This window comes from Bos indicus x Bos taurus, chromosome 14, assembly GCF_003369695.1.
Source record: "Bos indicus x Bos taurus breed Angus x Brahman F1 hybrid chromosome 14, Bos_hybrid_MaternalHap_v2.0, whole genome shotgun sequence".
Taxonomy (NCBI): Eukaryota; Metazoa; Chordata; class Mammalia; order Artiodactyla; family Bovidae; genus Bos; species Bos indicus x Bos taurus.
Genome location: NC_040089.1, coordinates 69,327,085 through 69,399,173, shown reverse-complemented (window position 1 = coordinate 69,399,173; position 72,089 = coordinate 69,327,085). Strand labels below are relative to the sequence as shown.

General features: G+C 41.9%; 1 protein-coding gene and 1 non-coding gene across 2 annotated transcripts; both read right to left on the bottom strand.

Moving 5' to 3' along the window:
- Positions 1-21,556: 21,556 nt before the first annotated feature.
- Positions 21,557-47,461, bottom strand: C14H8orf37 (chromosome 14 C8orf37 homolog). Its single transcript, XM_027561500.1, has 6 exons — positions 47,185-47,461; positions 41,567-41,654; positions 39,332-39,396; positions 38,740-38,805; positions 30,703-30,798; positions 21,557-24,799 (listed from the first exon to the last, which is right to left on the bottom strand). The coding sequence occupies exons 1-6, from the start codon at positions 47,337-47,339 to the stop codon at positions 24,646-24,648; spliced, it is 624 nt and encodes a 207-aa protein (XP_027417301.1). The 5' UTR covers positions 47,340-47,461; the 3' UTR covers positions 21,557-24,645.
- A 359-nt stretch (positions 47,462-47,820) lies between these two features.
- Positions 47,821-47,902, bottom strand: TRNAS-AGA. Its single transcript has one exon. It is a non-coding gene; the product is annotated as a tRNA-Ser (tRNA).
- Positions 47,903-72,089: the final 24,187 nt, after the last annotated feature.

Here is a 72,089-nt window from a genome sequence, read left to right as displayed (position 1 = left end):
GCCTGGGAAGCGTGCCTTCTAGTCAGCTGACTCCTGTGTCTCCCCAGGCCAGCCTGCTCTCCGGTGCCCACAGCTCTGGGCACCCTGGCTTCTGGCATCCGAGCTCTCAGACCCGGCGTGTCCTCTCTTGCTGCCCTGTCTCCCTCCCACTCTCAGTCTCTGGGGCGATGACCCCCTACCCCCCAGCCAGCCGCCCTGCCAGAGCCTGCAGGGCAGCCCAGTTCCCGCCACACCCAATTAATCATCGACTCCAAGTGTCACCTCCTAAACACCACTCAACCCCTGTGCCTTTCTTTCCGCCCTCGCAGCAGTCCTGGCCACAGTTCTGGGGGGGCCCTGACAGGTCACTCTCCGGGTCATGTCCTCCTCACCCCAGGGTCCCCAGAGGGCCTCTGGAGTCGGGTCTCTGTCCTGCTCTCCCTGGGTCTGTGGCTGCCCCTCACCCTGGGGACTGCAGGGCACACAAGGCCTGGCCACCTGTCCAGCCTCTCTGAGCACTGCGGGGGTGGGGAGGGTGGAGTCTGTGCCCAGCATCGTCTTCTCTTTGGGCTATGCCCAGCGTAGGAGGAATTTCTGCCTCCCTATAACCTTGTAGCTCAATAGGTGAAGAACCCACCTGCAGTGCAGGACACCCGGGTTCGATTCCTGGGTTGAGAAGATCCCGAGGAGGGCATGGCGACCCACTCCAGTACTCTTGCCTGAAGAATCCCATGGACAGAGGAGCCTGGTGGCTACAGTCCATGGGGTTGCAAAGAGTTGGACACGACTGAGCGACTACACTTTCACTTTTAAGGGAACTGTAAGGAAAGAAGAAGCAGCCCTCATCCCTCCCACCGCCACCCTGCCGACCCTGTTCTCCTGGGGCTGGAAGGGGCTCTTTGTGACCCAGGAGGAAGAATCTGGCACCCTCAGCTGGGTGTCTCCCTGTATGTCCTGCAGAAACATGCATTCAGTGCGTTTGCCAGTGTTTATTGACTAGGTTCAGAGAAGGTAATGGCACCCCACTCCAGTACTCTTGCCTGGAAAATCCCAGGGACGGGGGAGCCTGGTGGGCTTCTGTCTATGGGGTCGCACAGAGACGGACATGACTGAAGCGACTTAGCAGCAGCAGCAAGAAGAGTTTAGGGTGGAGATTAGGAATGAGACGCTCTCTGCTTTGGGAAATACTGGCAGAGCAGGTTTTCAGGTAGATATTTTCAGAAGGTTGTATGAACCCTAAAACTTGCATCTTCTCATAGCTAGAGAAGCACTAAAATCATTCTTAGAGACATCTGCTCCTCGTGACAGCAAGCTTCTGCCAAAATGAGTGCTTGATCGAATGTATAGTCCTTTCACCAAAATCGCATCTATACTGACCCACCACTGCCTCTTTGGAGCAGTTCCTCTGCATATCTGAGATGCCATCTCTCAGGCTGTAGTCCTCATTTTGCCCCGAATAAAATTTAACTCACAAATCTCACACGGTGCATAATTTTTTCAGTCAACAAATTCTAGCCCCATAATCCACTAGCCTCTGTTTTCATAGTTGTAAAATGGGAATAATAGTACCTGTCTCCATAGGTGAAGGATAAAATGAGATGATACAAGTCAAAACATCCTGCATAGTTCTGAGTTTCCCCAGGTGGCTCAGAATCTGCCTGCTAATGTAGGAGACACAGGAGATGCAGGTTTGACCCCTGGGTTGGGAAGATCCCCCCGGTGTAGGAAATGGCAAACCACTCCCGTATTCTAGCCTGGAAATTTCTATGGGCAGAGGAACCTGATGGGCTGCAGTCCATGGGGTTGCAGAGAGTCATACGCAACTGAACATGTGTGCACACACAGAGTTACTGGGCACATGATACACATCCAGTCAACATTTGTAGAATTGTCCCTGCTTCTAGAAGCTTTAATTTTGTCTGGGGCTGTTGTGCAGACTTTGCAGAGGGGTGACACTGGGACTAGATTCAGAGAAGTGAAGAGTGAAAGTCGCTCAGTTGCATCTGACTCTTTGTGACCCCATGGACTTTACAGTCCGTGGAATTCTCCAGGCCAGAATACTGGAGTGGGTAGCCGTTCCCTTCTCCAGGGGATCTTCCCAACCCAGGGATCGAACCCAGGTCTCCTGCATTGCAGGTGGATTCTTTACCAGCTGAGCTATCAAGAGGGAGGCTGTAAAATGCATTTCTGGACAGAGGTCTTGGAGCTTGGGGTTGTGACCTGGGGTTGCCATGGCAAGGCAGCTTCTTGAGGAGCTGGAGGAACCAGGAGATCTGTGGGCATGTGTCCCCTGCCCGCCCCAGAGCTGCTAAGCTGGGCCCAGGCCCAAAGGGCTCTGTTTTGTCCTAGGCAGTGGGAGCTTGCTGCAGAAGGACAGGCCCAGACAGGCCCTGGGTGCTGGGGCTTGCACCCTGCTGTTTCCTGGGAGCAGCTCACAGCCCTGCCAGCCCCTCCTCGTCCTCCTCTCTGCAGCGAGGCCTAGGGACTCTCAGCCCAGGTTTCTAGAGTGACTGTCAGCTGGGAGTCAAGATGCTTCTTTCTTGGGGCTTTGGTTTAAGTGCAGCCCCTGAAGCAGAGAATTCCTGCTTCAAGTGGCAGATCTAGAGGTCGAGCAGCCTCCAGAAAAATCCTAGTCCTTGGAGTCCATCCTAAAAGAAATCAGTCCTGAATATTCATTGGAAGGACTGATGCTGAAGCTGAAACTCCAATACTTTGGCCACCTGATGCGAAGAACTGACTCACTGGAAAATACCCTGGTGCTGGGAAAGATTGAGGGCAGGAGAAGGGGGCGACAGAAGATGAGATGTTTGGATGGCACCACTGACTCGATGGACATGACTTTGAATGAACTCCGGGAGTTGGTGATGGACAGGGAGGCCTGGCGTGCTGCAGTCCATGGGGTTGCAAAGAGTCGGACATGACTGAGCAAGTGAACTGAACTGAACTGAGTTTATAATCTTGGGCCTGTGGTCTGACATCTTTAAGCCTAGCTCCTTCCTCCTTGAAATGAGGATAACAATTCCAAGCCCCAGGGCTGCCATCAGGATTGAGTAAGGGAAGTTGTGCTTTCTTATTTTGTGCGTTGAAGACTTTTGTGCTTGGCATTAATTATGCCAGATGCTGTGGGGAAGGTTACAGAAAGGACCTGGAGACTCACTCGGATCCAATCAATCACAGGGTCCTAGAGAATCCACTGCTTCTCAAACTTTCCTGTTCGAGTCACCCAGGGATCTATAAAAGGCAGATTTTGATCCAGTGGGCCTGGGGTGGCAGCTGCGAACCTGCCTTTCTAACAAGCTCTTGGGTGATCCCACACCATCCTCCAGGGCCAGGACAAGGCACATACCTTCCCCTCCGCAGGGCCCTGGCCGCTCTCCTGATGTTCCTGGCACCTCCAGCCTTTACCAGCTCCTTGCAGTCTGCTCACTCTGGTCGGATGAATCTTCCTGAAATAGAAGAGAAAATTTCTGATGTACAGCCAAGAACCATCCCAGGAGCTGCTGCTTTCGTGGGAGAGGGGAGGGAGGGCATAGTCGGCTCAAGAAAGGATGGCTTTTAAGTCAGCAAAATGTCCTAGAGGCTGCTTGGCATGTGGGTGGTAAGTCACCCAGGGCTTATTTCAAAGAGGACTGTGAGGGGGATGAGGCTTGGCAAGAAAGGAGGCTGCTCCAGAACACCACCTCCCTTGGGTGGGGGATGCTTGCTGTCAGGCTCCTCCCTGGACTCAGTTTCTCTGTTGCAAAGTGGTAGGTGCCTGGAAGCCCTGGCTGATGGCAGTGAGAAGCGCCTGCTTGGAAAGGAGACCAGATGAGGGGCCCAGAGCCATTGCCTCTGCACCATCTCTGTGCAGCTCCAGTGTGTGGGGAGGAGGAGGAGGAGGGCAAAGCCGTGGCTACACAGACATACAGATAGATCAAGTCCTGCTTCGAAGAGCTGGCAGCTGTCTCCACAGTGTGCCTGGGAGATGCTCTAGAGGAAAAGGGAAAATGGGCAGAATCACTGAGGCCTGGTGAGGGGCCCCTGGCATTGAGGGGGGCGGATGCCAGTGGGTCCTCTGAAGAGCCAAAACGGACTCCGAGTTAGATCTGTTTTTTTTTTTCCCCTTACTTTAAGGTTTGCTTTTCCCTGCCCTTGTTGTTATAATCGTGCGTAATGGCCTGCCTCAGGGAACCCTGCCCCCTAAAGAGCCTTTCTTTGTTCAGCTCTCAGGGAGACAATTTGAGCCTGCCCACCTGGGAATGGTTGCTGAAAAGAAGAAATTAATATTAATACGACCCCTCCCTGATGCTGGCCAAGCCACCTGATGCTGGCCAAGCCAGGCAAAATTAATGGTCTTTTTTTTTTTTTTTTTTTTTTAACTTTACTTTACTTCCTTACCTCCTCCCTCTCTCTGTTCTGGCATCCAGACCCCAAAAGATGGTTTGTTTTGGGGATACTAATCTGCCATCTTCTCAGTCTTCTGTCTTTCCAAATAAAGTCACTATTCCCTGCCTCAGGCCTTGTCCCCCCTGGCTTGTCGTGTGGCAAGCAGAGCCATCTTGGGCTCAGTAACAACTCAGGTGGGAGGACTTCCTGGGTTTTCTGATAGTCATAGCATCAGCCAACAAGTAGCTCTGCGCTGGTTTCACATGGTTCTAATGTCAAGAAAAATAAAGTTGAGATTACTAAATTGTGCTAAACTGGAGAAATGGTGCGCTGGCAGGATGTGGAGCTATGGGGTTTTGGCCACCAGGGGTTGCGTTAGGGGAGCCCTAAAGTCAGATACTAAGAGCAGATGGGGAGGAGTGTCATTTTCAAGTTGATGAATGAGAAAATGCAAACAGTAATTTCTGCACATAAACCACCTTCAAGAAGACATTGGGCCCCCTGTGAGCTTTATCCACATTTGCATAAAGTATTGCATAAAAGAGATGATTGATGTGAGCCTTGCTGGTCTGTTAGCTAAACACAGATGTGTGTTTGCAGCTGTGGTTACCCTTGTTGGACTGTCAGGAGGAAACTGTATATTGTGCATTAACAAGCAACTGATTAAATAGAGGAAGCTGGCTGTCCGTTCGTGGTGGCTCTGATTCCACTTTGAGAGCATAGACCTGAGAGAAGGAAATGTTTTAAAACTTGAGAGGGCCCGAAATTTAAAAAAACAAAAACAAAAAACAACTCTCATAATATTCTTCTTTCATTTGTTTATTAATCTACTTTCAGAAAGTGAGGCAACTTATAATTAAAAACACCTATGTAAACTGGGCAGCTTTAAATATGTCAGAAACAGCAGCAACTAGAGAGGAAGTAGAGAGAAAGTTCTGCCCAGAACCTAAGGCAAATAGCATTAGGCACTAAATGTAGATCTGATGCTCTCTTGTCTTGCTTTCTTCACTTTCCTATATAAGAGACTCTGAAGAAGTTGCATTTCCCATGACTCTCATCAAATGAGTTATGAAACTGTTACAGTGAAGAGCCGATGTTGACTCCATGTTGGACCTGTTTATTTGACTTTAAATTTTACTTTTCATTGCTTTTGTTGTTATAATCATACATAGTGGCCTGTCTCAGAGAACCCTGCCTCTCTGCCTGACTGTTAAACTAATGTGCTTTTGTTCAGCTCACAGGGAGATAATCTGACCCTGCCCACCCGTGAATGGTGACAAGAAAGAAGAAACTAACACATCCCTCCCTGGAGGCTGGTCATTCCAGGAGATGTTTTGCAAGACTGATTGCCCTTTTTACTTTACTTCATCACCATCTCTCCCTCTCTATTCTGCCTTTTTTACTTAACTTCCTCATCATTTCTCTTTCTGGTTCTATAAAAGAACCTGGCATCCAGACCCGAAGAAGATGGTTATTTTGAGACATTAGTCTGCCATCTTCTCGGTCAGCTGGCTTTCTGAATAAAGTCATATTCCTTGCCTCAGCACATTGTCTCCTATTTTACTGGCCTGTTGTGCAGCGAGAAGAGCAAGCTTGGACTTGTTAACAAAATATTTCCCCAGGAACTCAAAGCTGAAGCCTGGGTCAGCTTTCAGCAGCTTTCAGAGCCCAGAGAACACTCAGGATCATGTTTTTGGCCCTATGGCCCCTGCTCTGCTGCCCTCTGCTCACTTTGGAAGGTTACTGCTCACTCCCCATGTTTGTCCTGGACCCCGGGCCTTGACATAGTGTATGTCTGGGCCTCAGTTCACAGGGTTGGTGTCCAGTGGAGAGGCAGCCTTGCTAAGTATGGTGAGGCTAGGTCCTGAGGACTGGCTCTTAGCTTGTATGCCCACCTGGCCAGATTTCCCTCTAAACACCCTTCTGAATTGGGGGTGTGGGACCAGCAGGGTCAGGAGAAGTCAAGAGTGGGAGAAACAGGAGGTGGAGAGAAGACAGGGCCAGGAAGTGACCTGGTGAGAGTTGATCCTCACACTCATGCAGCACTGGGTCTCCAATTACTCCAAGTAGCTGGTTCACAGGACTGAACACAAGGAATAAATCACGAGTGGGGCTTGGCATGGGGTCACGGCTTGGGTTAAAGGGGCAGGTCCACCCTATTGGCTCCTTTGCCATCTGGTCTTGGTCTCTCCCCACTCCTGCTTTCTGAGCTCCGGTTATATGGTAGATCTTTCAGTTCTGGGAAAGGGCTTCATGCGTTCCCATATCTGGGCTTTCCCAAGACAAGTCTTCCCTCCCATGAATATAAACCCACAACCCTCACTGGGTTGCTGCCCACTTCTTCTGCAGGGGCAGACTCTCCATGGCACCCTGCAGTTCCCCTTTGCACTATTCACTGCACTTGTAATTGCATGGATGGAGTGGACACTTCCTATATTTGTGCCCCAGCAGTCTATTCGTGTGTATGGCTACAGTACCCTTGTTTAATTTGGGGAGTACCACCTCTCCTTCACTCTGGACCTATGTGTTCTGGGAAAAATTGACCCTGGGCACCGAGAGTGGAACATGTGACCTAGACTAGACCAATCGGTATAGTCCATCCCTGTGGGCTTCAGTGATTGGTTTAGAAATGGGTAAGGACACTCAACTTCTGGATATTTGGATTTGCAGGAAGCACTGATTCACTTCCACTAACCTGAATCAATGATGAAATGAACCTGAGTGTTCCTGGACAACATGAGTGAGAACTGAACCGAGAGGGAAAAGAGCCAAGAGATATCTCCTAGTGACACTGCTGAAGCTCTGAATTGAGCTGTATCTAAAGTCAACTCTATGTTTTCGTATTTCAGTTGTTCAGTTGCTAAGTCATGTCCGACTCTCTGCGACCCCATGTCCTCCACTATCTCCCTGAGTTTTCTCAAACTCATGTCCATTGAGTCAGTGATGCCATCCAACCTTCTCATCCTCTGTTACCCCCTTCTTTCCTGCCCTCAACCTTCCCCAGCATCAGGGTCTTTTCCAATGAGTTGGCTCTTCACATCAGGTGACCAAAATATTGGAGCTTCAGCTTCAGCATCAGTCCTTCCAATGAATATTCAGGACTGATCTCCTTTAGGATGGACTGGTTGGATCTCCTTGCAGTCCAAGGGACTCTCAAGAGTCTTCTCCAGCACCATAGTTTGAAAGTGTTAATTCTTTGGCTCTCAGCCTTCTTTATGGTTCAACTCTCACATCCATACATGACTACTGGAAAAACCATAACTTTGACTACACAGATCTTTTAAAACAGAGACTCTTTGTGTTGGATATTCTGTCAGTTGCAATTGACACCATCTAAATAACAGCCTTGGTCTAAGCTGTCTTCCTTTTGCAGTGAGCACAGGTATTATATCTGTGTCCTGGGGCCTGGCTTAGTGCCTGGTGCATAGGAATGGTCAACAAATGAATCAACCAGTGAAGAGATGGGTCTCAAGAGCTCCCCTAATCTCACTCTTTCTTCCTTTCAGACCTAGAAATGAGGCAACAGTTGTAGTTCTTTCTGGGTGATGAACTTGTTACAGAGTCCCACAGGAACCAATTTTCTTTAGAGCTGAGAACTTCAACTACAAGAAAGTAGCCACAAGTCCTGACTAAAGGGTTGTTGGGAAAGACCTGCTGCTCAGATTTTCAGAGTGTCTACAGTTTTACTATTAGCAGGATTTCTTTGGCTTACAGTTCTGAGACCTCTTAGGAGTTCTTTGTAAATATATATCTATATCTGCTTATATGAGTATAAAGTATCTGAAAAGATACACAAGAAGCTAAAAAAAAAAAGTTACCTGCAGAGAGTTGAGATGAGAATTGGCACAATGGAAGGCAGGTGGGTCTAGGAATGGTAATTTTTATATTGTTTTAATTTGGGGCCATTTGAATGTGTTACCTTTAAAAAAATTAAGTTAGAGAATATCCACTTGAGTGCAGAACCACTAGAAGCCATTGTCAGCACTTAACAGCTGGGGAGGGGGGCATTTATTTATCAGCTCCTTTTGCAACTGGGGGAGCTGGTTTCCCTGGGGGAGTCGCTGATAGATTAGGCAGGAGTGGTTTGCCCTGGTTGAGGAAGGGGAGATAGAGGGACAAAGCATTCAGGGGACCCTGTGGTTGTGTCACACATCTGACAAGGTGAGGGGGAGGAGAATTAGGCAGGTCAAGGGAGGGGTAAGACATTAAAGACCCTCTTTCCCAGGGGCCCACCTGTCCCTGGATGGACTTGATGGTTTCCAAGACTCCTCTTGGTGGCTCAGATGGTAAAGAATCCGCCTGCACTGCGGGAGACCTGGGTTTGATCCCCGGGTTGGGAAGATCCCCTGGAGAAGGGCATGGCAACCCACTCCAGTATTCTTGCATGGAGAATCCCCATGGACAGAGGAGCCTGGCGGGCTACAGTCCATAGTGTCGCAAAAGAGTCAGACACGACTGAGCAATTAAGCCCAGAGCACACAAGACTCCTCTTATTTAAAAAAAGTTCCTGACACCCCTCATCTGTGTATACGCAGGCACAACCCTTCAACTTTCCAAGCCTGTTTGACTCATCTATAAAACAAAAGGAAGACAGGTGGCCCAGTGGGAATGTTCACAAGGGCTCAGCTTTAGATTTTGATACTACAGCAAATGAGACAGTCAATTCAGGGACCGAGTTAGAGTGACAGAACCGAAAGCTGCCTGTCACATCACATAAAACGGGCAGCTCCTGGCATCCAGCCCTTATGGTAAGAACAGCAGCAGCTGCTCACGGAGGGGCGAAGAGAGTGGAGTAACGATGGGGAGTATCGATGCTACTCAAGCCCTATAAACCCTACTGCCTATAATGAACTGTAAAAGAAAATAATACAGATATACAGTTTATATACTACCTATACATCATTTTTCTTTAATTTTTATTGGAGCATAGTTTATACTCCAATAAACTATAACACCTGTCTTCCTGCCCTTCAGCAGAGCCTGTTCCTGAGGGACACCCCTCCTCCAGCCCCACAGACCAGCCTGGGTGCTCCACCATCACCCTATACCAGGTCAGAGTTCTTCCAGTCATCACCAAATGCTGCCCATCGCCCACCCCCCTCCCCAACTTGCTGCCCCCTGACCACTGATGACCACAGCCACTGCTACCACTGTGCTCCATATATAGTTATATATATATATATAACTAAACTAATTGGGAGTTTACAATGTTATGTTAATTTTAACTGTACAGCAAAATGAACCAGCCATACATATACATGTGTCCCCTCCCTTTTGGATCTCCTTCCCCTTCGGGAGTTCCCTGTGCTACACAGTCTGTTCTCATTAGTTGCCTATTTCCTACATAGCATCAGTGCTGTATATGTGTCAATCCCAGTCTCCCAATTCCTCCCATCCGCTCCCTTCCTCCTTGGTATCTATATATTTGTTCTCTACGTCTGTGTCTTTTTCTGCTTTGCAAATATATGTCATTAAGTTCTGTGATGATTACATGGCTTGGGCTTTTGTGATCAGTAATTTGTTCTATGTAATAATTAAAACAATATCAGTATTTCTGTGGCTTTCCTTTGAGGCTTCATTTTCTCCCTGGGAGTCACAGTGTATGGAGGGGGACCACGCTCATCCTCCTGGAGGCCCCCTGGGTGATGGGCTCATGGTTGCCCAGGCAGCCAACAGGGAACTGGAACAGCAGCTGAAGGGCTGACTCAGCTGTCTTCTGGCATCCTGAGCACAGGGCTCTGCCCTCCGTCTCTGCTCCAGGCCTAAATGAGTATAGGCTTTGAAGTTAACCAAATTTGGGTCGAAATCTCAATTTAACATTCAGCTGAAGTGGGTAATTTTCTGGAGAAAAATAATTATTAAATTTAATGCAAAAAGTAATAAAAATGTGTATTAACCACTATTTTAGCCTATTCTGTATACTTTCCTGTATATTTGAAATATTTCATCATTAAATATATTTTAAAATGCTAATAATGATAAACAAATACACAGTCTTCATCGCATTCCTTTAGGGAAGATACTAGTCACTCTCATCCATAGTTCACACCACTACATAAATTGATGCAATCTTGTGAAAGGGTAATTTGAGAGTATCATCAAAATTTAAAATGTGCTAATTTGATCAAGCAATCGTTGTTTTTTTTTTTTTTCTTAAAGCCACCACCATTTAATCTCACAATTTTATGGACCATGAATTCAGACAGGGCTTGCCTAGGCAAATTATTTGTTCCACATCAACTGTGGTCATTAGCTAGTATTTAGATGGCAGAGGGGCTTATTAGGATGGTTTAAGATAACTTTCAGAGAAGGCAATGGCCCCCCACTCTGGTACTCTTGCCTGGAAAATCCATGGACGGAGGAGCCTGGTAGGCTGCAGTCCATGGGGTTGCTAAGAGTTGAACACGACTGAGCGACTTCACTTTCACTTTTCAGTTTCATGCACTGGAGAAGGAAATGGCAACCCACTCCAGTGTTCTTGCCTGGAGAATCCCAGGGATGGGGGAGCCTGTTGGGCTGCCGACTGAAGTGACTTAGCAGCAGCAGCAGCATCAGCAAGATAACTTTACGGAGTAGGAAAGGCTTGGCTCCACCGGCGTCATCAACCAGAAGGTCTATACAGGGTCTCTTCGGCATATGGATAGATCTTAGATTAGCTGGACTTTTATTTGATGGACTGTTTTCATGACCTGGCTGCTCAAACTACAGTCCATAGACCAGCACTACAGGTATCACCCGAAAGCTCCTTAGAGATGCAGAATCTGACTAGAATTTCCATTTTTAATAATCTGTAGGAAATATTACATACTAATAAGTGTACAGATATCTCTACAAAGGTATTGCCTGAAGCACTGTCTTTAACAGAAAAATTATGAAACAGAAATCTCCATAAACAGAAAAATAGTTAAATCTTAGAACATCCATAACCATGGAATATCACAGAGCCATTATAAAGGAGATAAATCTATGCATACTGGTCTGGAAAGATATCTATGATATACTCTTTGGTTAAGCTCCCTCCTCTCAAAGACTCAAACAAATAGCAGGGTAATTATTACATCTATGTATCAGTACTCCATTTTTGTTAAGAAAAAAAGTCAGGAAATATCTCTAGCATCCATCCATCCAAAAGTTCAGAAGGATGGACATCAAATGAACAATATTTACCTTTGGGGGTAGTGGAGAGATTTTTGCGTTTTTATATGTTGTATGTTGATGCACAAAAAAAGTGAGTGTATAAAATAATTGTTTATTTTGTTTTGCTTTCTGTATATTTAAATGAAAAAAAAAAAAAAACCTTAAAATAAAACTAAATCACTGTATTCTGGGAACATCTGTGCTGAACAATCAGGCTTAAAGGTCATGAAGATAAGGTTTCCTGGTCTCAGAAGTCCCGTCAGCACAAACTGGCTCACCCTTGCAATTTCCTCCATCGCCTCTGCCAAGTCCGTCACCTTGCTTTCCCATCTTTTGTTGTGAGGAGTCACTTCATTGCTCCTCTTTAACTTTAGGTCCAATTATATTCCTTGAAGTGCTCAAGGAGTTGAATTTTGAAGTGAATCAGTTAAAGTGTTCCACTTTCCAGGTGGGTTCACAAGCTCAGATGACAAGTGCTTCCGGGTATGAAGGGCTGTGAAACTTCCTGGGTGAGACTGCTCTGCTGCTTGGTGCCTGGCCTTTTCTCCTAAGAACAAGGCAGGTGGTTTAGACTAGGGAGGGTTTCTATTCTCAGCCAGAGAAAAAACATTTAGCTCCACCACTACAAGGTATCTTTAAACACAGAAGGCGGATTTTGATCAAAAACTGAAATGCCTGATATTTAGGAATGTTCTTCTGGGTGCTTTTCCAGAGACCAAAGTCCAAGAAAAAAAATGAGATCCAGTCCTCAGTGCAGGTCTGCCCCCTATGGGCTAGATTCTCAATTTATTAGGGTCACTAAGTCAGCCTTAAGAATTTGCCACAGCTTGTTGTGATCCACACAGTCAAAGGCTTTAGTCAATGAAGCAGATGCTTGTCTGGAATTCTCTTGCTTTTTCTATGATCCAACCGATGTTGGCAATTTGATCTCCAGTTCCTCTGCCTTTTCTAAATTCAGCTTGTACTGGTTCAATTTTTGGTTTCTCAAAATTGGGAAAGGAGTTCGTCAAGGTTGTATATTGTCTCCCTGTTTATTTAACTAATATACAGAGTACATCATATGAAATGTCGGGCTGGAATCAAAATTTACAAGAGAAATATCAATAACCTCAGACCTGCAGATGATACCACAGTAATGGCAGAAAGTGAAGAGGAACTAAAGAGATTCTTGATGAAAGTGAAAGAGGAGAGTGAAAAGCTGGCTTAAAACTCAACATTCAAAAAACAAATATCATGACACCCGGTCCTATCACTTCATGGCAAATAGATGGGGAAACAATGGGAATAGTGACAGACTTTATCTTCTCTCCAAAATCACTGTGGATGGTGACTGCAGCCATGAAATTAAGATGCTTGTTCTTTGGCAGAAAAACTATGACAAACCTAGACAGCATATTAAAAAGCAGAGACATCACTTTGCAGGCAAAGGTGTATATAGTTAAAGTTATGGTTTTTCCAGTAGTCATGTACAGATGTGAGAGTTGGATCATAAAGAAGGCGGAATGCTAAAGAATTGACACTTTCAAACTATGGTGCTGGAGAAGACTCTTGAGAGTCCCTTGGACAGCAAGGATATCAAACCAGTCAATCCTAAAGGAAGTCAATCCTGAATATTCACTGGAAGGACTGATGCTAAAGCTGAAGGTGCAATACTTTGGCCACCTGATGCAAAGAGCTGACTCACTGTAAGAGACCCTGATGCTGGGAAAGATTGAGGGCAGGAGGAGAAGGGGACGACAGAGGATGAGATGCCTGGATGGCATTACTGACTCAATGTACATGAATTTGAGCAAACTCAAGAGATGGTGATGAACAGGGAAGCCTGGCGTGCTGCAGTCCACAGGGTCACAAAGAGTTGGACACAACTGAGTGACTGAACAACAAAGTGATGTTTAGTTTCTAAGTCGTGTCTGACTCCTTTGAGACCCCATGGACTGTAGCCCACCAGGTTCCTCTGTCCATGTGATTTCACAGGCAAGAATACTGGAGTGGGTTGCTATTTACTTTTCCAGGGGACCTTCCCCACCCAGGGATGGAACCTGTGTCCCTAGAATTGGCAGGTGGATTCTTTACTATCGAGCCACTGGGGAATCCCTACTCAGAAGATGGGTCTTTTAAAATCCCCCAAGTTCCTGGAATAAAAATTGCCCCTTTCTTGTCCACTGTAATGAGCTGTAGCCATGTGAAGGTTTCTTTAGGACTTCCTTCCTTTGCTGGTCCAGGTCTTGGGGATGGCTGGTGCTGGGCTCAGATTGTGGGTTGATGACTGGACAGCTGACCCGAAGTTGCAGCAGGAATTTTAGACTATGAAAGGGGAAGTTTAACCGAGTGTTTTCCTTTCTCCCTCCTGGGGAGCAGGGCGTGTTTCTAGCACAAGTACCAACACATGGGTTAGCAGTTTCCATTTTCATCACGTTAGAATCAATGAGGAGCAAACGGGGGGATGTCCAGCGGTGGGGAAATTTCACGCGGTGGGGAAATCATCGCCTTGCACCACCTCTGCCTGTAGATGTCCACACTTGGATGTCTGGTATTGGCCAGAAGGCAATGGCACCCCATGCCGGTACTCTTGCCTGGAAAATCCCATGGACGGAAGAGCCTGGTGGGCTGCAGTCCATGGGGTTGCTAAGAGTCAGACACGACTAAGCGACTTCACTTTCACTTTTCAGTTTCATGCATTGGAGAAGGAAATGGCAACCCACTCCAGTGTTCTTGCCTGGAGAATCCCAGGGTCGGTGGAGCCTGGTGGGCTGCCGTCTATGGGGTCGCACAGAGTTGGACACGACTGAAGCGACTTAGCAGCAGTAGCAGCAGAGTCCAAGACACATAACGTAAAAGACCCATTATCACGATTCCTTAGGAAGTGACCCATGTGCTACCAACTCGACTCCTGACTGAAAACTGGCACCTCTCTTACCACAAAACTGGCATGGTGCAGGAGGGCACTTTAGGTGAAAAGCGCCTGTGCTTTGATGCTCCCTTTACATGGGTTGCTTCGGGTCTCCTGCTATAAGGCAAGCTTGCGGGTACTAAGACATGTTTAAGGCAAAATGGAGAATGCTGGAGGGGGAGTTATCTTTAAGGTATGCATTCACATTTACTAAGCACTTACTAAGTGCCAGGCACCACATTAAATGTTTTACGTGGATCATCTTATTCACCTCCTCCCAGCAATTCTGCGATGTCAGCATTCGTATCATCCTGCACAAGCTGGGGAGAAGGGACTCGGGGTGGATAAGTGACCTGCAGATGACCACATTCCCTGTGAGCTCAGAGCCAGGATTCCAAGCCAGGCCGTCTGCCTCCAGGTCTGCGCTCCTCACCTCACCCACTCCAGCCACTCGTTTATGGCACTAAAGGCTGATGAACAGGGCCAAGGCAAGGAGGGGCACGGAGCCCCTTCGCTGAGGACACGGTGCTGAGCCACAGGCACACCTGCATCATCTACGCCTTTACAGGTGGGCCATACACATTTTTCCCGTCTCATTTCTTGGGTTTATTATTGCACCGTGGATCTTTCAGAATAAAAGTGCTGGCGATTAAATGTGTAAATGTCTGCCATAGAAGCTGAGTGGAAAGAAGCCCAAGTGGTCTTCAGGGCGTAGCCCGCTGTGGGATGAAACCAAGAGAAGGGACTGGGAAGGTTCCAGATGCTGAGGCTGAAGACACTTATAAGAGGATATGCCTCCATCCGCTGGGAAAAGTCTTGTTCAAACCTCTACCCCTTAGAAAAATGTAAAAATAACACACGGTATTCTTTGAGAGCAAATCTTTCATAAATTCCCCTACACATGTCAATTTAAAAATAAAAATCTTGAATGTGTATATGAATCTTTTAAAGAAAATTTGTAACGTATATTTAAAAAAATTATTTTAATTGGACATAATTACTTTACAATATTGTGATGGTTCTTGCCATACATCGACACGAACTGACCACAGGTATACATGTGCTTCCCCCTCCCACCTTCCCTCCCACCCCATCCCTCTGGGTTGTCCCGGAGCACTGGCTTTGGGTGCCCTGCTTCATGCGTAGAACTTGCCCTGGTCATCTATATTACATCGGTAATGAATATGTTTCAATGCTATTCTCTCAAATCATCCCACCCTCGCCTTCTCCCACTGAGTCCAAAAGTCTGGTTTTTTTTTGCTGCCCTGCATGTAGGATCATCAGTACTGTCTTTCTAGACTCCATAATATGTGTTAATATACAGTATTTGTCTTTCTCTTTCTGACTTTCTTCACTCCGTATAATAGGCTCCAGGTTCATCCACCTCATTAGAACTGACTCAAATGTGTTCCTTTTTAGAGCTGAGTAATATTTCATTGTGTGTATGTACATCAACTTCCTTTTCCATTCATCTGCCAATGGACATGTCGGTTGTGTCCATGTCCTAGCTATTGTAAACAGTGCTGAGATGAACACTGGGGTGCATGTGTCTCCTTCAATTCTGGTTTCCTCAGGGTGTATGCCCAGCAGTGGGATTGCTGGATTGTATGGCAGTTCTATTTATTCCCAGTTTTTTAAGAATCTCCACACTGTTCTCCATAGTGGCTGTTGTATGTATGAATCCTGAAAGTATATCAAGTTTCTCTATTGACTTAAAATTGTCTTTCATGCATATTCTAGAGTCCTATTTTCTGCCTAATATTATTAGTGAGGGCTGCTGTTCGCAAAGGAAGATGGTGCCAGTGACTCACTTTCTGGGGGGCTACATCTCTGAGATGCTTCTTCTAGTGGCGAAGGATGTGCACGGTCCAAATTTGGAGGTTGCTGTTCTTTTGTGTATTAAGGCGAATGAGTTGTTATCAGTCTCAAGCCTCAGACTCAGCACTGACCCCACGCTGTTTCTAGTGCTAATGGAAACACTGATGACAGTACACTCTGAACCCTAAATGAAATAAGTACTGTAAAATGCTCACATCATCAAGAGATTCATGAAGATTTAATCCTGGGACATTAAAAATCACTTAGTATAGCCTCATATAAAAATACTGGCAGTGAGAGCTTTTAGCAAATAATTTTTTTTTAAACAGGTGATGATACTAAAGACCAGAGAGGAATGTGATGTGCTGAAGGTCATTATCACTGCTAGTAGATTATCAACTCAGGCCTCACACTGAAATAACTGGGAGTTTTTTGTTTTAAATACTGATGCTTGGGCCTTAACTTCAAGACAAATTAATCAGTTTCTGGGCCTAGGGCCAGGCCCTGACACTTTTTAAAGCTCACCAGGCAACTCAACTGAAGCCAAAGTTGAGAACCACTGCACCAGATAAGAATCTGGGCCCTAATATTCCAGGGTTATCAAATTCAGGGCAGGCTCTCCTTCCTCACCCCCGAGCCCTTGGAAGACTTGACTAATAGAATCTGGAGCTCTTTCTCACTGCATCTAACCTGGCCTCCTCCTCATCAGAGTCTACCACCTGTCCTTCAGCACTGGGAGACAACCTGAAGCCTAGTGCACCTGGGCACTGTATCTTGCTTCCTCTAAACAAAGTCATGGAAATGTTGTCAAGTATTATTTTGGTAAAGCCGGGACTGTATATTTTTACAGTCCAGCGTATTTATCAGTTAGTCTACCAGGGCTCTGCTGGGGAATACCAGGGTGAAAGCCCTGGGTTACACAACTGAGGTTGCAGCTCATCTTGCAGAAAGCAACTTCTCCCTTCCCTTACACACAGATGCAGAGTCGAGTGGACCAAAGTTTGGATCCTACTCTGCTATTTACAACCTAAGTGATTTGGGGCCAGTTCTTTGTGCCTCAGTTTCCTCATCTGTAAATAAGAATAATGATAAAACTATCTCTTAGAGTTCAGCCTTCTTGCCTCTCCTCTCGTATTGATCTCTAGCAAAACTGAAGCCTAGGCCAGCAGTCTTTTTCAGTCTTCTTTATCTGTTCAAATCTCAATCCTCTCAGGTCCCTAAAAACAACATGTTTGGATGAACAAATCCTTGAGAAGAAAGGCCTCGCTCACTAATATTCAGAGTTCCTCTAAACGGTCTTCTGAAGACAATGACTACATTACAAAACCTCTTTTCATGGGTACTTTGTATTCTTCTAGCCAGACATGACTCTTGCCTGGAAAATCCCATGGATAGAGGAGCCTGGTAGGCTGTAGTCCATGGGGTCGCAAAGAGTCGGATACGACTGAGTGACTTCACTTTCACTTTTCATTTTCATGCCCTGGAGAAGGAAATGGCAACCCACTCCAGAGTTCTTGCCTGGAGAATCCCAGGGAGCGGGGGAGCCTGGTGAGCTGCTGTCTATGGGGTCCCACAGAGTCGGACACAACTGAAGTGACTTAGCAGCAGCAGCAGCAGCAGCAGCAGCAGCAGCAGCCAGAAGACATGAACTCTGTAGTCTCCTAACAGTTTGGACTTTATCAGAATCAGTTCTATTCAAATCTAAGAGTAAAGGGTGTAGGCTGCTGACCAGATGCAAGAACAGCAGTCCAGCAGCCTGGGTCATCATCCGAGCCCTGAGCCTATGTCATGCACAGAAACCATCTTGCCTCTAGTTGGAACCAGTTGGTTAGATGTGTGAGGCCAGCCATCCCCCAGATCGTTTTTTTGGATGGAATATAAGTTCCTTCCAGGCTCTCATCTCAACACTGCTCAACATCTCTAGCCAACCCCTGCTGCCCCACCTCCGCTACTCTTGCCTCTTGGCCAGCTCCATTTCCCGTGCCTTCTGGAACGTCCATTTTGTGGTGAACTCCACATGCCCTCATACGCTCTTAACAAACATGGCTTTCTTGGGATGCCTCCCTGAGGTCCTTTCCTTCTACAAGTTTGAGATGCCGTTCTTCTCTGCCTGAGTTCAGATGAGGACGTGCAGTCTTCCTGGAGGGACAGGAAAGAGGAACTGTGAACAAAAGCACCACACACAAAGTGTGTGCCACCTGGAAAAAGCGTTAGTCATCTTCTCCCTCAACTGCTGCTTCCAGTTGGTTCCATCTCTGTCCCACGGGACTCCTGGGGCAGGTTCTGAATTCAATCCTACCTCCCCGGTGCGGCCTCAGTCTTACCACCATTCTCCCACACTTAGTATAAAGCAAGCCAAGGAAATTCACTTCTAGTTCTTTAAAGGCAACTTAAGAATCATCTACAAGAAGGAAGAGCCTCCTTCCCTCCCGCTTGGATTTCAACGCCTGTGCTCTGTAAGAACCCTGATTACTTTTCTCTGAGAGCACTCAAGGTCTCAGCGGTTGGTGGGTCACTTCTTTCCACCACTGGCTGAAAGCTCCAAGAGGATCAGATCCTGTGTTTTTGAAAACCCACATCCCTGACCCCAGAATGTGGGCTCTTCCCCACAACACAAACCGCATCTCCCAATGCATGGCTAGCACAGCACTGTATTCTGAGAGGAACAGGATTCAAGTATCTCAAGTTGGAAGGAAACCCATGTCAGTCAATGCAACTCTCATTTAAAATTTGAAGCCCAAGACACAGTGGCTTACCCACAGTGCTCCAGGAAGTCAGTGAAGCAACGGTGCAGACAGTTTCCCTGAACTGCTAGGAGATCATTCAAAACCATAAAGAGCTTGATGTCTAATCTCCAAGATGGATATACAACAAGCACACAAATAATTAAAATACAAGGCATTACATGAGGAATGAAAGCTTGAGAGCAGGTGGGAGGGGGAGCAATCACACCTGCAGCCTGGGGTGAGGTTCGGGGAGGGAGGTGATCGTGAGTGTGCAATAGCTCCAAACTTTTTTGGTCTCATGACCCTTTTCCTGCTTTAAATATTATTGCAAACCTTGAAAAGCTTGTTCTATTTGTGGTTATATTTACTGATATTTATAATATTAGAAGTTAAAACTGAGAACATGAAAAACTATTTAGTTAACTTAAATCCATTATAAATCACTTGTTCAAATCACTACTAGTTTCATCAGGAAACTCTCATGCTCAGAGTGGTAGATCCAAGTTTTCCAAAATTCTAATTTTTGCTTGAAGACTTACATTTTATCATTGGTAACAAATACTATCAGTTCTTTTCCTGGAGGTGGCTCACTTTGTTAATTTTTGAGAAAATGTACGCTAAATAAGTCTGAATACCTGTAGTTTGTCAGTTGTTCTTTCAGGCAAAAATGGATTCCATGAAAAAAGTGGTTTGTTCAGCTCACAACTCAACTGCACAAGTGCTTTCTGTGTACCCCCCTCCCACTTCAGTTTAGTTGCTCAGTCGTGTCTGACTCCCTGTGACACCATGGACTGCACCATGTCAGGCTTCCCCGTCCATCACCAAATCCCAGAGTTTGCTCAAATTGATGTCCATCGAGTCAGTGATGCCATCCAACCATCTCACCCTCGGTCGTCCCCTTCTCCTGTCTTCAATCTTTCCCAGCATCAGGGTCTTTTGTGTGTGTGTGTGTGTGTGTGTGTGTAATAAAGTTTTATTTAAGTATAAAGGAGATAGAGAAAGCTTCTGACATAGGCATCAGAAGGGGGCAGAAAGAGTACCCGCTTGCTAGTGTTAGCAATGAAATTATATATGAGTCAGTTCTTCCCATCACGTGGCCAAAGTATTGGAGCTTCAGCTTCAGCATCAGTCCTTCCAATGAATATTCAGGGTTGTTTTCATTTAGGACTGACTGGTTTGACTCCCTGCAGTCCAAGGGACTCTCAAGAGTCTTCTCCAACACCACAGTTCAAAAGCATCAATTCTTCGGTGCTCAGCTTTCTTTATGGTCCAACTCTCACTTCTATACATGACTACTGGAAAAACCATAGCCTTGACTAGACAGACCTTTGTTGGCAAAGTATTGTCTCTGCTTTTTAACATGCTGTCTAGCTTGGTCATAACTTTTCTTCCAAGGAACAAGTGTCTTTTTTAAATTTCATGGCTACAGTCACCATCTGCAGTGATTTTGGAGCCCAAGAAAAGAAAGTCTGTCACTGTTTCCCCATCTATTTGCCATGCAGTGATGGGACAGAATGCCATGATCTTGGTTTTTTGAATGTTGAGTTTTAAGTCAGCTTTTTTACTCTCCTCTTTTACTTTCATCAAGAGGCTCTTTAGTTCTTCTTTGCTTTCTGCCATAAGGGTGCATATCTGAGGTTATTAACATTTCTCCTGGCAATCATGATTCCAGCTTGTGCTTCATCCAGCCTGGCATTTCGCATGATGTACTCTGCACGTAAGTTAAACAAGCAGGGTGACAATATACAGCCTTGATGTACTCCTTTCCCAATTTGGAACCAGTCCGTTGTCCCATGTTGGGTTCTAACTGTTGCTTTTTGACCAGCATACAGGTTTCTCAGGAAGCAGGTAAGGTGGTCTGGTATTCCCATCTCTTCGAAGAATTTTCCACAGTTTGTTGTGATCCACAGTCAAAGGCTTTGGGATAGTCAATAAAGCAGAAGCAGATGTTTTTCTGCAACTCTCTTGCTTTTTCTATGATCCAACAAATGCTGGCAATTTGATCTCTGGTTCCTCTGCCTCTCCACCACAGTATTAAATGTCAACAAAGTGAAAACGTGAAAAAGCATTAACGTCTTCGTGTTACAAAAATAGGTTTGACCATGTGGACGCCCTGCAAGACTCCAGGGGACTTCTCTGAGAGTGGAAAACACCATGAAAACCACTGATGTACAAAATACAGACTTTAAGAAATGAGTCAAATTTTGATAGAATTAGATGAGGGTGAGCAAGAACATTAAGACAGCAAAACATGCAGTAGTCTAAGGAACAGTGGGTGCGCTGTAGGTCTAGTTGGAAGAGGAGGGAGGCAGAAGAAGCCAAAAAGATGCTGTGAAAGGCCTGGGAGGCCTTCATTATGCTCATTTGGTTTAAAGTCGACAGGAAGAGAAGGCTGGAGTGAGTGGGTGTTTTTGAAAGTTATTTCCACTTACATGAAAATAAAGCTAGACGTGTTTATATTTACTAGAAATAAGATAAAATGACAGCAGAGTAGGTTTTCACAGATTGAATGTTAGGGAATGAATAAACGTGATCAAATGCTTTACTGTAAGAAACATGTGGTAACAATTTAGATAGAAGGAAGAAGAGTGAGAGCATTTATTAAGCACTTTTTCTGAACTGAACACCATACTATGTCATATCATTTTCACACGTATATAATTTAATCTTCACAACAAGCTTACAAAAGGGATATCACCATTCACAAAGATGAGGCAAATAAAGCCCCAAGGTTAAGTAGCTTTCCAAGGGACATGACTTCCAACTCTGATCTTGTAACACTTCATATTGTCACCCATCTTGGGGAAAGTCTGAAAAAAAATTTAATTATCAACCATACCTATATATTCCATGCCACACTTTAAAATAGGGTACATCGGATGTCACAAACCCAAATAAATGTGATACAATGTAAAACCTCAAAAGAGACTGTATATTTTGAAATTTTTCGTTCCTTTCAGAATTACCTTAAACAATACATAAAGCTAGTATGGTGGCTGATAAGAGATTTCGTTTAAAACCTAACATCTGAAAAAAAAGTCAGCATTTGAGTTACTATTAAGCTTCATTACAATACTTATTAGATTTAAGACCCTTCCCTCCCACATTAAAAAATATCAGGTGAGTAAGAAAAGGAGGGAAAACCATTAAAAATCATAGTTTGATGCATTTCTTTGGCCCAAGAAAAGGAGGGTGTTAGGTGTACAGACATCATCGTATGGGTCTGGATGGACACCGGCCACTGTCAGCAGGCTCCTTCCTACGCTCAGACCTGTTCCTCTGGCTGCCACACTCTCTTACACGTGCACATACACACACATGCTTACACAGGCACTGAAACATGGCATGCTTCTCTTCCTCAATGCAGATAAATACATTCTCTGTTCGACTGGACGGCTCAAAACTTTTAATTGATATTTTAAAGGAAATTATCAAAATTATATCACATTAATCCCCATTTGAATATTTATTATAAAACAAAAAAAATACACCTAAATACAGAGTAAAGCTACTTATTATTTATTTACTTCTGGGCAAGATAAAGGTATGTGAGTACAACAGAGTTCAAATAAAGTAGCTACCTGGCTTGATAAGAAACAGACACTTGCTGGGACCTTCCTGGTGGTCCAGCAGTCAAGAATCCATGTGATGCAGGAGACTCAGGCTTGATCCCTGAGCCAGAAACGAAGAGCCCCCATGTTGCCAAGCACTGAGCCAGCACTAGGGCTCACAACTAGATGAACAAGTGGGTTTGTTACATACTGTGTTTCAATAAAACTTTAATTAAAAAAATAAGATACTTGAAGGTAGTAGAAAATTATTATAAATATTGAAAACAAATGGGCAAAACATCTTGAAAGTTTTATAGACTTTGCATTTAAAAATTATAATTGATTACAAGCTACACTCTTCTACATTGACAGTAAAGTAGCTGCGTTTTGGCTAATAAGATACAACTGGTACTAGTCTACTCATTTGTATATAAACATATACTTTCTACATTTTAGATTAAAGATTATACAATATTAAAAAGCTTATAAAATAAATTGCCAACAAAAATATGAACTCATTTACACAGTTCTGACATTGGGGAATTAATTATTATAACTATAATGTTACGGACTGCTAAACATGGGCAATATATCTAAGTTACAGAATAGTTATAATGAAATAATAAAAGCAAAAAATTAAAACCCATAATTTAGTAAATTTGCTCGTTTAAATTAAAAAAAAAATCACCATTATGACTAAAAGTGCCAAATTCCATGAGGTCCTGAATGTGGGGATCTTGGTGCTCTGCTATTTTTTGCAATAGGCAATTTAACCCAGATCCTCCTATGTTTCTGATAAAATTTTAGAGGATAAAACACTTTTATTGAAAGATAAGATCTGTAAACATATCCTTAATATAAGAATGTGAGCATCTGCCAGTGAGAGGTATCCTATCAGAATACTAGACTTACTAGAGCAAGTTATACACATATGCAAAAGTGTCACGGTTAGGAAAAGGATTTTAATGACCAGATCTTTCTTTGCTTGCGTAAAATGGTTGGAACAGATTCAGTATAAGACTAAACAGATCATAACTGTGTTTGGTTACTCCCTTTAAGGAAGCCTTGTGTCACATATCTGAACTGCATAATAGACACATGGGGTGAAGAGCGTCTGGCAAACTGGAATCTCCTGATGAGGCTGGGAGCTGGTAATTTTGAGGTAACCGCTTTTCCAAATGTGCTGCTTTGTAGGATTCCTCAGGTCTTAGTCATATTAAGGAGCCCAACAGGTTACCTGCTGGTTCAGCTATGCTTTATTTCTCTTTTCATGTAGTTATCTAATGAACAGCATGTCAACCTGATCCTACCAGAAAAATCAACAGGCTGCCTGAGAAAATATCTTACTTGCTGTTCTCATATCTTACTTGCTGTTCTCTTTACTTAATGGAGTTTTAGGGCATTAAAGGCAAGAAGGTACTTGGTAAATCCAGCAATGATCTGTATCAGGATTTTTCCTTGTAGTTTTAGGTGCATCAAAACAACTTTTTTTAATATAGAAATGAATATTTGCTAAAACACAAACTAGATACCTTTTGATATCTAAATGAACAAAAGGAGGAGAAATAAGTTAAAACTGGTAATATATACTAACTGTTGTGCATAGAATTGCTTTGAGTTTGTGAAGTAACATCAGACACAGGCAGTGTTTTCACCTACAGTTCGCCCACACTCTTGAAAACCCTTTCATCAGTCACTGACTATATGGATTCTGACATGCCTAAATTATTATTTTTGCTAACAGCAGATCTGACCAGAGCAGGTGATGTATACCCCTCTCAGTGACCTCTCTGCAGGGCCAAAGGTCTGCTTTATCCCCTGTAACTTCTGTAATGAGGAATACTCATGCTAAGTGTATTAGCAGTCAGGAGTATGGCAATTACTAGTGAATGGCTATATATCTGTATGAAACTCCAGGAGACAGCCTAGCAAAGAAGTATTTGGATAACCTGTTACCTTACTAAGTGAAATGCTCATATATCAAAAATGAATAATTCCAAAATGTTAAAGCACATTATCCTCCCAAGTCCATTTAGTCCTTGACAATTTGTACAGCCATTAAATGGAACTTTGTCTTTTCCCAAGGGCACGACACTATGTGCCTTTACCGAAACACCGTGGCGATGAATGGAGACTGCTCTCATGGGTGCAGCTGTCTGAATGTAGGACGTCTGGATCCTTAGTGTTTGCCACAAACCCAGCGAAGCTGATGGTCGGTCTGAAGGTCAGTCAGTTCTTCAACAGCTTTCCAGCTGCACTGGCAGGCGTATGCTCGTGTTCCTTTCTTCTTTACCAGCTTTGTTTTTAATTTGTGGAATTCTGGCATATTGTTCCTGTTGGTAAAACAAGAAGGTTTTAGTATAATAGTTTTGTTCAGTGCTTAATGACTTAAAAAAAAAAAAGAAATCCTCATTGCTTTATTTTCCAATCTTTACAACATCCAAACACTAAACTACTCCGTGTTTTCACATGCAAAACAGAAGATACACTTTGGTTTCTGAGGGTTGCAATATTTTACAATGGTAATCCTTTGTCTGTTTATTAGGCTGCTGTAGAACACAGCGACGTAAAGAGCTGAAGAATCACTGATTTGTCCTATCAGAGACCACATGATGTAAGAACAGTGGAAAAGACGGTGGTTCATCTCCAACCTCAAATGCTCACCCGGGCCATATTTTAAAAGCTTGCACATGGAGGGCATGTAAGAGGCATAAAGGAACAGGCTTCTGATATGTTAACTATGGAAATTTTTCATTAATAGAGAAAAAGTGCTTGTTATTTCTATGTGTTGAATTCATATTGTATCTCATTTGTTTCAATTTGTTCTTATTCACTTATAGTATCAGGAAAAAAAAAAGCCTATCCTGAAATAAATGTCAATAATTTTAACATAATTGAGTCAATGGGCAGAACTCATGAAAAATGATAACCATCTGACTTGGTGCTATTATAAAAAAGACTACAGAAGTTAAATTTAATTCATAGAAATTAACAGAAAATCAACTATGATTTTCATAGTTCATGTACTGAGTTTATGTAATGTAACTATTCCATGGCAAAAGAAGATGAAAAAATTCAAAGTGGAATGATGAAAAAATACACAGTAAAAATGATGAAATACAGTACAAATTAAAAGAAAAAAGATAGTGCTATTATTTCATGTTTGCAAAGGAAAGCAGGATGTAAAGTGCCCTCTGGCGGCCAACGGGCACCACACGCAGTATCGCACAAAATTCAGGCACAAGTTTGACGCTGACAAAAACCTGAGAGGCTTTCCAAGGCCAAGGGTCTGACTTCAGGAAACTGAGACTTTGACCAGCTGAACGACTCAGCTAAGGTTACAGTGAGATAGGGGAGGAATGAGTAAGTTTTATGGGAAAGAGAACAGCTGAACAAAGCTAAATATGTTTGATTAAAACTAAATGGCTATGTGAAGAAGTGTCCTTTATTCAATCTATAACATATTTTGACAGACTTAACATCTGACACTTGATTGGATTGAATCCTTACAGAGTTCAGGAACAGGAATCACGGAAGCCAAGGAACTAATTAATACATTTCAAGTAGTGCATTATTTTAAAAGCTTCGAAAGAAAATATCATTATTTTCCATAAAGGAAATACAATTTAATAGAAAAATAAGAGCATTTTATTTAGCTATTACGGCAGGATGGTCAAGTATAGCTTACACTTCTTTTAGACAGTTCTAGAACTTGTCAAAGCTACACTTACTTACTTACTTACTTACACTTATTGCCCTCACTTGTAAGATAAGGACAATGAAACAACTAAATGGGTTTTTACTGTATAACCAACATACAGATTGGTACCACTAAAAACGAATGGCTCCCAATGTCCTGCTGGGCATTCTGGGATACTCTTAGAACTTTTACATTGCCTTCAGTCATCACCTACTTCTGGTTTCCCCAGTGAACATTTCCCATCCTCCTCAAGTGTTTCATCTCCCCTCTACTTCTCTACTTTCAAGCAGATCACATCTTCATTCACAAAACCAGGCAATGAGATGTGAAAAGGCTTCCGTTTCCTAGCTTTCCCCCCGAAAGCATCAGCATATGACCACCTTCTACCCAGGCACAGAGCAGGCCTCTTCCTACCCACAGCTCACTTCCATCAGCACTCTGCACCAAAGCCTCCAGGACCTTGCTACTCACATAACCTCCCCTTCCAATGTCTTCTCTCCCCTCCACAATAAAAACACCAAAGCATCTCCTATCTTAACTAAATAAGCCTTTAACTCTGCACTCACTGACAGGTTTCCAAATCACCTTTCTGGGTAACATCTTCCAGTCTCATGGTTCTGACTACCACTGTACAGACATTTCTTATCTGAGCTTCAGAGCCACAGGTTCATCAGCTCCCATAATGAACGTGTAGACACCTCCTTCAAAACTGTTCTTAAATTCTATCAATGGACTGTATCGTGGCCCATGTTAGTAAACCAAGACAGAAATCCAGGACCCATCCTGAGTGACATTTGTCTCTCATCTTCCAGTAAGGATTACCTCTAAAATAGCTCTTGAATCCATCTCTAGTCTATCCTCCCCACTGTCATAACTCAGATCCTCATTTCCTTCCCACTGGATTACCACAATATCCACAATCAGTTCAGTTCAGTCGCTCAGTCGTGTCCAACTCTTTGTGACCCCATGAACCGCAGCACACCAGGCCTCCCTGTCCATCACCAACTCCTGGCGTTCACCCAAACTCATGTCCATCGAGTCGGTGATGCCATCCAGCCATCTCATCCTCTGTCGTCCCCTTCTCCTCCTGCCCCCAATCCTTCCCAGCATCAGGGTCTTTTCCAATGAGTCAACTCTTCGCATGAGGTGGCCAAAGTATTGGAGTTTCAGCTTCAGCATCAGTCCTTCCAATGAACACTCAGGACTGATCTCCTTTAGGATGGACTGGTTGGATCTCCTTGCAGTCCCAGGGACTCTCAAGAGTCTTCTCTAACACCACACTTCAAAAGCATCAATTCTTTGGCGCTCAGCTTTCTTTATAGTCCAACTCTCACATCCCTACACGACCACTGGAAAAACCATAGCCTTGACTAGACGGATCTTTGTTGGCAAAGTAATGTCTCTGCTTTTTAATACGCTATCTAGGTTGTTCATAACTTTCCTTCCAAGGAGTAAGTGTCTTTTAATTTCATGGCTGCAATCATCATCTGCAGTGATTTTGGAGCCCAGAAAAATAGAGTCTGACACTGTTTCCACTGTTTCCCCATCTATTTCCCATGAAGTGATGGGACCAGATGCCATGGTCTTAGGAATCGCTAATTCCTGTGATTCTAAACTGATCTGGTTCCCATAAATAGTGAGCAATCTTTTGTAAACTCAAATATTCAGATCTATCCCCTGATTAAAAATCTTCAGTGGTTATCCACTGCCTAAAAAAATTAAGTCCAAATTCCTCAGCACTTCTTCTATGCCTCTGCTCTTTTTGATCTCTTGCTCCTACTTCACCTCTTGCCAAGTTCTGCTCTTATATTCAAAACTCCACACAGTCCAAACTGCTTGGAAGTTGCCAAACACACCATGCGGTTTCACCTGTGTCTTTAAAAATATCCCCTAAAAGACCACCAGTGTCCACATGGCTTGCCAGGCAAACTCCTGGTTATCCTTCAAGGCTCTGAGGCTTTTTCTGATACCTCAGGGTGGAATGCATCCACCTTGCCCTGTGAAAGTCCTCTTTCACATTTATCACGTGATGTAACAGTCTGTCTCTCCTCAAAACTGAGCACTGCTTGAGAGCAGGCACTGTGTCCTATTCATCTTGTGAGCCTGGTATTTAACAACGCTACAGACTAGGTCCTAAAGAAAGCCTGATGAAAAGAAATGCTAGTAAGCTCTACGGAGAAGGCAATGGCACCCCACTCCAGTGCTCTTGCCTGGGAAGTCCCATGGACAGAGGAGCCTGGTGGGCTACAGTCCATGGGGTCGCGAAGAGTCGGACACGACTGATGCGACTTCCCTTTCACTTTCATGCACTGGAGAAGGAAATGGCAACCCACTCCAGTATTCTTGCCTGGAGAATCCCAGGGACGGGAGCCTGGTGGGCTGCCCTCTATGGGGTCACACAGATCTGACACGACTGATGTGACCTAGCAGCAGCAGCAGCAGCAGTTAAGCTCTATAGAATATCATATCGATGATCTATATCCTGATGGGGATTCACAGCCTCTCCTTTATTTGTTCCATTCATCTATTTTTAATAGTGTAATGAATCTTCTAGCTCTATCTAGAAGTCTGTAGTTTTTAAAAACCAGGCTGCTCATAGCTATGGGCTTCCTAGGTGGCGCTTGTGGCAAAGAACCTGCCTGTTGATGCAGGAGATGCAAGAAATGTGGGTCCGATCCCTGGCTTGGGATGATCTCCTGGAGTAAGAAATGGCAACCTGCTGCAGCATTCTTGCCTGGAAAATTCTGTGGACAGAGGAGCCTGGCGGGCTACAGTCTATGGGGTCACAAAGAGTAGGACATGACTGAGCGAGTAAGCACAACCACCACCAGATCTACAGTACACCAACTGCGACTGCTCTTGATAACTCGGAGACACTGAAAGCTCCTCAAGTACAACTACATCACCAACAAGCTTCCTTTATGCCTGTGCTCATTGACATTTTGATGGTATACACATTCTATTATACTAGTTTTATAAAAATTGGCGGTTCATCTTAGTGAAATATGTGGACTATTCCCCATGCATTGTATCAACTAGAAGAAAGCCTATAGCAGAGGGCTTAGATAAGTCAGAAAAGATGAAATGAATCTGAAATTAAAAGCTAACTTTTCCAACAATGGGATTAAAAAGTGGACTAACACAAATCCAGGTCAGGAATAAGGGCTCCTGACCTGGATTTGGGGATTACACTAGGCTTTTTTGGGGTTGGGGACCATGAAATCTCTCAAATTGTAATTTTTCTATGTATTTACATATTTGAGTTTTTCTTTGCATATATAGAGAGGATTCAAAGTTTTCACAAGATTTTCAGAACACTTTTTAATGTGAAAAGTTTAAAAACTCTTACATTAACACTAGAGGAGACTCCTATAGATCTACATGAGAACAGCTACCAGAAAAGTGTGAAGAAAGCCATTCACCCGTTTCCCATGCTACAGAAGAGTGCTCTAATAATTCTGATTACTTGTATCTGAAAATATAGTCTTTGTTTAGGCACAGGTCTGGGGGCCCCCAAATGCATGATGTATGTACTTTACTAATTTTTAGCCCTTAATTTTTACTTGAAAACGTGAAGGTATAGCTCAAATATATATATATATATATTTTTTTTCAAATATATTTTTATAACTTAAAAATATTAGGCATTCATGGAACTTCCCTGGTAGTCCTGTGGTTAAGACTCTGAGCTCCTAATTCAGGGGGCTCAGGTTTGATCCCTGGTCAGGGAACTAGATCCCACATGTCACAAGGTATAGCCAAAAAAAAAAAAATTAGGCATTCAGTAAGTATTACAAAAACATGAGTAAAACATTATCTCAACCACAAGGAGGGAGTCAGACATATACCAACCTAAGAGTTTTTTAACCTTTTATTACAGTTAAGTACTGTAACAGGTACAAAGTGCTGTGGCCACATGAAAAAGGATGAGTTTAATTCCAAGTTGAGAGAGTGGTAAGGGAATCATGGAAAATGAGCAATGAATTGTACCGAGGGACATGTAGGGTTTAGGTAGATAAAATGGTGGGAAGATACCCCAAGAGGCGGAGAGTTTACACCAAGTCACAGGGAATGGGAGCACTGAGTGCTCTGACGTAGCTATAATAATCTTGTGAAGGTGAAGACTGTATGGTGGAAAGACAAACAAAGCTGGGTGACAGACAGATGGGGACTGACTCGTGGAGGGTCTCATATGCCATGCTAAGGAATTTAGACATTATTCTGTAAGCAGAGGGGTTTGGGGCAAGAGAATGGCATACTCAGAGTTATGCTTTAATTCTCAGCAAGTGAAGGGTGGTCTGGAAGAAGAGACTATACTCAGGAAAAATAGTGAGGAGGCTACGTCTGAGCTCTTGTCCAGAACTAACATGTCCTTAATTAGGCTGATAGCACAGATGGAAAGGAGATGATGCGAAAAATATCAAAGAGCACAGGTCACAGAGTCTGGCCAAAGGCACCAAGAGGCATCACAGCACAATAAGAAATATAAAATTGCATTAAGTACATTTTCACAGAGTGAAGTTTTTAGGAACATACCTGAAAAACAGGTAATCACATGATTTGTCCCACCTATAGTCATCGTAGCTTTCTACCCAGAAATCACAGGCTGTACAACGCAGATGGTCACATGCTCTGTTCAGAGAAAAAGAACTGTACATTAGAAATGATTGGTAAGTTTAAATTTGAAAAGTTTAAATCTGGGACCTCCCTGGTGGTCCAGCGGCTAAGACTCCATGATCCCACATGCTGCAGCTAAGACCTGGTGCAGCCGAATAAATAAATAAAATATTTTAAAAATGTGAAAATCTGCTGATTAATTCATAGACTATACCATACATTACAGATTACTGAGTAAACAACAGAAATACAAAAATGAATCTAAGTTTTTATACTAATGGACTGATTACCTATTTGAATTTTTAGGTTAAATTTCTGCATAAACCTACTATTTTACTAAGATCTAACACACTGATATATATATATATATATATATATGTACACATATATATTTACAGATTTAAAGAAAAAAACTGATGTGTAGACCTTTTAGTTTTTAAATTGCACCTGAGTAGATCTTCACTTAAGATAACTTTTTAAGTGTTTCCCTTCCTAATGAAATTTCAGGATGCCTCTATCACAGAACTGCCACACTGTATTGAAATGAATCTGTTTCTCCTGTAAGTGCTGGGACAATATCTTATTTGCTTCTGTTTCCCCACTACTTTGTATTAATGTATTCATTCACTCACTTAAAAAATATTTACTGAAAGCCTACTATGTGCTGGTGAGATTCTGTCCTCATATAGCTTAGATTCTAATTTGAGAATAAACAATACTTATAATAACTAATATACTATATTAGATGATAAAAACGCTTTAAATAAAATAAAAAGTAGAGTCGAGTCAATAAAACTGGAAGCACTGGGAGGAACTGTACTATAATTTTAAATACAGTGGTCTGCATAGGTTTCACTGGGAAGGTATGTCTATATAAGCAGTTTCTTTAGATGAAGTGGTAGTTGTAAAGGAAGTGGGATTAAGAAATGCTTATATTTAAAAAAGATGGAAAAAGAACAGGCTTGTATGTTGATGGCAGAGATGCAGTAAAGAGCCAAATGCTGCTGAGACAGGACAGAACTGCTAAAGCGATACTTAGCACATAACAGGTAGTCAGCGACAACCTGAGGAACTGAAATGCCAAGCAGATCTCAAAATTCATGTACTATACGGTAACGACAGGAGTAAAACGATAACATACAGTAAGAATTAGTAATTGCTGCTGCAAACAATTTGACTTGTATAGTAACTGTGATTTACTTTAAAGAAATCTCCATTGTTTGAAGTATTTTAAAACTAGAATCAATATAGATACATTTGATCACCTAAAAATTATAAGGAAATAAGGGTTTTCTAAGATACCAAAAACAAAGTGAAAAGACCAGTAACAGAGTGAAAGAAAACATCTTTAACACATAATCAAATACTTATACTGACAAACAGTGCTTACAAACTACAAAAATGAAAAAAAACCTAAAATATACTCTCACTAATATAGGTAGCATAGATGAGTGGTTAAGAGTGCAGACAGGATTGCCTAGGTTCAAATGCTGATTCCCCAGCTGTGTAATTATAGTCAAGTAACTTCTCTGTGACTCAGTTTCCTTATCTCTTAAATGGTGATAATACTTACACGCTCAGAATTAGTAGGAGCTAACCAAGCTAATACTGATAGTGCTTGTAACAGTGCGTGGCACACAGCATTTGTTAAAGTTAAAACACTATATAAAGAATTAAAATTTAAAGCAACTATGGAATATATATTTAAACCAATTATGTTAGCCAAAATTAGCACTCTCAGACATTTCTGGTGGGTATGTGAACTTATAACCTTTTGGGGAAAATCTTAGTATAATTTAAAATTAAAATTATACCTAGCTGTTGTGACAGCAATCCCGTTTGGGGGACTCTACAAATAAAAGTACCAGAATATAGGCATATATCTCAAGAATTTCTACTGCAATATTGTTGAAATGGCAGAAAAACAGGATATCACCTGTATAGCTATCCAAGAGGGAAAAGATTGAATAACATTTATACCATGGAATATCAGGTAGTTGATAAAGAGAGATAATTACATTTACTTATTGACCTAAAGGTGCACAAAGCTAGGTGCACAATAACATATATAGCATGATCCTGTTTTTGTAAAAACTACTGCCCAGATTTTCCTGTACAGGTGTTTATAAGTTTATAAAAACATTTTGCTGTTGTTCAGTCACTCAGTCCTGTCTGACTCTTTGTGACCCCATGGACTGCAGCACGCCAGGTCCCCCCGTCCTTCACCATCTCCAAGACTTTGTTCAAACTCATGTCCATAGAGTCGGTGATGCTATCCAACCATCTCCTCCTCTGTTGTCCCCTTCTCCTCCTGCCTTCAATCTTTCCCAGCATCAGGGTCTTTTCTTTTTAATTTTTTTATTTTATTTTTTAACTTTACAATATTGTATTGGTTTTGCCAAATATCAACATGAATTGAAAAAGACACATGTACCCCAATGTTCATGGCAGCACTGTTTTAATAGCCAAGACATGGAAGCAATCTAGATGTCCATCAGCAGATGAATGGATAAGAAAGCTGTGGTACATAATACACAATGGAGTATTACTCTGCCATTAAAAATAATACATTTGAATCAGGGTCTTTTCTAATGAGTCAGCTCTTTGTATCAGGTTGCCAAAGTAGTAAAGCTTCAGTTTCAGAATCAGTCCTTCCAATGAATAGTTAGGGCTGATTTCCTTTAGGATTGACTGGTTTGATCTCCTTGCTGTCCAAGGGACTCTCAAGAGTCTTCTCCAGCACTTCAGTTGGAAAGCATCAATTATTCGGCACTCAGCCTTCTTTATGGTTCAATTTTCCCATCTGTACGTGACTACTGGAAAAAACATAGCTTTGACTATATGAACTTTTGTTGGCAAAGGGATGGCTCTGCTTTTTAGTATCCTGTCTAGGTTTGGAAGGAGATTGTTATCTTTCTCCTTATACACTTTGACCTTTGTTTTTTTTTTCAATAAACATATAATACTTCTACAATTAAAAAATAAAGTCCATCATTATATTATTTTCATTTTTGTTTTTTTTCAATAAACATATAATACTTCTACAATTATAAAGTCCATCATTATATTATTTTCATTTTTTTTTTTTCAATAAACATATAATACTTCTACAATTATAAAGTCCATCATTATATTATTTTCATTTATTTCCCTCTAAAATTCAGATATGTCAACTTCAAAATTACAAATATATTCTGGCCTGAAAGTTTGATAATGCTTTATATTTCTAAAAATATTAATTATAACAATAACTAAACATTTAAAATCTATACAAGCTTGAAAAACAATTCTATATTTTCTCTTGAACTGTTAGAAATCTATGAAATTGAATTTGTACATATGGAAATTCAACACACTTATATTTGTACACATTTGAACTTGGATTTTGAATGTACAGGTTAGGAAAATGCAAAATGATGGTTCCCAAAGCTGCTATAACTGGCTTTCTTATGCATATGTAGTTTATTACATGACTGCACAGAGTGTTAACTTTAATGCCTTAATACATATGTGCAATTTGGCTGAATTACTGCTGTTGTGGGAACTATAATTTAGAATTTCCTGACATTTTGTATGTGTAAAATTTCAACCATAATGTTAAATACAGCTTTTTAATTTAAAATTTAGTAGTTTATTCAAATCTATTCACACTACCACATTTTCCTACAAACACTGTCCTCTGAGAAACATAAAACCAACTTGCAGCTAAGAAATCATTCTGCTGCTACGATTCACTCTATTAGATCATAATTAGTACCAGTCTATGGAATACTCCAGTCTTGCAAGTAGTTTAAAAAATGAGCAGGGTAAAATTCAGTTTGGCTTGAAAATGACGCCTTGGTTTTATCTATACCTTATCAATGGCACCACGCTTTGCTATTACTCTTCCTCCTTTCCACCAGCTGGGTAAAAGACTCAAATCTTTACACTCTAAAATCATTCAGGATTACTCTCAAACCTGAGCTTTATCCCAAATTAAACAGATTCAACAGGTAGAGCAGACCTTCCTTTATACCCTCGGCATGTACATCAGGGCTTGTCTTCAGAGCTTAAATATATTTTTCTTTCCTAACTACATATAAAAGAATATCTAACATAAAGTCATGGTTCCAATTAAAGATACCTGTCAGGTCTTTCCTCTAAAATGTGAGGAAATACAAACATGAAGGTGTCACCAATGGCTTTGTCCTTTTATCTGGCTAGTAAGTAAAAAGATGTTAGCTGTGGGAATGTCCAAAACACAGCCCAATACAGTCTTCTGCACAGACTCTGAGGTTCTCAGTCAGAGCCACACAGTGCACTGGGGAGTCTTGCTGTTTGGGCAGTTGGAAAACAAGAACAGAGCTTCCTTCTTGCATACATTATATAATCAACTGGTATACTAGAAAACATAATGGACTAGGAATCAAGTTACACAGGTGAGTCCTTGCCTTGGGCAAGGAACAGCACTTGGGAGTCATTTTTGACAACCTTCTCTCTGACCTCCAATAGCCATTTAATCACTGAATTCTGTCATTTATATATTTTAAGTATCTCAAGTGACACCCCTTTTCCCTACAGCCACTGCCAGTACGTAGGTCACCGCGGCTACCGCTGTCTCTCTCCTGGACCACTGCTAACTACTGCTTGTTGACTGGTCTTCCAGCGTTCCCTCCTGTCTTGTCCTTCCAAGTTCCAATCCATTTTCTATTCTAGAACCAAAATTTCTTTAGAAACACAAATATGATTATGTCACTTTTATTTGCTTAAAACAAAACAAAAAACAAATCTAACAACCCAACGGCTTCCACTGCCCTAGGACTTATGTTTCTAAAATCCTCCTCAGGGACCCAAACCAAACATCCCTTGACTACCTCTCCAGCTCCTTCCGGAGCCACCCTTTCCCCCACTCGCCACACTCCAGCTCACCTGGCTGCTCCCTTCCTCCAGAACCTCCAGCTTCTCCAGCTCAGGATCGCCTAGTGTGGTATGCCCGTCTAATGTGGTGCGTCCTCATTTAACACGGTGGTGCCAATGCTCCCCTCTCTTTGCTTAATTCCTACTTACCACATCACAGTCTGATTAAATATTATTAGCTTAGGAAAGCATTCCCTAACCTTTCATATTAGTTAGAATGCCCATTATCCATGTGTATAGTATCCTGTACTTATCTTTTACATTACATATTATGTGGAAATTAAATAGTTATTTGTAGAATTAAAGTCTCTTTCCTTATCTAGACTGAAAGCTCACTGAGGGAAGGGAAGTGTCCACTTATTTGTTTGTCACAAGGTGTTCACTTAAAACCTGGGACTCAGCAAGCACACGATGAATTAATATATGTGTAATGAAAATAATACCAGTGCTTCAATGTCCTCATTTACAACAAGGGGTTAAAAATTCTTGTTCTATCTGCATCTTGGTTTTTTCCTGTGAGCAGATGAACCAATACACATACACAAAAAAAGTACTCTGGACAGTATAAAGTACTTCGCACATATAATGTTTTACATGCACAGGAATAGGTACGTGCTTATCTTTCAGTGGGTGCTGATTTGGATCATGAAGAGGGTGGTCAATGATTGATATCTTTATGATGGGTGAAGAAGATCTGTGAATATAAACATTTACCTGGCATATAAATGCAAATTCTATGTGTGTTTTCCATTCTAGACAGGGAAAAAAGGTAAAAATACTCAAAGGCAGAAAAATGTTAAGTGGAAAGTATTAATAGAAGCAATTACAAGTGTTCTACTGGAAGTAGAGTATCTGACCTAAGCTTCAACTGGAGGTAAAACAACTGAAAAAAGAAGAGGAAGAACAAAGACACCAGTTTGGTAAGGCAAACAATGAGTTTAGAGTTAATATGAGACAGATTTCAGCTCTCATTTTCCTTCTGAACAGGGGAGAGGTGCTCAAGGCTGTATGTGAGGGATCTTTTCTTTGATGCTCTATGTGGCTGAGACTACAGGAGACATAAGTGGATGGTAACTAGGAGACCTTCGCTGTACAGTTCATGGGTGAGTTGAGAGAAGCCTGGATCCACGGCAGAGTGGTCTGGCAATGGCTGAGACAAGTCCAGCTGGGCTGACACAGGTAAGTCGGGACTGACAGCAACCAGACGGAATTCTTCTCTAAGGGCAGTCTGTGTCTCTAATTCTTTGTACAGACAGTCCTCAATGCAGGATGAGTCAGGTGCTATCAACACTTATTTACAGCCCTCACAGCAAGCATCTTTCCTGTGGGCTGCTGCAGCCTGTCCACGGCCTGGTGTTCCTGGTCTAGATCCCCAGTTTCCCTCCCACAGCCCTTTTTTCTGAGCCTCCAAGGTCTAGGCCAGCTGCACCCTCCAACAATGTCTTTTTGGATCCCACTTTTATTATTTAGTACAATGATTATCTCTCCTGAAGTGTGATTGTGTTGTCATATAGCACAGTCTTTCATTTCTTAAAAAATTACCAGAAAATGAAAAAGTGTTTTAGAAATAATTAGACAAAACATAATAATTTAGTTAAGTAGGCTTCTGTAAAAGTAGAACCAAATTTATCAGGAGAGTAAAATGATTTGCTGAACTATTTAATAATAAACAACACATGGAAACAACCTAAATGTCTACTGAGAGATGAATGGATAAAGATGTGGCACATAAACACAATGGACTTCCCTGGTGGCTCAGATGGTAAAGCATCTGCCTACAATGCGGGAGACCTGGGTTCCATCCATGGGTCAGGAAGATCCCCTGGAGAAGGAAACGGCAACCCACTCCAGTACTCTTGCCTGGAAAATAACATGGATGGAGGAGCCTGGTAGGCCAGAGTCCACAGGGTTGCAAAGAGTTGGACACGACTGAGCAACTTCATTTCACTTCACATATACATAATGGAATACTACTCAGCCATGACAAAGAACAAAATAATACCATTTGCAGTAGCATGGATGGGCCCAGAGATAATCATACTAAATGAAGTTAGAAAGAGAAAAACAAATACCGTATGATGTCACTTATATGTGGACTCTAAAATGTGACACAAATGAACTCATCTTCATAACAGAAATAGACTCAGACAAGAGGACAGACTTACGGGCGTCAAGGAGAAGGGGTGGGGGAAACGGCTTGGGAATCTGGGACTAGCAGACAAAAACTGTTATATATAAATGGATAAACAACAAGGTACTCCTGCTGTATAGCATAGGGAAATATATTCAGTATTCTGTGATAAACCATAATAGAAAAGAGTATGAAAAAGAAGGCATATATATGTATAATTGAATCACTTTGCTGGACGGGAGAAATTAACAACATTGTAAACAACTATACTTAAATAAAAAAAGATTCACTAAAGATCAGTCTGTTTCCCCACTTTATGACAAATGACAGCGGAGTGGGAGTCTGAGGCTGCGGGGGCTTGGGACAGGCAGCACCGTGACTGTAAGACCACCCCGAACCAGGTCCTGAGTGAGACACTGGGTAAAAGGTGGGCTGGGGAAGAGACGCCAAAAGGAGGGCTTCTGCTTTTGAAATATGTAGAATCAAGAGACTCTGCTTCAGAACTCTGGGTACTCCAGACCCACAGCTTCTCACGCTGCTTGGCCAAGGCAGGGTGCACGGCACATCATACAGCACATGGCTGACTGTCCTCCTGTCCACGCACTGGCTTCCAGTGCCTGGAGGAAACAGGGCGGAGCAGAAGCTCAGCTCCTGGTGTCCTGTGGAAACCAAGCTGGGATGGAAGTGAGCCAGGCACTTCAAGTGATCTTAGAGAAGGTGTCAACACAATGAACAACACATACCCAACATCAAGCTTTCACACTATCCCCTACGAATAATACACATTTCAGTAAAGTGTCCTTGGACTGGCTAACAAAACATACCTCTTATGATGAAACAGACTCATGCCAAGATGATAAGAACTATGTTTCAACAGGGTATCAATTTGGAAAGACCTAATTAACGTTAATGTATTTCTGACATCTTACCTTGGTGAAGCATTTGTCCCAATCCCACACGGAACAGTGCTTCCGCCAATGTACACTGGACTGCAGCTAGACATGTTCAACAGAGGGGAGAAAACCAAACCAAACCATAAAAGAAGCATGAGAAGTCAATTTGGCCTCATTGACTCTACATTCTTGAAATCAAATTGTATATTTTCCTGAGCAAGTCAACTATTACAATGAAGAGGTATTCATTCCAGGGTCAGTGCTTTATTGGATAAAACCTGCACATTCAGAACCACTCAAAGAGTTAAAATGAGTCAGAGGAAAATGTGTTTGCCAAATAATGTAGGGGACAAAGTAAATACTGAAGAGTGTAACAGCACATTAATTCTGAGAAACTGTTCACACTTTTTTTTACACAGCAGAAAATTATTTACAACAGCAATAACCTCCCATTTAAGTTCCTTTGCACTAAGGAGTCATAGACCAGAAGAGCACGGAAAATGCTGCTATTGGGTCTTTCCCCTGAAAACTAACCAGTGCTTTGTTGCTCAATGTTGGTAAATGGTAACAAAATCTACTAGACCATGCTTAGCAGTGGGTGTAATTCACTGAAGCAATCCCGACTTACCTTTTACCAAGGCCTTGAATGGAAGCTCTGACAGATGTGTTACCTGAAGATTTAGATTTTAATTTCTGTTAAAAAAACCAAAATAATAAAAGACCACAGGTAACTTGGATAATTGTAACATGAAAACTAATATTCGTTATTTTGTAACAAAAGTATTTTAAAATGGCTTAAATAAAAATTTCCTATGATTTTAAAGTTTCAGAAATAAAAACAATGATCAAAACCTTTTAAAAGCAAAAGGGAAGTAGACCTCCCTGAGGAATTTACAAATTACTACTCTAACATTTAGTCTAGAAAATTGACATACTGCCATTATTAGCAAGCTAAGATTTAGAGTCACTTTATAACTCTTCAGTTAATACTAGAGTTCAATGATTTAATATGAAGGATCTGCTATTTAAAACTTCATCCTGGAAAAATGCAATTGAGGAAAAAAACCTCAGACTCATTTTAAAGGCTGTAAACGGTACTCACCTGAACTAAAAATAAATTAACCAAACTCCTGGGTAACTTCAGGAATATTAGTTTTGATCAAACGGAATGGTATCAACCATTAGATATTCAATGAAAATGTAGAGCTACCTAGTCACAGCCATACAGTAGTTCCTATATGGTTACATAACGTCATCATTAGCAAGCATTTATTAAGTGTTAACTGGTATAAGGTACCAAACAACATAAGCCAACCACATCCTAGGACCACCGCCAAGGAGAGGAAATGAGAAGGAGAAAAGGCGATTTAAACTATGCGGAGACATGCTATCATTTACCTAGTAGGTGAGGAAATTTAATGGAGGCAAAATACTTTGTTTTACTATTTTCCCTTAACTCTTTTGTTAAACAGAACTGGAAACATTTTTGGTGCATATCTGACAAATACTAATGTGCCTGAGTCTCTTTTTGTCTTTGGAAGCATGCTCCATGTGCCATCCTGGCTCGCGTTTATGACTCAAAGCTGGCACACTGGGACAGCTGCAGCTGTTGCCGGGCTTTCTTGGGTGAGTCTGAAAATAGTTAATGAACAAAATAACTGGCAAATAACATAATACTGTAAGTCAACTATACTTTAACTAAAAAAAAAAAAGAAAGAAAAACAACGCAATGGGTGAGCAATGGGGGAGGGAGTATTGTTCTCAGGAGCATAATCTGGCCTCTTAGGACAAGCTGGGCATGGACTGGCAATTCACACACTTCTTTTCTCATCCAATCAATGTTTGACATCAACCTGCTTTTTTCCAGAAGTTTACTTGGGTTGCTTTCTCTCCTGCAGGTTGGAAAACTGAATATAATCACTAACTTCAAAAAGGGAGCATACAAGGACTTCCCTGGTGGTCCAGTGGTTAAGATTTCAAGCTCTGAAAGCAAGGGGTATGGGTTCAGCCCCTCGTCGGGGCACTAAGATTCTGCATGCTGCAACGTGCAGCCAAATAGCTAAATAAAATCTGTTTCCTTATCCTCAAAAAAAAGGGAGCACACAGAAGAAATGTGTAAAAGTGTATTTCTTCATGATTATAAAACCTACTTTTGTTTCAAATTATCTTCTCTAATACTTCTTTAGAAAAGTACTTCCTTCTCTTTCTGAAATGCCTTGATCTGAAGATACATAGCTTCTGGTAGTTCAGTGGCACCTTCACTACTTTGGCCCGGGTTCAATTCCCAGAGGGGGAACTAAAATCCCGCAAGCCACGCAGCGTGGCCAAAAAAAAAAACAACAAAGAAGTAAATCTGGGAAAATGTTAGAGTATGTTCAGTATGAGTAGTAAATATACAGGTGGCTGTTACATTATTTTACAAGCTTTTAAAAAGTTGTCATAGATACACAAGTATTTAAAAAATTAAAATATTACCAACTAACTCATTAGTTCAGGGATGAGAGCAATGGCAAAGCATCTGAGATGCTAAGCACATTCCTATAATGCAAGCTGATTTTAATCTTTTAGCAGAGTGCTCTTAGAGTCTACAAATAAATGCAAGTAATCAACTTCATCTGTAAGTTGCATTTTGTTCAACGCCTTTTCTAATTTATCATTCTTGATGAGAAATAAACAGCAAAACACACACAGTTTCTAATACTTTTTTCCTGTATAAATCTAAGTGGAATAATTTCTTTAAACAATTTTACTTCTCATAATTCAGGACTATAGATACTTGTAAATTCTATAAGCTTTTAGATTATTCTAAACATGTCTTGAGATAATGAAAGAATTGCTGTTACCTTTATGACACTTTACTTACAAAGTGTTTTTTGTCAAAGTGGGGCTCTTCAAATATTTCATTAATGAGACTGTCAAGATCATCTTCTTTTTCAAATGTTTCTGCTGATCTGAAAAAACAAACAACAACAACAACAAAAAAAAAAACCAAGAAAACATTTGAAGCTTAAGTGCAGATAAAGTCAGCCAAGTATCTGAAGAGTTTTGTTTCAATAAAGTCTATTGTTAGAGTTGATAACAAAAGAATTGTGATGCAATTTTTTTTTGTACTATGGGCATAGCCCAAGTTTCTTGAGAAAAAGATGTAGTTTATTGAGTACAAATTCACATGTGTACTTTTACATACTTAAAATATAACATTTAAAGCCATATGATATATAAGAGAAAGGTAGGTATGTACTTTTCTAAATTATATCAACCACTTATTTAAGAATAAAAAATATGTACAATTGTAAGTAGAACCTGAGAATTATACACAAAGATAATTTTCATATGTCTAATTTTCCCCTAAGAGTTCCATTGTAAGTCAAATAATAGTCTCTTTACTACAGGAGCCAAAGGTTATATAACCAAATGATCAATTACAAACCCACACAGAACAGTGTTAGTTGCTTGATGGAGTACCTCAGCTACCTCTTTATCTTCTGCAGGTAAAGCCATCATAGGATTACTGACAAACTGTTACTGCATGGGACTTCTATTTAACAGCTAACATTTACTAGATGTTGGAGAAGGAAATGGCAACCCACTCCAGTATTCTTGTCTGGAGAATCCCAGGGATGGTGGAGTCTGGTGGGCTGCCGTCTATGGGGTTGCACAGAGTCGGACACGACTGAAGCGACTTAGCAGCAGCAGTAACATTACTGAATGTTACGGAATTCAGTAACATTTACTGAATACACAGATGTGAAGAGATTAAAAAACGTGCCCAAGGTCATATAAATAGTGGGAGAGGCTTGGAATTGAATCTAGGGCAGTTCAAGATACCTAACAGTAAAGGAGACTAACTCTCTTCAGAGTTGCTATTGTACAGATGCTATACATCGTTAGTACTTTATAACTTCACTGGATCATGAAATTATTTATTTTAAAAGACAGGCTTTTCAGTCTATTTCTAGAAACGTATTTGCTCTGAAATTTTTAACATCAGGACTACAGTCCTGATAGTCTCTGATACTATTTGTGCTGTGCTGTGCTGTGCTTAGTCGCTCAGTAGTGACTCCGCAGAGTCCGACTCTTTGTGACCCCATGGATTGTAGCCCACCAGGCTCCTCTGTCCATGGGGCTTCTCCAGGCAAGAATACTGGAGCGGGTTGCCATGCCCTCCTCCAGGGGATCTTCCCAACCCAGGGAGGGAACCCAGGTCTCCCGAATTGCAGGTGGATTCTTTTACCAGCTGAGCCACCAGGGAAGCTCCTGATACTGCTTAGCGTGTGATACTTACCTGACTTAAGAGAATGCAGAGGCTGCTAACACTGAATGACTGACTCCATTTCTGTATAGACTCTGCCTTTTCAGTTTTTCCCTTTCTAACTTTTACCTTTATTATTTTCCACTCTACATTTCCTTCATAGCTCAGTTGGTAAAGAATCTGCCTGCAATGCAGGAGACCTGGGTTCAATTCCTGGGTTGGGAAGATCCCCTGGAGAAGGAAATGGCAACCCACTCCAGTATCCTTGCCTGGAGAATTCCATGGACTGAGGAGCCTGGCGGGCTACAGTCCATCGGGTCACAAGAGTCAGACATGACTTAGCGACTAAACCACCACCATACTGGTTTCTTGCCAAGGATGCTTTCCTCTTCACAGAAGCACTCCAAAAACCTTCTGGCAGCTGCCACCCTCTCTTATCACTACTGAAGAGTAGTTTTTATCCATTATTCTACCTCCTTACAAGTATTAATATACTGGATTTAGCATCAGCTGGTGACCTGGCTGAGGGTTTCTCAACCTTAGCAATACTGACATTTGGACCAGATCATTCTTTGATGTGTGTGTCACAGTGGTAGGCTTGTGCACTGTAGGATGTTTTATAGTATTTTTGACTTCTACCAGCTAGATGCCAGTAGCACACCCTTCCTCAATTGTGACAATCAAAAAATGCTGTTGTCAAATGCCCCTTGAGTGGTAAAGTCATCAACAGTTGAGAACTATCCACCTAGTTTAAATTAAGCTTATGGAATTTAAGCTTAAATTAAATTTCCATAAGCTGTTGTGGAAAAACCCAAATGAACTTTTTGGCCAACCCAATATTTAATCTCTCTGAATCGCCTGCAATGCAGGAGACCATGGTTCGATTCCTGGGTTGGGAATTTCCCCTGGAGAAGGGATAGACTACCCATGCCACTATTCTTGGCTTCCCTGGTGGCTCAGAGGGTAAAGTGTTTGTTTCTTGGGCTCCCCTGGCGGCTCAGATGGTAAAGAATCTGCCTGCAATGTGGGAGACCTGGGTTCCATCCCTGGGTTGGGAAGATGCCCTGGAAGAGGGCATGGCAACCTATTCCAGTATTCTTGCTGGAGAATCTTCGTGGACAGAGGAGCCTGGTGGGCTGCAGTCCATGGGGTCTCAAAGAGTCAGACACGATTAAGTGACTAAGCACACAGAACCTCAGACATTTTGTACGTAACAAGCAGATCTAGACAACTACTTAAAACTTCCTCCAGGTGTAATATGCTGCCTCTGGCCTCTATATCCCTCAGCTACAATGAAACTCCTTTTTTGCCCCCAAAGTCTCTACTGCCCAAATCATTACATTCAATGGCCTTGCTCAGTAACAATCCTTTTAATCTTTCAGAAGCACCTGACACCAATTCCTTCAATTTCTATTGTGACAGCAGGTTGCTAAAATGTCCCTGAGAAATTCTCTCCTTTGGTTTTCAGGATGTTCTCTCTGGATTCCCTTCTCCCCTGCAGTTTCACAATTTCAAGAATCAGATGCATTCAGATGTTACCAGTCTACTCAGTACTGTTAGGGGTTTGAGCTACCAGCTTACATTAAGACTGGTCTGTTATTAGAGCACACAATTTTATGACGTCTATGCTTACCTATGTTTTCCTATAGAAGTGGGAAAAAAATGCCATCATTTCACTGAGAAAGCATATACATTTTAAAGGACAATATAATGTTGTTTGGTTTTTTGATGCTACAATACAATAATCTTTATCAAAGGTTAATAAATAGCTATTGGTTCTCTGATTTTGCTTCTTATATTGAATCTTGATTTAAAATATAGTTTCTGTCAAAAATAAAATACATATTCTACATAATACAGACAATTGGGGTTTAACACTTGAACCACAATTAAATGTGAAAGGTATACAAAAAAGCTTATATCTAGGTGTACAATGTCCTAGTAGACTTGGAAACATGAACTTGGGCAAGTAACTATTTTTCTAAGTCTTGATTTGGTCAGTTAAATGAGTGTAATAATAGCATTCACTTCATAAGGATTTGGAAATTAAATGAAAAAACACACATAAGGCTCTTAGTATACAGAAAGGATTCAATAAATGTTGGTTATTATTATACCTATTATCTAGGAGGTTATGATATTATCTGTAAATATTCCCCATCTGTATCATCCTGAACCACATTATTCTTATTGCATTTCAACTCACATCAGTCTTTTTAAAAAAAAAAACAACTAATCATATATTTCTCTTTATCATTTTGAAGTCTTCATCAAATTGCTATGTTCTGACTGTTTATATTAGCAGCTGTTCCTGATATCCAGATGTGGCATAGTCATGTATTAGTTGCAGAACTGTCATTTTAAAGACACAGTTCCAGTATTTTAACTCTTTTAAGAAAAAGAGATACAGGCTAAATCACTGTACAATTGGCAGATAGTCTCCTATTAATAAATTCATAATATAAGTACGTTCCTAACTTTCTGGTATCAATCTTGGCTCAGGATAAAATTTTAATGTTTGACATTATATATTGCATTTATATTTAAGTTTAGGGTCTTTGTTGGTGCTTTCTGTGCAGTTTACCTTTATAAATATACTGCCAAGTGAAAAGTTTTAACATGTGAATAACAGTAGCACTGGCTTGCTACAGCTTCTGTAAATGTATTATTGAAGAATTTGATTTAGTATGGTGGGATGGGGTACTAGGATTACGGATGGATTTTACAGACAGAGGCATAAAAGGACCTGTGCTTGGAAAGGATCTGTCCACCTTACTAATCCTTACCATTTTCAGCAGCTAGCTCCAAGTCGTCCTATCCCTCTGTGCTAGTTCTCCTAAGATGAATAGGCTCTTGGAAGGCTCTTTGATAAATTCTTTCCACGCTCAAAGGAGTGAATAAAAAGAACAAAGAAACTGCAAGCTAACACTGCTGTAGGACAGGAATGGTAGATCTGCTGGAAATCAGTATAGAAGGATGTCCAGCCTTCAAGATAACAATATACAAATTAATGAGAGTGATATTTGCATATACAGTCAAGTGAGCCTTAGCCCATTCAAAGCAGTCATTTTAGTTGGCTCAACATTTATTTCTTAGAATGCTGCCCAGCACTCAACTAATTTTTAGAGCTTCTGTTTCTGAACTTTAGACTCTTTGGAATGTTTTTATTGTGAAGGCGAGTTTTTAAACAAACATCTGTCATTGGAGGTAAAGCTAGTAAATTGGGTAGCAATGGTGCCGGGCTCTGGGAAATCACATAGAGGTGCACAAAAACAAAACAGAATCCACAGACGCAACCATAAATGAACAAGACTGACTCTCTTGGTTTGTTCCAAAGCTGCCTCCGTGTAATTCCACAAGGGTTTCTAAGAGATTCAAGCAAGAGTTGTTGCAGAGCCTCCCAAGTTATCACTTTGAAGGCCTATACTCACTCTGGCAAAAATGGAATTGAGGGGAAGTGGAGATAAGAAAGTCATTGCTATTTAATAATTACATAGGAAAAAAAAAAGACTGACAAATATGAAAGATACTTTTTTAGATCAAAAACCAAAACTTTAAGAAATTTCCCCAAATTTCAATTTGGATGCCTGAGATCCTCTGCGACCCTTAGTTGGGGCCCTGGGTAGAAGGATGGTGGTGGGATTAATAGAGTGTGACCAATAACTAAATCTTTTTTCCTAAATCCAACCTCATTCAATTCTGAGCTTCAAAGGGAAAAACAACAACAACAACAATAACTAATGATGGACCAGAATGCAAACGTTTTCTCCAGCAACTGGCCCAAGGATTGTTCTGCCTGGGGAATGGGGTCCCCGCACCTGAAAAGGGGACGAGAATCATTCACGCACACGGAGGCCCGGGTCACCGTGACTCCCTCAGGGTTCGAGAGCAGGGGCCTAAGATGCACCCCCTCTGACCCCCTGGAAGCCGCGGGGATGTGTCCGGGTGGAACAGACCTGGGGAAGCCGCGGGTTCTCAGAGGCGGGGCCTGCTCGGGGGGGCGGAGTCGGGCCTCGGGGAGAGATGCTAAGATCCTCGAGGACGAGGCGTGGGAGTACGTGCGGCCCCGGGGAGTGAGGGAGTGAGGGTCTGAGCCGGAACACGGAGAGGAGCTGGAGGTCGTGGGAGGGGCGGGTGGGAGTACGGTTTTTTCGGTCTGGAGGCGGAGGGGTGGCCTTAGGGCCTGGAGCAGGCTTCACCACAACAGTCCACCCCTCCCGCCTGTTAACCTGAGATTCTCTTTCGCCTCGGCTCGGTTCTGGTCGTGGCCGAAGAAGCCGCCTCCGCCGCCTCTGGGCCGCTCGACCGTACCCAGTCTCAGTGGGTCTGGTCGGCAAAACTTGGACTCCACCTCATCCAAGAGCTCGTCTAGGTCCTCCGCCATCTTGTATTCTCACGTCTTGCTCCCGGGTTGTTCTGGCAACCGGTGGTTTCCAGGAGCAACGCGAGGACCGCCCCCCCACCATCCCTTCCCGGGGCGCGCGCCCCGTCGCCCCGCGCATGCGCGCCCCGTTTCCGAGCCTCGCGAGGCTTGGTTGCTGACGAGCTCGCGCGAAAAGACGCGGTGGGGTCGCGAGGCCCCCAGGCGGGCGAAAGTTCCGGCGGCTGGGCGGGAGGTCGGCGTTGTCCGTTTCTGCGCTACTGGCTTTCCTGTTCCCGATTGTTTGAAGTGTTTTGTCCCGTCTCCCTCTCCTCCTGGACTCAGGTTGTAACCACAATCGCCCGACTCCCTAGCTCTGTCATCTCCTCCTCGTCTAGCCCCCTTGGGGTCTCAGTCGTATCCCAGCCGTTCATAAATTATTTAAATGGTCTGCGGAGAAGCCTGGAAAAGAGAAATAAGCACCTGTGTCAAAATGTTGATTTTCCGTAGTCGGCAGGATTCGAACCTGCGCGGGGAGACCCCAATGGATTTCTAGTCCATCGCCTTAACCACTCGGCCACGACTACTGCTGGTGGTTCCTTTGGCAGTGAGATCTATGTAGAGCTTGCACACAAGTGTCTAGTTACAGGTATGTTTGCATCTCTACAAAGGTTTTCTGTCAGTTTAAGCGCACATTTGAATGTTTTAGTTATTAATAATTTTAGCTTCTCGGAGGGGATCTTGAGAGTATCGCCAATCATAAAAAACTGAATTTTAGTAAAATCGCTAGTTAGAAAACAAGAGAGAGGGAAGAAAGGTTGGTGCTGCTGTACACTGGCTTGCCGACGTGTGCATTTTTCCGGCGATAACTGGGAATCGTAGGGCCCCGGATCAGCCTCCCGGCCTCCTTGCGTGATCAGCTCGACTTCCCCGCCGCTGTCTAAGCACAAACAGCTCCAGGACTCTTTTTACCCACTACGCACTAAAGTAGTGCTCCCCACTGATTTAAATTCATTATGCAGGGCTAGAATGTGCCACAGTGTCTTAAAGACACTGCTCGGAAAAGTATGATGTGTGATACACCTGCAAGGTATTGTCTGTCCTGTAAATACTACGTATGCACACTGAAACCTGAACTTTTGAGTATTTCTGAAGGGGAATTGCAAAGAGGTTGGCAACCTTGGAAACTCTGGAGATACTATGATCGAAATGAATTAGTAGCTTCATTTAGTTGGGTTTTTTGTTGTCTGTTCAGAATATCTATTAAAGATATTTTTTTAATTGTAATTTTTTTATATTTGTTTTCCAATAAAAAAATTACAGTTAAAAAAAAAAGATATTCTGATAGATATTCTGAACAGACAACATATGATGGCGCAAATGTAGAGCCAACCTTTAAATATTCATGACTTTTGGGAGCCAGTTGTTAAATGCAGCCACTGTGAAAAAATTAAATTATGTAGACTTACAGTTAATTATATTAAAAAACAAAAACAATAGTCAAAATTCACCACGGTCTGGTTATTATCCTATATTTTATTATAATTTATGTTTGAGGTTATTTACATCTGTTGTATCTGCAATAGTTTACAGTGGTCTATTGTTGTGAACCTCTTCCTAACTTCCCATTCGTGATGTCACTTGGGTAGCTTGAAATTAGGCTTCCTGGGTGTATTTACACCAGGATATTGCAAATGGTACAAAATACTTTTCTTGCTAGAGCTAGTTGTCAGGCACTTATCAGCATGTCACTAATGTTTCAGTTCAGTTCAGTCGCTCAGTCGTGTCCGACTCTTTGCGATCCCATGAATCGCAGCCCGCCAGGCCTCCCTGTCCATCACCAACTCCCGGAGTTCACTCAAATTCATGTCCATCGAGTTGGTGATGCCATCCAGCCATCTCATCCTCTGTCTTCCCCTTCTCCTCCTGCCCCCAATCCCTCCCAGCATCAGAGTCTTTTCCAGTGAGTCAACTCTTCGCATGAGGTGGCCAAAGTACTGGAGTTTCAGCTTTAGCGTCATTTCTTCCAAAGAACACCCAGGGCTGATCTCCACCACCAGGCAAATCTTGAATATTCCCAGCAAGGCAGCATTCCCCTTACCTGTCAGGCTTCCCTGGTTGTTATTTTAACTATCAGAATCTTGTCGTATAGTATGACATCCCACTCAGTATATTGATATTTTATTTTGTTTTTCTCCTGTTTACCTTGCTGGGTGATTTCTACTCAGAACTGACCTCCAGCAGAAAGACAGGAATAAACCACTTGATACTGAAATTACCCTTGCAGTATGGTTCCAGGGGGAGTTATGCATAATTGGCATACAGTTTAATACACTTAATAATTTGATTTTTCTTTAGAAAAGATGAAATCTGAGGTATACCATCAGTAGTTGAAAGACTTAGCATGTAGATTTGCATGAAGGACTATGAAAGATAAAAGAGGAAGGTTTCTAATTTTGTGTTTTGTTTATATGAATATTAGAAAAAATGAAGCTTATTTCCTTCTTCCTCCACTCCCACCCCCATTTTAATGTGTAGATATCATGTGTAGATCATCCAGAGGTAGGTATTTTGAGAAATTCACTTACAGCGTATCAACTCTTCTTTGGAACTTCTGACTTCAGTTGTGTTGTCTTTCTGGCTTTAGAGAAAGTCAAGTTCAATGTCTACAGTGAGAAATGCCATATAGGCATATGTGGATGGCTGTGTGATAACCTGGAAAATGAAAGCACACTACTAAAAATCTCCAGGGACGTCCCTGGTGGCCTAGTGGTTAACATTCCAGACTTCACTGTCGTGGCCCAAGTTCAAGCCCTGTTGGAGGAACTGAAATCCTGCAAGCCACACAGCGTGGCCAAAAAAAAAAGAAAAACTCCGGATGTCAGGAGCAACACCAGGTGCACTTCAGTGGACTCGAAGCAATGGAGGTGGTTGTACATGGTGAATGTATACATGGCTTTGGAAAATTCATGCAAATCATATTAGAAAACAATTAAAAAAACATATTTTTTCATTTTTTTTCCAAAATAAAGAGTCTTGTTTATTATCTCTATAATTGTTAATATGTGTTGACAGTGGTGTGAATACTTGTCCCCTAACTCTTTCCCAGTCTTGGAAAGCATGCCAAGCGTCAGATGTTTCATAAAGGAATATAGCCAAGAGTCTTCAGACAATACAGTTATTAAATATGGTAAAAGTGGCTTGCTGTGTATTATTACATTTACTTAGCATTCCAAGGAAGTATTTTAGGGAAAAGGTGTCCAAAATAAGAAAACAAAGCCCTGCTGACTTTGCCAAGTAACTGAAGACTGCTTGGAACCTGCCTTCTTGCTAGCACTGATCTAAATGAGTTAGAGGTGGTAATACAACTGGTTCTGTTCTCACACACGATCCAGGCCAACCTGTTAAGTTGCAAGATGTTCTATAGTCGTCCTAGCTGTTCACATCATGAATTGCAAGGCCTCTTTGGATTCCCATATATTAATAGGGTATTCCCTGGTGGCTCAGACGGCAAAGAGTCTGCCTGCAATGCAGGAGACCCAGGTTCAATCCCTGGGTTGGGAAGATGCCCTGGAGAAGGAAATGGCAAGCCACTCCAGTATTCTTGCCTGGAAAATCCCATGGACCGAGGAACCTGGCAGGCTACAGTCCATTGGGTTGATGTATTAATGCTTTTTCTCCCCCTACACCAAAAATAGATACTGCTGGGCAGTGACAGCGTCGTGGGTGTGAGGGGAGGCATCTTTGCAGAACAGTCACCAGCCTTCCAGCTGCTAATGCTGGAGACGGAATAGCACTGGGGCAGCTCTGATTCTTGCAAGTGGTCCCCGAGTTAGGCCTCAGTGCCCCGTAGGTAAATTCAGTCCAGAACACGCAGAATCTTTATTGGAATTGTACACTCGTCTCTCACAGCTGTGGAGAGTTTAGACTAATCACAACTCTCGCTGGGATCCTATCATCTTTGTAATTTGAAAAAGGATCAGGAGCCTGCAGACTTGGAACATCTTGAGAAAACTCTGGCTCTGAAATACATCATCACACGTGGGGGACACCACTTGCGGCATCATCGCGGAGAGCTGAAGAATGCTGAAATCGAGTATTTCTCTGGCATGATTTCAAATGGCCTGAGAAATCCGAGAACTTTTTTTTTTTTTTTTTAACTGCAAAACAGATTCTTTCCTCTTCCATCAACCCTGTTGCTGTCAAAGTGTCCCATGTTAGGTGCCAGAAATGAGCATAGCCTTTTAATGATAGCAATGCCAAGGTTAACACGGCTCCCGGCTCTCTCTCAGGAATCTCTTAGGGTGTTATTTTGATCCACAGACATGTTCCAAAGGTGTGCATCTCCTTCGTCTTTCTAGTTTCAGTACATTTCTCTTCAGCAGCAGTGACAAACCCTGTCACTTTTTGTCAGAACTTCTCATGCTTTCTGGCCCCTCGAACACTATTTTTCACAGACCTCCATGAGTCCATATGATAGGGCTAGGCTCAAAGTTGGTATTTGGGAAGCAGCCTCTGACGGCACAGAGATCTGGTGAACTACAGTCATTTGTTCAAAAGGAGTATTCGCAGATGTGCTCTAAGAGGGTAATACAATTTTTGATCCCACCCAAATGGATATTTTATCACCAATCCACATAGCAACCAACAAACAGATCAACCCGAAGAGGCAAGTGCTAATTCCTGTGGCTCAAACCCATCAACCCCCTGAGGAGTCAGTAGTCCAGCCTTTGTTTGAGGTTTTGACATGAAAACAATTTTTTTTTCACTTCTATAGTTCTGTGAGTCCAGCTCCCTCTTCCCTCCTTGTTTCAAATAAATTTTTGCTTCATGATTTTCAGCCTTCAGAAAGTTAAACCTGATTCAAGGAAAAAAAAGGATCAGTTGGGGAACTATGTGGGGAAGTAAAAGTTTGAGCTAGATGTTATAATGAAGGCAAAGAAAGAAAGTGAAGTAGCTCAGTCATGTCTGACTCTTTGTGACCCCATGGACTGTAGCCTATCAGGTTACTCCACCTATGGGATTTTCCAGGCAAAATACTGGAGTGGATTGCCATTTCCTTCTCCAGGAGATCTTCCCCACCCAGGGATTGAACCCAGATCTCCTGCATTGTAGGCAGACGCTTTACGGTCTGAGCCACCAGGCAAACTGAGAACCAGCTGGATGGAGGCCATTAGAAATGTCTTGCAGGCCAGGGCTTAGGTTTAGTGCCTAGTGGTCTTCCTGGTTTCCAGTTGGCCATAGTGCCTCTTAGGGAGGAACCCAGCGTTTTAGGCAGGCCACTTTGCTCTATTTCCTCAGCCATACTTCCACATATCAACCAACCTTTATAGCTTAAAGATTCTTTTTTTTTTTTTAATTAATTTTATTTTATTTTTAAACTTTAAATAATTGTATTAGTTTTGCCAAATATCAAAATGAATCCACCACAGGTATACATGTGTTCCCCATCCTGAACCCTCCTCCCTCCTCCCTCCCCATACCATCCCTCTGGGTCGTCCCAGTGCACTAGCCCCAAGTATCCAGTATCGTGCATTGAACCTGGACTGGCATCTCGTTTCATACATGATATTTTACATGTTTCAATGCCATTCTCCCAAATCTTCCCACCCTCTCCCTCTCCCACAAAGTCCATAAGACTGTTCTATACGTCAGTGTCTCTTTTGCTGTCTCGTATACAGGGTTATCGTTACCATCTTTCTAAATTCCATATATATGCGTTAGTATACTGTATTGGTGTTTTTCCTTCTGGCTTACTTCACTCTGTATAATAGGCTCCGGTTTCATCCACCTCATTAGAACTGATTCAAATGTATTCTTTTTAATGGCTGAGTAATACTCCATTGTGTATATGTACCACTGCTTTCTTATCCATTCATCTGCTGATGGACATCTAGGTTGCTTCCATGTCCTGGCTATTATAAACAGTGCTGCGATGAACATTGGGGTACACGTGTCTCTTTCCCTTCTGGTTTCCTCAGTGTGTATGCCCAGCAGTGGGATTGCTGGATCATAAGGCAGTTCTATTTCCAGTTTTTTAAGGAATCTCCACACTGTTCTCCATAGTGGCTGTACTAGTTTGCATTCCCACCAACAGTGTAAGAGGGTTCCCTTTTCTCCACACCCTCTCCAGCATTTATTATTTGTAGACTTCTGGATCGCAGCCACTCTGACTGGTGTGAAATGGTGCCTCATAGTGGTTTTGATTTGCATTTCTCTGATAATGAGTGATGTTGAGCATCTTTTCATGTGTTTGTTAGCCACCTGTATGTCTTCTTTGGAGAAATGTCTATTTAGATCTTTGGCCCATTTTTTGATTGGGTCATTTATTTTTCTGGAGTTGAGCTGTAGGAGTTGCTTGTATATTTTTGAGATTAGTTGTTTGTCAGTTGCTTCATTTGCTATTATTTTCTCCCATTCTGAAGGCTGTCTTTTCACCTTGCTAATAGTTTCCTTTGATGTGCAGAAGCTTTTAAGTTTAATTAGGTCCCATTTGTTTATTTTTGCTTTTATTTCCAATATTCTGGGAGGTGGGTCATAGAGGATCCTGCTGTGATGTATGTCAGAGAGTGTTTTGCCTATGTTCTCCTCTAGGAGTTTTATAGTTTCTGGTCTTACGTTGAGATCTTTAATCCATTTTGAGTTTATTTTTGTATATGGTGTTAGAAAGTGTTCTAGTTTCATTCTTTTACAAGTGGTTGACCAGTTTTCCCAGCACCACTTGTTAAAGAGATTGTCTTTAATCCATTGTATATTCTTGCCTCCTTTGTCAAAGATAAGGTGTCCATATGTGCGTGGATTTATCTCTGGGCTTTCTATTTTGTTCCATTGATCTATATTTCTGTCTTTGTGCCAGTACCATACTGTCTTGATAACTGTGGCTTTGTAGTAGAGCCTGAAGTCAGGTAGGTTGATTCCTCCAGTTCCATTTTTCTTTCTCAAGATCGCTTTGGCTATTCAAGGTTTTTTGTATTTCCATACAAATTGTGAAATTATTTGTTCTAGCTCTGTGAAGAATACTGTTGGTAGCTTGATAGGGATTGCATTGAATCTATAAATTGCTTTGGGTAGTATACTCATTTTCACTATATTGGTTCTTCCAATCCATGAACATGGTATATTTCTCCATCTATTAGTGTCCTCTTTGATTTCTTTCACCAGTGTTTTATAGTTTTCTATATATAGGTCTTTAGTTTCTTTAGGTAGATATATTCCTAAGTATTTTATTCTTTCCGTTGCAATGGTGAATGGAATTGTTTCCTTAATTTCTCTTTCTGTTTTCTCATTATTAGTGTATAGGAATGCAAGGGATTTCTGTGTGTTGATTTTATATCCTGCAACTTTACTATAATCATTGATTAGTTCTAGTAGTTTTCTGGTGGAGTCTTTAGGGTTTTCTATGTAGAGGATCATGTCATCTGCAAATAGAGTTTTACTTCTTCTTTTCCAATTTGGATTCCTTTTATTTCTTTTTCTGCTCTGATTGCTGTGGCCAAAACTTCCAAAACTATGTTAAATAGTAATGGTGAAAGTGGGCACCCTTGTCTTGTTCCTGACTTTAGAGGAAATGCTTTCAATTTTTCACCATTGAGGATAATGTTCGCTGTGGGTTTGTCATATATAGCTTTTATTATGTTGAGGTATGTTCCTTCTATTCCTGCTTTCTGGAGAGTTTTTATCATAAATGGATGTTGAATTTTGTCAAAGGCTTTCTCTGCATCTATTGAGATAATCACATGGTTTTTGTTTTTCAATTTGTTAATGTGGTGTATTACATTGATTGATTTGCGGATATTGAAGAATCCTTGCATCCCTGGGATAAAGCCCACTTGGTCATGGTGTATGATCTTTTTAATGTGTTGTTGGATTCTGATTGCTAGAATTTTGTTTAGGATTTTTGCATCTATGTTCATCAGTGATATTGGCCTGTAGTTTTCTTTTTTTGTGGGATCTTTGTCAGGTTTTGGTATTAGGGTGATGGTGGCCTCATAGAATGAGTTTGGAAGTTTACCTTCCTCTGCAATTTTCTGGAAGAGTTTGAGCAGGATAGGTGTTAGCTCTTCTCTAAATTTTTGGTAGAATTCAGCTGTGAAGCCATCTGGACCTGGGCTTTTGTTTGCTGGAAGATTTTTGATTACAGTTTCAATTTCCGTGCTTGTGATGGGTCTGTTAAGGTTTTCTATTTCTTCCTGGTCGAGTTTTGGAAAGTTGTACTTTTCTAAGAATTTGTCCATTTCTTCCTCGTTGTCCATTTTATTGGCATATAATTGTTGATAATAGTCTCTTATGATCCTTTGTATTTCTGTGTTGTCTGTTGTGATCTCTCCATTTTCGTTTCTAATTTTATTGATTTGATTTTTCTCCCTTTGTTTCTTGATGAGTCTGGCTAATGGTTTGTCAATTTTATTTATCCTTTCAAAGAACCAGCTTTTGGCTTTGTTGATTTTTGCTATGGTCTCTTTTGTTTCTTTTGCATTTATTTCTGCTCTAATTTTTAAGATTTCTTTCCTTCTACTAACCCTGGGGTTCTTCATTTCTTCCTTTTCTAGTTGCTTTAGGTGTAGAGTTAGGTTATTTATTTGATTTTTTTCTTGTTTCTTGAGGTGTGCCTGTATTGCTATGAACTTTCCCCTTAGGACTGCTTTTACTGTGTCCCACAGGTTTTGGGTTGTTGTGTTTTCATTTTCATTCATTTCTATGCAAATTTTGATTTCTTTTTTGATTTCTTCTGTGATTTGTTGGTTATTCAGCAGCGTGTTGTTCAGCCTCCATATGTTGGAATTTTTAATAGTTTTTCTCCTGTAATTGAGATCTAATCTTACTGCATTGTGGTCAGAAAAGATGCTTGGAATGATTTCTATTTTTTTGAATTTACCAAGGCTAGCTTTATGGCCCAGGATGTGATCTATCCTGGAGAAGGTTCCATGTGCGCTTGAGAAAAAGGTGAAATTCATTGTTTTGGGATGAAATGTCCTATAGATATCAATTAGGTCTAACTGGTCTATTGTATCGTTTAAAGTTTGTGTTTCCTTGTTAATTTTCTGTTTAGTTGATCTATCCATAGGTGTGAGTGGGGTATTAAAGTCTCCCACTATTATTGTGTTATTGTTAATTTCTCCTTTCATACTTGTTAGCATTTGTCTTACATACTGCGGTGCTCCTGTGTTGGGTGCATATATATTTATAATTGTTATATCTTCTTCTTGGATTGATCCTTTGATCATTATGTAGTGACCTTCTTTGTCTCTTTTCACAACCTTTGTTTTAAAGTCTATTTTATCTGATATGAGTATTGCTACTCCTGCTTTCTTTTGGTCCCTATTTGCATGGAAAATCTTTTTCCAGCCCTTCACTTTCAGTCTGTATGTGTCCCCTGTTTTGAGGTGGGTCTCCTGTAGACAACATATGTAGGGGTCTTGTTTTTGTATCCATTCAGCCAGTCTTTGTCTTTTGGTTGGGGCATTCAACCCATTTACGTTTAAGGTAATTACTGATAAGTATGATCCCGTTGCCATTTACTTTATTGTTTTGGGTTCTAATTTATACACCATTTTTGTGTTTCCTGTCTAGAGAATATCCTTTAGTATTAGTTGGAGAGCTGGTTTGGTGGTGCAGAATTCTCTCAGCTTTTGCTTGTCTGAGAAGCTTTTGATTTCTCCTTCATACTTGAATGAAATCCTTGCTGGGTACAATAATCTGGGCTGTAGGTTATTTTCTTTCATCATTTTAAGTATGTCTTGCCATTCCCTCCTGGCTTGAAGAGTTTCTATTGAAAGATCAGCTGTTATCCTTATGGGAATTCCCTTGTGTGTTATTTGTTGTTTTTCCCTTGCTGCTTTTAATATTTGTTCTTTGTGTTTGATCTTTGTTAATTTGATTAATATGTGTCTTGGGGTGTTTCACCTTGGGTTTATCCTGTTTGGGACTCTCTGGGTTTCTTGGACTTGGGTGATTATTTCCTTCCCCAGTTTAGGGAAGTTTTCAACTATTATCTCCTCAAGTATTTTCTCCTGGTCTTTCTTTTTGTCTTCTTCTTCTGGAACCCCTATGATTCGAATGTTGTAGCGTTTAATATTGTCCTGGAGGTCTCTGAGATTGTCCTCATTTCTTTTAATTCATTTTTCTTTTATTCTCTCTGATTCATTTATTTCTACCATTCTATCTTCTAATTCACTAATCCTATCTTCTGCCTCTGTTATTCTACTATTTGTTGCCTCCAGAGTGTTTTTAATTTCATTTATTGCATTATTCATTATATATTGACTCTTTTTTATTTCTTCTAGGTCCTTGTTAAACCTTTCTTGCATCTTCTCAATCCTTGTCTCCACGCTATTTATCTGTGATTCCATTTTAATTTCAAGATTTTGGATCAATTTCACTATCATTATTCGGAATTCTTTATCAGGTAGATTCCCTTCTTTTCCTCTTTTGTTTGGTTTGGTGGGCATTTATCCTGTTCCTTTATCTGCTGGCTATTCCTCTGTCTCTTCATCTTGTTTAAATTGCTGAGTTTGGGGTGTCCTTTCTGTATTCTGGCAGTTTGTGGAGTTCTCTTTATTGTGGCGTTTCCTCACTGTGTGTGGGTTTGTACAGGTGGCTTGTCAAGGTTTCCTGGTTAGGGAAGCTTGTGTCGGTGTTCTGATGGGTGGAGCTGTATTTCTTCTCTTTGTTCAGTCGCGCTCCTTTCGAAGAGTTGGATTGCTTTTCTGGGTGCCTGATGTCCTCTGCCGGTATTCAGAAGTTGTTTTGTGGAATTTACTCGACGTTTAAATGCTCTTTTGATGAATTCGTGGGGGAGAAAGTGTTCTCCCCGTCCTACTCCTCCGCCATCTTGGCTCCTCCCTCCACATTCTGCGTTTTTAATAGTTAATCCACAGGAATGCGAGGTTCACCACAGAGAACTGACTCCACCTTGTTCAATAACTTCATTTCACTCCAGTCAGAATGGCTGCGATCCAGAAGTCCACAAGCAATAAATGCTGGAGCAGCTTAAAGATTCTTACAGCTTTCTGAAAAATCCTAAAGCTCCCCCTACTTGAAGACCTCACAGAAGTCCCTAAGGATAAAGCCAACAAAAGTATCTCTCTTACAATAATTGCCCAAGGAATATAAGGGGACTGGAAAAGACTTTAGTGATTGTGTATAAAATTCATTTTACAGATGAAGCAATTGAGGCCAGAGAAGTGAATCAATTTAGAAATTAATTATTAGATTTTCATTGCAACTGTTACATTATCTTATTTCATTATCAGGCTGGTTATTCTGGATAAGACTTTCTAGTGGTTATAAGATTAAAGATTACGTTTTCACATTTTGGAATCCTTTCATACCTGGATTGATGTATCAATAAAACCTGTTGTATCCCCCCTAGTTCTTTGTCTCTGATTGTCAGTGTTATTTGAAGGTACCCACTGTAGGAGACCCAGAATCTTCCTGGGTCAGAAAGATCCCCTGGAGAAGGAAATGGCAACCCACCCTAGTATTCTTGCCTGGATAATCCCATGGACAGAGGAGCTTGGCAGGCTACAGTCTGTAGGGTCGCAAGAGTCGGACACGACTCAGTGATAGATACCACTGCTCTATAGTTTTAGTGATTATGGCTGCTGCTGCTGCTATGTTGTGTGTCCGACTTCAGTTGTGTCCGACTCTGTGTGACCCCATAGACGGCAGCCCACCAGGCTCCGCCATCCCTGGGATTCTCCAGGCAAGAATACTGGAGTGGGTTGCCATTTCCTTCTCCAATGCATGAAAGTGGACAGTGAAAAGTGAAAGTGAAGTCTCTCAGTCATGCCCGACTCTTAGCGACCCCATGGACTGCAGCCTACCAGGCTCCTCCTTCCATGGGATTTTCCAGGCCAGAGTACCGGAGTGGGGTGCCATTGCCTTCTCCGGATTATGGCTAGTCCTCATATTATGTGTGAGGACACAAATTCTTGAGGGACAGACTGGAACGGATGCATAGTTGTTTGTCCTATATTGCCTAGGAAGGTGGGGAAGAAGAGTGCATTTTGAGAGCATCTAAATTTAAATCCTCTTATGTGACTTTTAGGGACTAGGAAATCCCTATTGTATGTTAACAGTAAGGCTGGTTCTCTGACTTGTGAGTTAGAAGCCTGTAGAGATCGTTAGGTCTTCCTTTCCCTGATGCCTGCTAACACAGGTGCGGAATGGTCTGTTCAAGCCTCAGAAGCTCTCGGCTGAAGGAGAATGAATCTTCTGAGCCTTCAGGGAGGTCTCAGCTCCAGGAGGGGCTGTGAGGGCTATCGAGGAGGGTCAGAGCAGACCTCGTGCTTACCTCCACACTCCCGTGCTGGCATATGCCTAGCCCTTGAATGAAGGGACAGATTCCTTCCATAGAAGGAGCAGCATATTTTCTGGTCTTTCTTTTTTTTTTTTTTTCCCTGAAAACGGATATCATCTCATATTGCATGCAGCCAGATTCAACCAGATATTTATGACTGGCAGAACATCTCTGATTGCTCTGTCAGTTCCTGCTTGCCCTGCTTGGTACTGAAAAGTCCTACCTGCATGATGAACCCCACCCTGTCCCTTCCCCTCCCCCACCCCCCCCAGTCCCTGAGTCACTCCAGGACCTACTCACTCTTCTCCATCATGGCTAGATTTGGAATTGGTCTGGGATGGCCTATGTCTAATGGGGCTTCCCAGCTGGCGCTGGTGGTAAAGAACCTCCCTGCCAATGCAGGACATGTAAGAGGCATCACTTTAATCCCTAGGTTGGGAAGATCCCTTGGAGGAGGCCAGGGAAACCCACTTCAGTATTCTTTCCTGGAGAATCCCACGGACAGAGGAGCCTGTTGGGCTACGGTCCACAGGGTCTCAAAGAGCAGGTTATGACTAAAATGACTTGGCATGCCTGGCTGCCCTATGAACCAGTGTGTGATGGATTTCTTTTACTTCTTTAAAGTTTGTTTTAAATTTTTCTGTATTTGTTTTGGGCTGTGCTAGGTCTTCATTGCTGATCGTGGACTTCCTCTATTGTGGTGAGCAGGGGCTGCTCTTTGTTGCGGTGCTCGGCCTTCTCACTGTGGTAGCTTCTCTTGTTGCAGAGCACGACCTCTAGAGCACAGACTTCAGTAGTTGTGACCTATGGGCTTAATTGCCCTGCGGCATGTGGGATCTTCCCCGACCAATCCCCCTGCATTGGCAGTCCCTCTATTCTACTTTTAGATTGAAATCCCATTTGTATTCTGAGGCTGAAGTTTTGTCCAAAGCCCAAACCCTCGTCCAGGGCTGTAGTCGTTTCCTAGGGCTTCCAAAGATACATCACCACAAACTTGGCACCTTAAAACAACAGAAATCTGTTCTCAGTGCTGAAGGCCAGAAGTCTGAAATCAAGATGTGGCAGGACCACACTCTCTCTGATGGTTTCAAGGGACAATCAGTTCCTTGCCTCTTCCATCTTCTGGTGGCTATTAGCATTCCCTGATGTGTAGACTCATCACTCTAGTCTCTGCCTCTGTCTTCACATTGCCTTCCATGTGTCTTATTTTATGAGGATCCATCTAATTGCCTTTAAGACTCACCCAAATTACCCAGGGTAAGCTCTTCCTTTCAAGATTCTTAAGTTAATCACATCGGTAAAGCTCCCTTTTCAGATATTTCTGGACAATTTGGGTGAGTCCTAAAGAGAATTAGACTCTAGGGATTTGACATGGATATCTTTTTTTAGGGAGGAAGAAGTCATTACTTAGTTTACAAAGGTTCTAATATCTCTGGGCCCGTGTTGGCTCTTCTTCCTGAGGGATGAGCCCCTTGTCTTTCTTATTTCTAGCTATGAATATGTTCATGTATACACAACTCAGTATAAACATCTCTTTGCTATCTATCTCTCTATTCATCCATCTAATCTACCTCTTTATGTTATCTATCTAAAATGAGACAAAAATTTTATGAAATTATATTTTAATCAATGTGAGATGTATTCTGATATTTCCTATACTATCATTTTATTCAGAAAAAAGTGCTAGTCAAAACCTACTTTAATTGATTCATAATAAGTAGTGACCTACAGTTTGCTGTATTCTGTTCTTAGAGCACTGCTCTGATTATATCCTGTTTCTTACTCTCTTTTTAAATATGTTTTTTTTTTTTTTTGTATTTATTTATAGCTGTGCTGGGTCTCCACTGCTGCAAGAGGGCTTTCTCCAGTTGCTGAGAGCAGTGACTGCTTTGTGGGCTCTAGGACACATGGGTAGTGCAGGCCCAGCTGCCTTATGGCATGAGGGATCTTCCAGGACCAGAGATTGAACCACAGTTCCCTGAATTGGCAGGCAGATTCTTAACCACTGGACCACCAGGGAAGCCCCTTTGACTAACTCTCTGATGGTCTTATATTGCTTTCCATCTGAAGTCCAAGGTCCTCATTCTGGAAGGCTCCTAGTTCCCCCTCAGATCCATTACCCCTGGCAGGAGGCAGCAGACTGGGGGCTTTGGACCTGAAGGCTGGTCTGTGGTACTTGGAAGTGCTGTGGCCTTAGACAAGTTAACTTTTTTATGTCCCTGTCTCTTCACTTGTAAAAGAGGATCAGGGTGCCTTCCTTCCTGGGCCGCTGTGAGGGTCAGATGAGAGAACACGCACTTGGTGCTCAGTAAACATTAGTGGGGAGGGTTTCTGCCCAGGACATGCCCTGGTTCCCAACATACTCCACTTTTGGCAGTTTTCCAGAAGAATTTGGTGCCCTCCTGCATCTGTCCATTTGTTCATTCTATTACCCCTTCCTGACCCAGCTGCCCTTTTTGGAGAAATCTTATCAGTCTTGACTCAGTCAAAATGTCACCATTTTAATCTCCTCTGGTCGATGAGTGGGAAGTGGTCTGGTCACCCTTGTGAGTCTGTAGTCTTATAACCATGTTTTGGTGCTTCTTGTCTGTCATAGTTCTCTCTAGTGTCCTTTACAAGAACATAAGAGCCTTTTCAGATGGGGAATGTGTTCACCCCATGTATACTTTCCCCATGCATCCCCCCAAAACACTTAGAACAAATAATATAATATATTGGGTGATTTAGTGTGTAAAACTACCACTTGCTGTAGGAAGCTGGGATAAGTATGACCCTTAAGTTTTCCAGTTAATATAGAATGTTTGATAACTGTGTATGTAACTGAGGATGTCTTGCCTATCTTATGTTTTAAATTCCATTTTTTTAAATAAAAAAAAAATCCTTGGTTTATCTGAACTTTTCATATATACACAGCTTGTATATATGAAAGTGACCAGCTTGTATATAAGTAATAAGTAGTAATATATAAGTAGTAACATGTACAAGTAATAATGCTTATGTATAAATAAGTGACCAGCTTATAGCTGGTTTTATATCAATGATGTCAAAGAAGTTATCGATCATTCCTAGGGTTATCTTATATGCATGTGTATGTGTGTGCTTTAATCATTGTATCAGTGCATGGTAAAGGAAAATTAGTTAGCAAAATAAAAGAATGGTATAGTTCTAGAAGATATCTCAGCTTAACAGTATAGATTGAAGGTTATGAGCTCAGGCTCTGGACCTAAAACTCTTGAATTTAAACCCTATTTATTATAAATAAAATTCTTTCATTTATTGGTTGTGCTATTTAATCTCTCTATGTCTTTGTGTCCTCATCTGTATCAGATCAGATCAGTCGCTCAGTCGTGTCCGACTCTTTGCAACCCCATGAATCGCAGCACGCCAGGCCTCCCTGTCCATCACCAACTCCCAGAGTTCACTGAGACTCACGTCCATCGAGTCAGTGATGTCATCCAGCCATCTCATCCTCTGTCGTCCCCTTCTCCTCCTGCCCCCAATCCCTCCCAGCATCAGAATCTTTTCCAATGAGTCAACTCTTCGCATGAGGTAGCCAAAGTACTGGAGTTTCAGCTTTAGCATCATTCCTTCCAAAGAAATCCCAGGACTGATCTTCAGAATGGACTGGTTGGATCTCCTTGCAGTCCAAGGGACTCTCAAGAGTCTTCTCCAACACCACAGTTCAAAAGCATCAAGTCTTCGGTGCTCAGCCTTCTTCACAGTCCAACTCTCACATCCATACACGACCACAGGAAAAACCATAGCCTTGACTAGACGAACCTTTGTTGGCAAAGTAATGTCTCTGCTTTTCAATATGCTATCTAGGTTGGTCATAACTTTCCTTCCAAGGAGTAAGCATCTTTTAATTTCATGGCCGCAGTCACCATCTGCCGTGATTTTGGAGCCCAGAAAAATAAAGTCTGACACTGTTTCCCCACTCCTATGAAGTGGTGGGACCAGATGCCATGATCTTAGTTTTCTGAATGTTGAGCTTTAAGCCAACTTTTTCACTCTCCGCTTTCACTTTCATCAAGAGGCTTTTGAGTTCCTCTTCACTTTCTGCCATAAGGATGGTGTCATCTGCATATCTGAGGTTATTAATATTTCTCCTGGCAATCTTGATTCCAGCTTGTGTTTCTTCCAGTCCAGCGTTTCTCATGATGTACTCTGCATATAAGTTAAATAAACAGGGTGACAATATACAGACTTGATGAACTCCTTTTCCTATTTGGAACCAGTCTGTTGTTCCATGTCCAGTTCTAACTGTTGCTTCCTGACCTGCATACAAATTTCTCAAGAGGCAGATCAGGTGGTCTGGTATTCCCATCTCTTTCAGAATTTTCCACAGTTGATTGTGATCCACACAGTCAAAGGCTTTGGCATAGTCAATAAAGCAGAAATAGATGCTTTTCTGAAACTCTCTTGCTTTTTCTATTGGGGCTAATAATAGTATCTACATTTTGGGGACTATTATGAGGATTAAAATAGTTAATACCTGTGAAGCACTTATATAGTATCTGGACAGCTTCTACCAGTAGAACACTATGCATACACGATGTTCCACTTCTGGGTACATATCCAATAGACATGAGTACAGATATTTACCAAGGGACATTTACTGGAATGTTCATAGAAGCATGGTTTATAATAGCCCCAACTAGAAGCTACCCAAATGCCCATCAATAGTACAATGGATAAATAAATTCCATTTTTTGTATATAATAGAATATTATAACATGTAACAACATGGATGAATCTCACAAATGTAGTAAAGAGTGAAAGTAACCAGATGTGAAAAGGGAAATATTGTATGATTCCATTCATGTAAAGATCAAAACCAGGCAAAACTAGAAAATAGGATAACGATTGCGCTCGTTGGGGAGAACTGACCAGAAAGTAGCATGAGGAGAGTATCTGGGGGTGCTGATATGCTGGCTTTTACGTTGTGGGAACAGACTATGTGGATGTACTCAGTTTGTGAAAATTCACCAAGCTGTGCACCTGTGATTTCTGTACTTTCCTGTATGTAAATTATTTTTAAAAAGTTTTTAAAAACAGTGTTGACCTGAATAGACTGTTAGATATTTTTCCAGCAAAGATGGGTTTAATCAAGATTGGCAGAGAGTTGCAGTTTCGGCACTGCAACCATGACAAGCCATGCAGATCTCTACATGACAAGAGAAGGAGAATGCTTTTAGACGGGGAAGAAGGAAGCTGGGAGGGCTATGATAAACAAAGTCCATGGCTTCTCATTGACTGAGTCTTGTCAGGAAAAAAGAAAAGTCATTCTTGTTCCTGTTGAGCTCTGCTATCATTGCAGGACCTGGGAGCTCCCTCTTCTGATCTCCTTCATCTATTTAACTGAGGTTTCTGTTTATTAAGTTTTTGTATTTTCCCCTTTTGATCAAGATCTTTCTCTGAAGGCATCCCTGATCAAGAGTCAAATTTTCAAGTTTTAGTGGCTTTTTGTCTCTCAGTGTTAAGAAAGATGTGTCAAGTTAGAGGGAAAGTGAACAGACTGGAAACTTATTAAGGTCACATTTAATTAACAGGAAGGTAGGAGGGTGAATGCTCAGGCACTTTTTATATAAAGTTCATATGTTATCAAGAGGAGCTTTCCAGGTGGCACTAGGGGCAAAGAACTCACCTGTCAATGACATGAGACATGGGTTCAATCCCTGGGTTGGGAAGATCCCCTGGTTGCATGGCAACCCACTCCAGTATTCTTGCCTGGAGAAACCCATGGACAGAGAGCCTGGGGGGCTCCATAGGGTCTTACAGAGTTGGACATGACTGAAGTGATTTAGCACACACAGAGGCGTGTTATCAAGATTGTAGACATTAGAGATCATCTGAAGTGTTGCAGCATCATCAAAGTTTGGCAACAAACTTCCAGCAGGCCATCTGAAAGTCTTGGGGAAGCTGTGCCATCAGTCGTCTTCTGCTTCAATTCAAGGAAATCTTTACTTTCAGGTCACCAGATGACGTGCAGTTCCAGCCACAGTTCATTGCTTTCTTTATGTATTTCACGCGAATCCAAGAGTTTATTTCCTGGAATTTGGTGACATGTGGGTCACTTAGCAGTACCTGATAGGAGCCTTTGCAGCAAGATTGAAGAAAGTTCTTCTGGAAATATCTTTGCTAATACACAAAACCTCCAGGTTGCAAGGTGTGATGCTTAACATCTTTATCTCCTGACAAATTTAATAGAAGTAGTTAGGCCTTTGCAATATTAGACTATCTCTTATCAGTTGTGGGTTAAAAGAAGCAGGAGTCAGGTGCATTGGGCACCATGTGACTATCTCAGGAGAGACTTTATGAGTTCCAAAAGGTGTGGATCTGAGATTTAGAAACATTAATAGTAATGTGATAAAGGACAGAAATGGTAAGGACCTAACAGAAGCAGAAGAGATTAAGAAGAGGTAGCAACTCTGTGACAACCTAGAGGGGTTGGATGGTGTGGGAGGTAGGAGGGAGTTTCTAGAGGGAGGTGACATATGTATACCTGTGGCTGATTCATGTTGATATGTAGCAGAAACCAACACAATATTGTAAAGCAATTATCCTTTAACTAGAAATAAATTAAAAAATAAAAAAAGAAGAAATGGAAAGAATATACAGAAGAACTGTATCAAAAACAAAACCTTAGCAAACAGATAACCACGATGGTGTGGTCACTCACCTAGAGCCAGACATTCTGGAGTGTGAAGTCAAGTGGGTCTTAGGAAGCATCACTATGAACAAAGCTAGTGGAGCTGATAGAATTCCAGCTGAGCTATTTCAAATCCTAAGACATAATGCTGTAGAAGTGCTGCACTCAATATGTCAGCAAATTTGGAAAACTCAGCAGTGGCCACAGGACTGGAAAAGGTTGGTTTTCGTTCCAATCCCAAAGAAGTAGAAAGTGAAAGTCACTCAGTTGGGTCTGACTCTTTGTGACCCAAGCCAGAATACTGAAGTGGGTAGCCTTTCCCTTCTCCAGGGGATCTTCCCAACCCAGGAATCAAGCCAGGGTCTCCTGCTTTGCAGGCAGAGTTTTTACCAACTGAGTTATCAGGGAATTTCTAGAAAGGCAATGCCAAAGAATCCTCATACTACTGTACAATTGTGCTCATTTCACATGTCAGCATGGTTATGCTCAAAATCCTTCAAGCTAGGCTTCAGCAGTACATGAACTGAGAACTTCCAGATGTACAAGCTGAGTTTAGAAAAGACAGAGGAACCAGAGATCAAATTGCCAACATTCATTGGATCATAGAGAAAGCAAGAGAATTCAGAAAACACCTGCTTCATTGACTATGTGAAAGCCTTTGACTGTGTGGATCACAACAAACTGGAAAATTCTTAAAGAGATGGGAATACCAGATCACCTTACCTGCCTCCTAAGAAACCTGTATGCGGATCAAGAAGCAGCAGTTAGAACTGAAGAGGTACCAACTGACCAATTCAAAATTGGGAAAGGAGTATGACAAGGCTCTATATTGTCACCCTGCTTATTTAACTTCTATGCAGTGTACATCATGCAAAATGCCAGGCTGGATAAATCACAAGCTGGAATCAAGATTACCAGGAGAAATATCAATAAACTCAGATATGCAGATGACACCACCCTTATGGCAGAAAGCGAAGAACTAAACAGCCTCTTGATGAAAGGGAAAGAGGAGAGTGAAAAGGTTGGCTTAAAGCTCAACATTCAGAAACTAAAGATCATGGCATCCAGTCCCATCACTTCATGGCAAATAGATGGAGAAACAGTGGAAACAGTGACAGACTTTATTTTCTTGGGCTCAAAAAGCACTGCAGATGGTGACTGCAGCCATGAAAGTAAAAGATGCTTGCTCCTTGGAAGAAAAGTTATGACCAACCTAGATTACATATTAAAAAGCAGAGACATTACTTTGCCAACAAAGGTCCATCTAGTCAAGGCTATGGTTTGTCCAGTAGTCATGTATGGATGTGAGAGTTGGACTATAAAGAAGGCTGAGTGCCAAAGAATTGATGCTTTTGAACTGTGGTGTTGGAGAAGACTCTTGAGAGTTCCTTGGACTGCAAGGAGATCCAACCAGTCTGTCCTAAAGGAAATCAGTCCCGAATATTCATTGAAAGGACTGATGCTGATACTGAAACTTCATACTTTGGCCACCTGATGTGAAGAGCTGACTCATTGGAAAAGACCCTGATGCTGGGAAAGATTGAAGGTGGGAGGAGAAGGGTTCGACAGAGGATGAGATAGCTGGATGGCATCACCGACTCAGTGGACATGAGTTTGGGTAAACTATGGGAGTGGGTGATGGACAGAGAGGCCTGGAGTGCTGCAGTCCATGGGGTCGCAAAGAGTCGGACAGGACTGAGTGACTGAACTGATGATATTAATTAGGTGATGGAAGTCAGAGAAACCAGGCGGTTAAGTTTGAATGACTCTGCTGCATTTCGCAGCAAATCTGTGATCTTTGGTTACTTTGAGAAAGTCTGACTATGGCTTGCAGTTCAGCTTTAGTCCAGGTAGTATAAAGGCTTAGCCTCTAGACCCCTAGGAGGCTTAATTTTAAGGGGACAGTTTCTGATTGGTTCAGCGGAAAAGGGAGTGAAGAGAATTTCAGAGAAAGGGGGTTTGGTGAGAGAATTAATACGGCAGAACTGAAGTAGAAAAGAAGGTGTTGGCAGTGTAGATGGGAAGAAGGAAGATGGCGCTGGAGGCAGAGTCTGGATGTGAACAGCAGAAAGAAGACAGACAAGGTGGCTCTGGAAGCAGAGCCTGTGCCATCAGGAACCATTTTATTTCTCTTAAATCAATTGTTTGCCTCAGTTAATCTTAAAATTTCATTTTGCAGAGAGGCAATTTTTAGATTCCTGATTACATTGGGAAACCTTAAAATACCAATTGAAATAAGCATTCCACTCAATTCTGGAAAATTTTGAGTTGTTGTAGTCCAATTTGGCTTTAAGGAAATTAAATTTGAGGATTTGAAAAAGCTCCCCATGATGGCCTTTGATACTCTAGATTGCCTTTGGTCAGATTGGCCCTTTTAGTTAGAAATGTGCAGGAGGAAAGGACATATTGGCTGCATTTATCGTGTAGGGGGGCACTCTCAAAATATTTCGATAACTGGGAACCCATTTCTCAGAGGTTTTTCTCTAATGTAAAAAGACAGTTTTCAAATGGTTCAAATAGCTTACAGGTCAAGTCAAACAGCTTGCAAGTCTGAATATCAGCCAATTCAAAAGAAACAGCATGGTCCTGGAGAAGTGGCCAGGCCAGAGGCTTTTCAGCCAGTTTCCAGAAGATAGCCCCTTACTGAGGAATAGGCTGAAGGCTGAATGGCCACAGTTTTATTTGAAGCAGCTTTCTCCTGAAGGATGAGCCAAAAGCATTTTCAACCACCTTGGCTGAAATATCAATAGTTTGACCTCAAGATGAGACCAAAGTGCTAAATGAGTTCAGTTCAGTTCATTTCAGTCGCTCAGCCGTGTCTGACTCTTGGCAACCCCATGGACTGCAGCACGCCAGGCCTTCCTGTCCATCACCAAATCCCAGAGTCAACTCAAACTCATGTCTGTTGAGTTGGTGATGCCATCCAACCATCCTATCCTCTGTTGAACCCTTCTCCTGCCTTCAATCTTTCCGAGCATCAGGGTCTTTTCAAATGAGTCAGTTCTTCACATCAGGTGGCCAAAGAATTGGAGCTTCTGCTTCAGCATCAGCCCTTCCACTGAATATTCAGGACTGATTTCCTTTAGGATGGACTGGTTGGATCTCCTTGCAGTCCAAGGGACTCTCAAGAGTCTCCTCCAACACCACAGTTCAAAAGCATCAATTCATTGGCACTCAGCTTTCTTTATAGTCCAACTCTCATGTATAGTCCAACATCTGTACATGACTACTGGAAAAACCATAGTTTTGACAAAATGGACATTTGTTGGTAAAGTAATGTCTGCTTTTTAATAAGCTGTCTAAGTTGGTCACAACTTTTATTCCAAGGAGCAAGTGTCTTTTAATTTCATGGTTGCAGTCACCATCTGCAGTGATTTTGGAGCCCCCAAAATAAAGTCTCTCACTGTTTCCATTGTTTCCCCATCTATTTGCCATGAAGTGATGGGACTGGATGCCATGATCTTAGTTTTCTGAATGTTGAGTTTTAAGCCAACTTTTTCCACTCTCTTATTTCCCTTCCATCAGGAGGCTTTTTAGTTTCTCTTCACTTTCTGCCATAAGGGTGGTGTCATCTGCACATCTGAGGTTATTGATATTTCTCCCGGCAATCTTGATTCCAGCTCATGCTTCTTCCAGCCCAGCATTTCTCATGATGTACTCTGCATATAAGTTAAATAAGCAGGGTGACAATATACAGCCTTGATGTACTCCTTTCCTGATTTGGAACCAGTCTGTTGTTCCATGTCCAGCTTTAACTGCTGCTTGTACACCTGCATACATACAGATTTCTCAGGAGGCAGGTCAGGTGGTCTGGTATTCCCATCTCATGAAGAATTTCCCACAGCTTGTGGTGATCCACACAGTCAAAGGCTTTGGCATAGTCTGTAAAGCAGGAGTAGATATTTTTCTGGAACTCTCTTGCTTTTTTGATGATCCAATAGATGTTGACAAGCTGATCTCTGGTTCCTCTGCCTTTTCTAAAACCAACTTGAACATCTGGAAGTTCACGGTTCATGTACTGTTGAAGCCTGGCTTGGAGAATTTTGAGCATTACTTTGCTAGCATATGAGATGAGTACAATTGTGCGGTAGTTTGAGCATTCTTTGGCATTGCCTTTCTTTGGGATTGGAATGAAAACTGACCTTTTCCAGTCCTGAGGCCACTGCTGAGTTTTCCAAATGTGCTGGAATACTGAGTGCAGCACTTTCACAGCATCATCTTTTAGGATTTGAAATAGCTCAACTGGAATTCCATCACCTCCACTAACTTTTTTCATAATGATGCTTTCTAAGGCCCACTTGACTTCGCATTCCAGGATGTCTGGCTCTAAGTGAGTGATCACACTATTGTGATTATCTGGGTCATGAAGATCTTTTTTGTACAGTTTTTCTGCGTTTTCTTGACACCTCTTATTAATGTCTTCTGCTTCTGGTAGGTCCATAGTGTTTCTGTCCTTTATTTTGCCCATCTTTGGCATGATAATTTCCTTTGGTATCTCTAATTTTCTTGAAGAGATCTCTAATCTTTCCCATTCTATTGTTTTTGCCTGTTTCTTTACATTGATCACTGAGGAAGGCTTTCTTATCTCTCCTTGCTATTCTTTGGAACTCTGCATTCAAATGCATTTATCTTTCCTTTTTTCCTTTGCCTTTTGCTCCTTTCATTTTCTCAGCTGTTTGTAAGGCCTCCTCAGAGAAGCATTTTGCCTTTTTGCATTTCTTTTTCTTAGGGATGGTCTTGATCCCTGCCTCCTTCCTGTACAATGTCACGAACCTCTATCCATAGTTCTTCAGGCACCGTGTATCAGATCTAATCCACTGAATCTATTTCTCACTTCCAGTGTAATCGTAAAGGATTTGATTTAGGTCACACCTGAATGGTTTTGAGGTTTTCCTTACTTTCTTCAATTTTAGTCTGAGTTTGGCAATAGGAGTTCATCATGATCTGAGCCACAGTCAGCTCCCTGTCTTGTTTTATCTGACTGTATAGAGCTTCTCCATCTTTGGCTGCAAAGAATATAATCAATCTGGTTTCTGTGTTGACAGTCTGGTGATGTCCATATGTAGAGTGGTTTCTTGTGTTGTTGGAAGAGGGTGTTTGCTATGACCAGAGCATTCTCTTGGCAAAACTCTATTAGCCTTTGCCCTGCTTCATTCTGTACTCCAAGGCCAAATTTGCCTGTTACCCCAGGTGTTTCTTGACTTCCTACTTTTGCACCCAGTCCCCATATAATGAAAAGGACATCTTTTTGGGGTGTTAGTTCTAGAGGGTCTTGTAGGTCTTCATAGAACCATTCAACTTCAGTTTCTTCAGTATTAATGGCCGCGGCATAGACTTGGATTACCGTGATATTGAATGGTTTGCCTTGGAAACAAACAAAGATCATTCTGTCGTTTTTGAGATTGCATCCAAGTACTGCATTTTGGACTCTTTTGTTTACTATGATGGCTATTCTATTTTTTCCAAGGGATTCTTGCCTACAGTAGTAGATATAATGGTCATCTGAGTTAAATTCACCCATTCCAGTCCATTTTAGTTCCCTGATTCCTAAAATGTCGATGTTCAGTCTTGCCATCTCCTTTTTGACCACTTCCAATTCACCTCGATTCATGGACCCTCACATTCCAGGTTCCTATGCAATATTGCTCTTTACAGTAATGGACTTTGCTTCCATCACCAGTCACATCCACAGCTGGGTGTTGTTTTTGCTTTGGCTCTGCCTCTTCATTCTTTCTGGAGTTAGTTCTCCACTGATCTCCAGTAGCATATTGGGCACTTATCTGCCTGGGGAGTTCATCTTTCAGTGTCCTATCTCTTTGCC

What these genes read in the sequence shown, in the direction of transcription:
- C14H8orf37 (XM_027561500.1), bottom strand. Translation starts at nt 47,339, where the DNA reads ATGGCGGAGGACCTAGACGAGCTCTTGGATGAGGTGGAGTCCAAGTTT. An exon ending in ACTTTGACAAAAAACACTTT is followed by an intron (nt 39,397 to 41,566) that starts GTAAGTAAAGTG and finishes TTTTTTTAACAG; the next exon opens with AAATTAAAATCTAAATCTTC. An exon ending in TGTGATTACCTGTTTTTCAG is followed by an intron (nt 24,800 to 30,702) that starts GTATGTTCCTAA and finishes TTTTACCAACAG; the next exon opens with GAACAATATGCCAGAATTCC.